The sequence below is a fragment of the Nicotiana sylvestris genome, chromosome 9 (genome assembly GCF_000393655.2).
Source record: "Nicotiana sylvestris chromosome 9, ASM39365v2, whole genome shotgun sequence".
Lineage (NCBI taxonomy): Eukaryota > Viridiplantae > Streptophyta > Magnoliopsida > Solanales > Solanaceae > Nicotiana > Nicotiana sylvestris.
The window spans coordinates 86,075,477-86,147,565 of NC_091065.1; the positions used below are offsets into that span (position 1 = coordinate 86,075,477).

At 39.0% G+C, this 72,089-nt stretch overlaps 1 protein-coding gene and 1 long non-coding RNA gene across 2 annotated transcripts; both read left to right on the top strand.

Annotated features, from left to right (window-relative positions):
* Positions 1–5,827: 5,827 nt before the first annotated feature.
* LOC138877151 (uncharacterized) lies at positions 5,828–7,030 on the top strand. Its single transcript, XR_011402487.1, has 3 exons — positions 5,828–5,908; positions 6,112–6,224; positions 6,928–7,030. It is a non-coding gene; the product is annotated as an uncharacterized lncRNA (long non-coding RNA).
* Positions 7,031–36,128: 29,098 nt separating this feature from the next.
* On the top strand, positions 36,129–37,117 carry LOC138877873 (uncharacterized). The gene is made up of 3 exons (XM_070157519.1): positions 36,129–36,248; positions 36,366–36,455; positions 36,749–37,117. The coding sequence occupies exons 1-3, from the start codon at positions 36,129–36,131 to the stop codon at positions 37,115–37,117; spliced, it is 579 nt and encodes a 192-aa protein (XP_070013620.1).
* Positions 37,118–72,089: the final 34,972 nt, after the last annotated feature.

Below are 72,089 nucleotides of genomic sequence, written 5' to 3' on the forward strand. Positions count from 1 at the left end.
ATAGTTGTGAAGTGAGGTATATTTGTATTGTTGATATGGTGAATTTACCTCATTTCAAGTTGAAATTTAAAGAATGCAAGGCATGCTTACAATGTGTTTGTTAAAATGTCTAAGTGACATGAATTTGAGTAATGTTGCAAATTGAGAAACAAATTGCATTGTGAGATGTTATTATTGATAATAACTATGACATAAGGCTAAAACATAATTTTTCGCTTGCTATATGTAGGATTCATGCTAATATGCCTATGTAGTATATTTTGTATAATAATTTTGGATTTTGTAAAATAGACTAATTTCTTTTTATGTTTATTTTTAATATTTTCAGCCTAGTTTTTGGATTTTTATTTTATTTATAATTGTTGTAATTCTCTGTAATGTTGGGTAGGCCGATAAGCATTATATCATTCTAATTGAAGAACAGGGTAGTCTGAATCCCTGTTATACATGCTAAGTGTCAACATGATAATAACATAAATGTGGGGTATTTATTCCAATTGCTTTTAAAATAATTTTTGTGTGTTTTAGCTAATATATCATGTTGTGTAGGTATAATGTCTCGGCGCCCAAGTAAAAGATCAAACATTGGCCTATCTGATGTTGCATCTATTAACCGACGGAGAGGTAGAAGGGCACCCCCTCCGGCACCAGTTGAGGAGGAAGAGAAGCACATCGATCCTGATGTAGATGAGGTACCAGAGTGCAAATATGGCATCAAGGCTATTCCAGCCCATGCAATACAATGGTTCCAATCATGTGTTCCTGCCGTGCCACCAACTCCTGAAGTTGCCATAGATGAAACAAAGCTCGCTCATAAGTATAATGCAATATATAATTTGTTTCTCAATTTGCAACATTACTCAAATTCATGTCACTTAGACATTTCAACAAACACATTGTAAGCATGTCTTGCATTCTTTAAATTTCAACTTGAAATGAGGTAAATTCACCATATCAACAATACAAATATACCTCACTTCACCAATATAACATCACCACATCTTCACAATAATATTCAATGCACAAATTTTCACTTTCTTACATGTATTTTCGAAATAGTGTACCCCTCAACAATCTTCAACAAGAACTCAACCCATATCACCTCAACACACCCTAAAATCCTCCATAATCACAAAGATAATATACATTCTAAGTTTCTAATACTTTTTTCAACAATATTAACAAACGAAAGTAAAAGAAAATTAAAAACACAATTCTTGCTAGAGTTTATATAAATATAATTGAAAATAAGAAAGAAATACAACATAAAATACTACTAGATTGAAAGAAAAGAGAGAAGAGAATACTTACCTTGCAAGAAGAAGAAGGATTTGGGGATGGATTTGTTGAGAGAAATTGTTTGGGGCTTTTTGGGTTGAGACTTGGAGAGGCAGAGAGTTTGGGAAAAGAAATAATGAAATAAAGGGAAAGGGGGTTCGTTTATTAAGGGTTTTTTTAAAAAAATCTTTATTTTAATTAAAATTCGCTGCCGCGTCGCCCCCCGCGGTGCGGTAGTGCAAAAAATCCAGCTGCTCCAAAAAATTTGTATTCTGCCTCGTCTGTGCAATTTTGCCTGGCGCGGTGTGTGGCACGACGCCCCACGCGATGCGGTAGGCCAATTTTTCACAGAATTAGCCTATTTTTCGATTTTTAGCTCACAATTTACACCCCTACATCTTTGTACACTGATTTTATGCCAAATTCATGCTTGCACCTGATTAAAAACATTATAACATCTAAAATCTAATATTTCTAAACTACAATTAAAAGTTAATGATGTTAGTCATTGGGTTGCCTCCCAACAAGCGCCTAATTTAATGTCGTGGCACTACTCAACACAACATCCCACTCTCAACACCAATATTTTTATTCTTTTATTTTTTTTTCACTTTTTTTTTTATCTTTTCTTTTTCTTATCTCTTAATTTTTTTCTTTTTTTTAATAAACAATCCATAACGATAATTTTAAGATCATCAATTTAAGCTTCAAACAACATAATCATCTAACACCCATGACCCCGGAATATTTGGGTTTATAGCCACTCATATTCATACAAACATCAATAATATAACTCTTAAATATCAAATAAATAGATACTAGAAGAAAGTTTAGAAAAACACTTTTAATCCTTGGTCCAAAGTGTTGATCCTCTTGATTTTTGATACTTGAAGATGAATCTCCTCTTCTTCTTCTCTCTAAAATCAGGTATCCTTCGTCAATAATGGCTATTTTTCTCTTTTTAATCGTGTAAGAATGAGTTTTGACACCCTCTTAAGATCAATAGAATAGTTCTATGATTTTTACACATCCGCAGCACCCCGCGCGATGCGTACATGGATTGCTCAGAGGCAGAATATATTTTAATGGAGAAAAACAATATTTTGCTGGAAATGCACTGCCGTGGTGCCCCACGCGGTGCGCCCCGCGGTGCATCACTGTAATTTTCTGTGATGCTTCATTTTTCCTTTTGTTTTTCTATTCGAGCTTGCTATGCGACCCCCGAACACGATCCCGACTTGATTTATTTAGCTCTTACTCAGACTTCAAAGCCCCAAATTAATCAAATTCATCCCAAATTTAATTCTTAAGTCGGAATTGCTTCCATCAAGGCATAAAGCATGAATTTAGTACAATTCATTATTATTTAAGCTCAAACCTTTGTAAAATGCAATAATTAAAGTGTTGTTACAACGATTAAGACACACGTTTTTAGCCTATGATCACTATACTACAATGAAAATCAAAGGAAAACAAGAAGAAAAACACATGGGTTGTCTCCCAAGAAGCGCCTGATTTAACGTCGTGGCACGACGCATGTTACCATCAATTCACTTGAGATGAAGAAGTGCCACCATATGGCTGTCATCAATTTTGCCAAGATAGTGCTTTACCCGGTGCCCGTTAACTCTGAAGACCTCTCCATTTTTGTTTTTCAAATCAAGGGCACCAAAAGGAGTCACAAGCACCACTTCAAAGAGTCCACTCCATTTTGACTTAAGCTTTCCCGGAAATAGATGTAACCGAGAATTGAACAAGAGACCCAAATCACCCACTTTGAACTCCTTTCCACGAGCATATTTATCATGAAGGTACTTTATGTTGTTCTTATACAAGGACGAACTGGAGTAGGCCTGCAATAAGAATTCATCAAGTTCATTTAGCTGCTCCACACGAAGATTGGCTGCAACATCCCATTCAAGATTTAGCTTCCTCAAAGCTCACATGGCCTTGTGCTCTAGCTCAACCGGTAGATGGCAAGCTTTCCCAAACACCAACCGATACGGAGACATACTAATCAGAGTCTTGTAAGCAGTCATATAAGCCCATAGAGCGTCATCCAACTTCTTTGACCAATCGGTCATATTAGCATTGACCGTCTTTGACAATATGCTCTTGATTTCCTGTTGGAGACTTCCACTTGACCACTTGCTTGAGGATGATAGGGGGTAGAAACTTTGTGATTGACACCATATTTTGCAAGTAAGGAATCAAAACCTCTATTACAAAAATTAGACCCCTCATCACTTATAATTGCACGAGGAGTGCCAAACCTTGTGAAAATGCTCTTCTTGAGAAATGCAACAACACTCCGGGCTTCATTGTTAGGTAAAGCCATGGCTTCAACCCACTTCGAAATATAGTCAACCACCACAAGAATGTATGTGTTCCCACAAGAGCTAACAAATGGGCCCATGAAATCAATGCCCCATACATCAAAGATATCCACTTCAAGAATGATATTGAGAGGCATCTAATCTTTCTTCGAAATTCCACCCGCTCTTTGGCATTCGTCGCATATATTCAAAAAATTACTCGCATCTTTGAACAATGTTGGCCAATAAAACCCACAACTAAGAACTTTCGAGGTTGTCCTCACTCAACCATGGTGACCACCATAGGGTGAGGAGTGGCAAGCCTCTAGGAAACTCAATTGTTCCTCCTCCGGGACACACCTTCGGATCACATCATCCGTGCAAATCTTGAACAAGTATGACTCATCCCAATAGAAATCCAAACTTTTGAGCTTCTTCCTTTGGTTAGAAGAGAGCTCACAAAGGATTATACCAGTCACAAGGAAATTAGCAATGTCCGCAAACCATGGCATACCATTCACCGACACCTAAAGGAGTTGCTCGTCGGGAAATGAATCATTAATCTCTAGGCCATCATGAGGCCCCCCCTCCTCCTCCAAGCGGGACAAGTGGTCTGCCACTTGGTTTTCACTAACCTTCCGGCCCACAATCTCCAAATCAAACTCTTGAAGTAACAAGACCCATCGTATCAGTCTAGCTTTGGAATCCTTCTTTGTCGTCAAGTACCGGAGTGCGGCATGATCGGTATGAATTATGACCTTGGCACCCATGAGATATGGCTAAAATTTCTCCATTGAGAACACAATTGCCAAAAGCTCTTTCTCGGTCACTATGTAGTTCACTTGAGCATCATTCATTGTCTTGCTCGCATAGTACACCGGATGAAACATTTTGTTCACTCTTGACCCAAAACCGCCCCAACCGCAATATCGCTTGCATCACACATGAGCTCAAAGGGAAAGCTCCAATTAGGTGCGTAATGATAGCAGTGGAGGTCAACTTATGCTTGAGAAGTTCAAAGGCTTGCATACATTTTTCATCAAACACGAACTTGGCATCTTTTTCCAATAACTTGCATAGGGGATTCACTACCTTTGAAAAGTCTTTAATGAATCTCCGGTAGAACCCCGCATGCCCAAGAAAACATCTAACTCACTTGACAGAGGTAGGGGGAGGGAGCCTTGAAATCACATCTATTTTTTTTTGTCTACCTCAATACCATACTTTGAAAATTTATGCCCAAGAACTATGCCCTCTTCCATCATAAAGTGACATTTCTCCCAGTTGAGAACAAGATTAGTTTCTTCACAACGGGCCAAAACTCTATCAAGATTTTTCAAACACTCCTCAAATGAATCACCCACAATACTGAAGTCCTCCATGAGCACCTCCAAAATATCTTCCACCATATCAGTGAAAATGGCCATCATACACCGCTAAAATGTAGCCGGTGCATTACACAACCCAAAAGGCATCCGAAAAAGGCAAAGGTGCCATATGGACAAGTGAATGTGGTCTTCTCCTGATCTTCTGAAGCAATCAATATTTGGTTATATCCAGAATACCCATCCAAGAAATAGTAGAAGGCACGCCCAACAACTCGGTCTAACATTTTGTTACAACCCATATCCACATGTGTTAGTTCATGCCATATATTAGTTAACATAAATCCAAGAAGTAATTATCTTTGAGATGATAAGAAGTCAATCCTATTGGTCTTAAGTGATACAAGAGTGTATATGGGTGATTAACAAGTATTAGAAGTTAAATGAATCAAAGATGTTGTAACTCGTATTTTCAGGTAAATCTAGTGGTTCTTAATACACTCAAGAGGTCATGTATTAAGGTATTTTAATCATATAATATCCGTATCATAAGTCTTGAAGTCAAACGAGTTATGAAAGAAAAGTCGACAAAAGTTGTCTCAACTTAGGTTCATAATTTTACTTAAACATTATGTCAAATGTTTCTAATCTTTTCTACTAATTTACAAGGAATTATGGGGTGATCTACCAAGAAAATTAAATATCTATGAGTCTAGTTTCCAACTCATTAAACCGTTCATCGATACGATCTCGGAGTAGAGAGATATTTGCATTTTCGCAAGACCGCGCCAAGCACCTCTCTATGGGGCCCACTAAGGTGGTTTAAGATATTTGGACCTATATAGGATGCCTCCAACCCATTTTAAGTCATTTCTTCTCACTATTTTCAGACTTTAGAACTCTAGGAACATCCTCTCAAGGTTCTCTCAAGATTCAAGACCCAAAAAGGGCAAACAACACAAATCAAGTGTCGGGAATTCCGTGGCGCTAGTAAGTCTCTTGTTCTTCTTGTTGTTGCTCATTTTTGTGTCGTTCCAGCTCGTGTGGGAGGTTGTTTTAAAGGGTATATGTTCTGTAAATACTTCCCTCATGTTCTTAATATCAATCCTAGGTGATTTCAAGCCTTCTAAAGTGATTCTAGTGCCGAAAAACACTAATTGATCGCTAGTTTTGCTTTTTTGTTGTTGTGGCAGCATTGGAGGGATATTTCATGGAAATTTAAGGTCAAATTGGAGTTGTTCTTTCTGTATAAAGACTAAGGAGTTTTGACAATTGCATAGCTTGAGATTGGGGCAGTATATACAAGGTATGTGAGGCTATCCCTTTCCTTCTTTTGCACGACTCCGATTGTACATAATGTAATGAACGAGCTTCCAAGATACTCTACTCTTAGAAGCTAGCAGTACTTACATTGTTTTCCCTCTTATGGAACGATTGATGTTAATGTTGCTTCTCTTATTCTTATGTTATCAATGTTGTTGGTACTTCCTGATTCTTATAAGGTTCATAGTGAAGAGTTAGTCCTAATAACGTGTACAGAGGATACCGACCTTACGTCACTCCGAAAGGTTTAGAATGTGATTCCATGAGTCGAGCATGCATTATATATATGTATCTATTTTACTCTACCGAGCCACGCTATAGTTGGCCGGGTACGACACCTATTGTGCAACCACTGATCAGTTGGGTTTTACCGAGCTCCACGTGGCCGGGTACGATTCTACCGAGCCTATTATGGCCGGGTACGATATGATGATGATATTATGGCCGGGTACGATATGATGATGATGATGCCCACAGAGGCGAATGTTTTAAAGGTTTATGTATTTATACATATGTATCATGCATTTCATGTCAGTAGCCCTCAGAGGTACTAAGATGTTACAGGTTGTATATTCTCTATCCTTGCTTACATTACTGATCGTATTTATGGTTCCCTGCCTTACATACTCAGTACTTTATTCGTACTGACGTCCTTTTATTTGTGGACGCTGCATGTCGTGCTGCAGGTCCTGATAGACAGGCAGGTGCAGCTCCCCCACCACAGTAGGCTGTCCAGTTCAGCGGTGATTGGCGAGATCCCTTCTCCAGACTTGCCTTGGTCTTGGTATGTATTTTTGTTATAGATATTATGGGTATGTCGGGGCCCTGTTCCGGCTATGTTGCAGCACTTATGTTCATTTAGAGGCTCATAGACAAGTGTCGACTCATGTATAGTTTGGTATGCCTTGTCGGCTGGTTTTTGTTATATAGTCTTTCATGGTAGCGTGGTAGCTCATACCTTATATGTAGTTTCTTGATTGTCTGGTCATCCCCTGCTATGTATGTTCATGCCGTCATATTTTATTGCTGGTTGTCCATGATCCAGGTCTACCATTTATATTGATCTCGTCAGCCCTAAAAGATAATAATGAAGGTTAGATGAAATGTATGTTGGTGCTCGGCAATTATGGTCGGGTGTTAGTCATGGCCCTCCAGTTTGGGTCGTGACACCTTTGATCAAGAAAAGGAAATGGAAGTGATCATTGCGGGTCACTTTATTTAGCTTGTGGTAGTCCATGCATACCCTCCAACCGGTGATGGTTCTGGTAGGAATCAACTAATTTTGTGAATTTGCAACCACGGTCATGCCACCCTTCTTCGGTACACATTGCACCGGCTCCTTATATATTTTCAATATGCAAAATAACTTCAAAATAGCATATATATTATGCATATATAAGCATATCCAAGTGTTTTATTATTTTTCCATAATTTTTAAAGGTTTAAATTGATTTATTTTCTCCCTTTTTATCCATAAAATCCCCAATAATTATTTTCAAAATTATTGTTTTGATAATTCTTCTATTGTATTTCTATATTTATGCCAAAATATGGCTAAAGTAATTTTTACAATTTCGTTTAGTATTTAAAAGCTAAATTGCACATAATTGCAATATTGGCCCTTTTAAGGTTTAATTAGGTTTTATATTCATAAATTGGGTCCTGTATTTTTAAATTATTAATTATGTATTATAAATCATTTCAGAAACTATTTACTATTTTTATAAATTAAAAGGGAAAAATTGGCTATTTAACTTGTAGCCAAATTTGGCTTTCAAATCTAGCCCAAATCAAACAGCCAATTCCCCGGGCCCAATTCCAATTTTAACCAACCCACACCTAATTTTAACCCAAGCCCAAGCCGGATCCCTACCTACCCATTCAATCTGGACCGTCGATTATTCATATCAACGCTCCCCATTCCACCTGCCATAATTAAACTCAAACAACCCCCAAACCTAATTCATTTCCCACCAACCCACCGCCCTTGAATCCCCTTCCTCTCCAATTCTCTCTGTAACCTCATTCAAACCCTAGCCACCGCCACCCAAACTAACCCTAATCCCTTTCGATCCTCAACTAATCCATGGACTCCCATGGCTGTTTGAGGTGTGTACCGGTCTCCTATGTCTCTTGGTTGCCTGTTTTTGTGATTTCATGGAAAGATCTCAAAGAGATCTAGTCCAAACCTTGCTCAACTTCTATCCATGGTCTTTTTCCGGCCATCCATGGTCGTTCGAGTCAGATCCATGGCTTTTCTAGCTAGATAGGTAACTTTTCGAAGTTTTCTTACCTTTTCTGAGTTCTCTGAAACCCCAGATTTAAAAGCTTTCCGATTTTCTTTCAGATATATCCTAGATCTGTGCATGTTATGAACCTCTTGGTGTTTTCTCAAAAGTTTTTCCGATTTCTTTCAAAATGACTCTTCGTTTTCAACAAATAGGGCTTTCTTAAACTCTTTTTAAAGACTTGTTCTCCAATTTTCAGTGTTGTCTTATGATTTTACTATGTTTAAATTGTTTGTTTATGTTTTTATTCTACCTAGTTCATCGTGTTGAAAACCCTACATATTTTTGGGGCTCTGAAACTGTCTTTGTTTGTTTTGTATGTATACTTATTTCGATTGAGTTCTTTGTATTTAGATCCTTTTTTTGTTGACTGATTCTGAGTTCTTACCATTTTTTAACTCGACTTTGTTAAAACCCTAATGTCTTAAAGGTTTTCCTCACTTATTATTGAGAGTTTTTTAAAAGATCTCCTTTACTTGTTACTATGTGTTAGACTGGTTTCTTCATTTTGGTTCTATGTGTGAGCCATGACTACTTGACTTTGTTGATTACCATGCTTCGACTAGTCTTTAACCTATTCATGCCGCTTCCGTATGTTTATGTTCATCTAGTTTGCTACTTTTTGTCAATATGTTTGACCCTGCATGTCTGATACGCTTGTTCATTCTTTTCGATTTATATATCGAAGTGCAGAATCATGACCCCTTCTTGATTGATCTTGATTTCCTTAAGTTACGGTTTGATTGCAAGGTTTTCTTATAAACCCTAATTTTACTCGTTTGTTTAAGTTAATCGATTCTTTTCCTTTATTTGCTGTGATGTTTCACCCCTGCTGAATCCTTTCCCAAATTAAGTGTATTCTGTACCTAGACTCAATTATATACTCTATATTTTTACTATCCCTTATATAGTATAAAATCAATCTTTCTCAAATTGATTTTCGTTCCTTAATTATTCTAGTTAGTATCCATTTGAGCAGTAATTCCTTTATTAAAGCGAAGTACTTGTATTAATAGGATTCTGATTGTGATTATTTCCATATTTGTGTTAAACCTTTACTTGTTACCTTATTTTCTACTGGTTTTCAAAGCTATAAATGCCCTACCCTTTCTTCTCTAAACACACGAACAATTTAGTTCAGAACATATACTTACACACTCAAACTCTCTCTTTCTCTACTACCACTTGTGCTACTGCTTTATCTAGCCGGCTGAAAGCGAGGGCTAGACTGTGGAACTCTGGTTACTTTACTTTTTCTGCACTTTGCTTCTTCAACTAGTACGTCCCTAGTTTAAATATTGAAACTCATCTCTATGTGTTCCCTTGTTTGTCAACCCCTGTCGCTTGCACTAACTTAATGGCTCATGCTGTTAAATTATATTTCTTGTTCACTACTTTACTCAACATGCTTAAAATTCTGCCCTGCTTTTGTTCAAATGTAATCATCATGTTTACTTGTTCCTGTTTATGTCCCTCAACCAACATGTCTCCTAATGTACTTGATTCATGAGTAATTATGTGTTTCTGATTTGGGTCCTCTATGTCCCCAACCCCTACTCCCCTGCTTGTAATTGCTGAAGCTGTACTACTCTCTGAACTGGTTCTATATGTGTGTTGTTGCTCCTATCCCATTCCCTTTCAAAAAATTGTTTTCACTAAGCAGCTCTTCTGCTGTTCTGCAAACTTATTTCAAACATGTTGTTTCCAAAACTATTTCAAGAACTCTCACATGCACTCTTAGATCATTAGGTTCTACCCCTTTTGTGTGAGGCTTGATTTGGGACCCTTGAGCTCCCTCTAAACCTGGATACATAAGATCTGGCCCTTCCACACTGCACTTACTCTTGGTTATGTAATATGGGTGTGAGCACTGCCCGGGATCCCTTGAGGTCCTTAGGTAACTCTGACATACCCAAATATGAGAAAGGCATTGGAACATATTGGCATTTGAGGCGGTTTATTACATAACTCAGAGAGGAAGTCATAATCAGGCTTCTTATAGTTGTAACTTCTTACTTTTCATTTTTTATGTAATTCTATCATGGTCTGTAATAATTTGTAAAGAAGTATTGGGGTGTCTAGTGAAAAGGGATGGGGAAATATGCATGCTATAGTTGGTAAATGTTAGACAGAATGTTATTAGGTTTATATTCCTAATTGTGCAATAGAAACCATGTTTAGGATTCATGCATGCATCAGAAATCATGCTCTTAGGTCTCATGTTTATTGTTTCAGCATGTGCACCTTTACAACATCATGTTTAAAGTGTGCTAATGATTAGCACTTTATTGCATTCTTGCCATATGCAATTAGCACTTTATTTCATTCCTGCCATATGCACTTAGGAATCCTGCTCTTAGAAAATTCTACATTCCTACCATATGTACTTAGAAAGCCTGCTCTTAGGAAATTCTGTATTCCTGCCATATGCATTTAGAAATCCTGCTCCTAGGAATTGTTCATATTAGATACCATGTTCTAGGATCTTGTTTGCATTATGTTTAAAAAGCCTAGCTAGTTACTGATTCATGAAAAGGCAGTAAGTAATGATTTTCACATTGTGATGTTTTTTGAATAAAATTGACAACAACCTCTACAACTAGAACATCATGTTTTATGTAATAAAAATAATCTCCAAACTGCCTTAATGACTTGGAACAACTACTGCATCTCGCTTTGCACCTAGGCAAGCCTTAGGTAATAACTTAAGTAAAATGGGAATTGCCTTTATTTAATTATCAACTGTTAAAATCAGTATGCAAACCTGATTCGGGCTTCTTTTCTGAGTCGTGTAATAAATCTGGTTCTGATGATACCACTTAAACACCCTGCTTTAGGATTTTAAATTCAGACCTTAACTGTGTATAAGTCATGCTGTCTATGTGCATTATTTGTGGAGGTATAACTGAGCCTTTTGCTTGTTTTTTGTGTCTTCCCCCTTTAAATGCAGTGCTACTTGTTTTGTATGTCGCCTTAGTATTTTTCCTTTAAACCTGAGGGTCTTCTTAGAACCTCCTTATAGGATATGAGTCCTAAATTCCTCCGGGACTGATAGGTAGGGACGGGTAACAACATGCAATAAGAGTCGAGACCACTCTTCGCTTAATTACCTTTACGGGGTAGGAAAGGATAGATATGGATATGATGACCGGTGCGCTAATACGACGTGTATCACCTCTTTTGAGGAGTGCCATACCAGGTATTGCATTGATGTGATCCATATTACAAATAAACCTAGGACACCCCTTTACATTTATAAGCATGCTTAGATTGTAACTCTTTTCAAAAGCTTGCTTTCATTAGTCGCTTGTGTACTTAAATCCCCTATTATTTGAGCCCTACTTTCTAATTGCACAAATTCACAAAAAAACTGTCTGGACGGGAACCACACTAGTGGATCCTGAGGGGTGCCTAACACCTTCCCCTTAGGATAATTTCAAGCCCTTACCCTATCTCTGGTTATCAAATGTAGTTGTAGATAAACCTTGGAGGTGCCCTAATGCACCTTAAAAATCGTTAGGTGACAACTCTTCAAAAACGTAAATCCCGTTCCCAAAAGGAATGAGTTGTCCCAAAAATGACATGAACCCTATTTCCGCGGAAGGGGAAAAAGGGGGCGTGACAGCATGGCGATTCTGCTGGGAATATTTAGGCTTTTACCACTTCATACCGCTTTTGTGAATTTGTACCCCTCCCTATGTGCAATAACTTGTTTAATTTCTTTAAGCATTCAATTTCTTCTTCAAAAGCAAAACAGACATATCTTTCTTGTTTTCTTCCTTTAATGTTGCTTTAAATTATAAAACTGCTGTATTTATCGCTTTTTAACGTGCAAATACATGTCAACATGCTTTCAATTATTGCTTAATCATGCTTAACATCATACTCCACTCGTGCCAAACAAATACTATAGCAGTGATTGATGAGTGGTTGCGCCCTTCCTATATCATTACCCCCTAAATTCGGAAAGGCATATTTGCGGTAAAACTAGTCGATCAACGGTGCAGTCGACAGTTCCGTGCCTTCCTCCTTGAGTTGTCTGCTCAAGGGTACCAGTCTAAAACCCATAGAAGCCTTACTCTGTTTAAAATTGTGCATGCATCATGGTCAAACCTAGTCAGATCAGTTATGTTGTCCACGTAATGATCCTTTAAGATAGCCTTGTCCAAAAGTCCATTGGATTTCCCTAAACCCAAATGGACATCATCACGTTCTGTGCATTTACTTCGACAACTAAATGCTTCATGCTAATTATTGATATTAAATAGTCGAGTCTAGTGGGGGTAAGGGCCTAACCTTGTTTGCCTTGCAGAAATATGAGGCACGAAATCCCCAGATTCAGCATGGTCACCAACAACCACCCAAGATTACTAAGCTGGTGGAGAGATTTACACTCTAGTAACCAAACTCTTATCAGAAAATATCTGGGAAATCTACCGTCCCTCCTGGAAATCCAACCTAACAACATGATCATAAAAGCTGCCATATTTTTTTGGGATTGTGAAAGGGCCGTGTTCCGCTTTGGAGATATTGAAATAACACCTTTGCTAGAGGAGATAGGAGGACTGGCCGGTCTAGTGTAGGAAACTCCGGGACATCATCACGTTCTATGCATTTACTTGGAGAACTAAATGCTTCATGCTAATTATTGATATTAAATAGTCGAGTCTTGTGGGGGTAAGGGCCTAACCTTGTTTGCCTTGCAAAAATATGAGGCACGAAGTCTCAGATTCGGCATGGTCACCAATATCCACCCAAGATTACTAAGCTGGTGGAGAGATTTACACTCTAGTAACCAAACTCTCATCAGAAAAAATCTGGGAAATCTACCATCCCTCCTGGAAATCCAACCTAACAACATGATCATAGAAGCTGCCACATTTTTTTGGGATTGTGAAAGGTCCGTGTTCCACTTTGGGGACATTGAAATGACACCTTTGCTAGAGGAGATAGGAGGACTGGCCGGTCTAGTGTGGGAAACTCCGGTCTTGCTAATGCATGAGAACCGCAAAGGCAGGGGTTTCCTTAAAATGATGGGTTTGAATAAGAATGCAGAATTAACATGCCTGAAGGAATCATACATCCCTTTTGGGTACCTGTATGAAAGGTACGGTCATAGCAAATCTTACTGTACCTACCTTGACGAGTTTGCCATGACGTCCTTGAGACACATTCACTGTAGGGTGTTCGTCTTCATGTTTTGCTTCCTGGGTTTGATCGTGTTTCCAATGAAGAAGGGAAGGATCCATACTAGGCTGGCTATGGTAACCAAGACCCTAATGGAGGAGATTGGTGGGTAGACATTCAGCATTGTGCCCATGATCATTGCAGACATATACCGAGCCTTAGATAAGTGTCAACGAGGAGCAAAACACTTCGAAGGATGCAATTTACTACTTCAACTCTGGATTATGGAACATCTCCAAAAGGACGAACACCGACAAGAAATTCAGAAAAGGGACTGGGGTGATCACATCGCTTTCCACCATCCAAAAGGAATGAATTACATCCCCGACATGTTCGCTCAACCTGAGAATGCCAAAGGATGGGTGGAGCTATTTGATAATCTGACCGAAGAATAGGTTCAATGGATGTTTGAGTGGTTTCAAACAGAGGAGTTCATCGCCCGATCCAGAGATGCACCTTTCGTAATACTAATTGGTCTAAGAGGAACATACCCTTATGTCCCTCTTCGAGTTATGAGACAAGCTGGTAGGAAGCAAGTTATACCCAGGGTCGACAAGATAAGCCATTTAAGAGCTGATTTCCAAAATGATGATAGTCCCTATAAGTACCAATCCCAACACATGTGACATTGCAAGATCGTAATGGGAAAAGACACCATCTAGCCAGACAGATATCATGCCAGTTGTACTCCTTTCTATTCGGGATGGTTGGAAGACAATCATGATAGTTTGGGCAAACTAGCGTTCGTTCGAGGTCACATAATTATAGATGAAAAGACCGAGGTGCAAGTCAAGTACAACCACCTGCGGAAAAGAATCCGTGAGTACGAGAGCGAACACCGCGAGATACAAGAGTCCAACCAGAAGCTGATTGGGGAATGGAAAGACATGGCTATCAGTGCCAGCAAAAGGCTAGGATACTTGGAGCAAGGCCTAGTAGAACTGGAGAGAAAGTTTCTCAAAAGGGTTGAAGATTACCAAGAGGCTGAAGGGACCGAAGACGGACATCTAGCCAGAGCATACCTGTTGCTAGGACTTCGCGAGTTGGGGAAGCTGTTCGACGGAGCCAATGATGCCGAATCTGGGGAAGGTCCTTCTGAGACCAAGTAGATAGGAGTTTATCTTTTTCACTTTATGAATATAATAAGGCCAATGGCCATTAGTGACTTTTATTTCTTGCTTATTTAGTGTTGTTTTGGGATTCGTCTATTTTTTATCAATAAAATGAGGCATTTAGCATTCTAAGTTCTCCAAACCATTTTGTCGCTAGGCCTACCTTGGGCACAAAGAGGTTCCCAAATTAGGACATGTTTTATGTTCCCGCACTATGTGTTTAAATATTACAATACTTTTTATAATCCTCACTGACTCGATTACCTTTTGTTTTTATTTTTGTTTTTTATTATTCCCTTCCCCAAAGGTTAGTTCGTGCACTCTAGCATCATCATCTTATTTCACAAGATTCAGGGGCTCTCCACCCACTCCTCATCTTAATCCTGTCAAAAGCAAGAACAAAGGCAAGATGGAAGATTTGAACAACATCAGGAAGGAGAACCCAACTGATCGGGTTGAGGCCACTGATGGCCATGGTATTCGGGTTCCTAACGAGAATGTGTAACAACTCGAGCAGAAGTTGTTCAAATTTCAGGAAGAGCTCGATCAGGTTCGGAATCTGGCAAGCCTGTCATTTTCCCTCAGCACCCCAGATTTCAACTTCCCCAACACTCAAAATCCTACACCTCCTCAAAATATCCTAAAACAACAGAATTATCCCGTTTATCACCATCACGTTGCTCCACCAAAGAACCAATGTAACACTTGTCATACCCCAAAAAAAACTCCATTACTCATCCCAAAACCTCAAAACTCCACTAACGACCATTTCCCCACCCAAACACCAGTCCACCATAACACTCCTCTCTACGTAGAGACCATGGCACACTCCATCCAACCTATCTCAAGCATGCTTGAGTCTGATGAAAAGGATCTACTTATTAGGAACCTGACTGAGGAACTTAAGAAACTGACCAGCTGGATTTAAGGCATTGAAGGAAGCAAAGGAATCGAGGGGATGAACTATGAGGATCTTTGCATATAGGCTGATGTCGAACTGCCTGACGGGTACAAACCTCCTAAGTTCGAAATGTTTGATGGTACAGGTGATCCAAGGGTCCATCTGAGGACATATCGCGACAAGCTGGTTAAAGTAGGGAAGGATGAAAGTATCCGCATGAAGATGTTCATGAGGAGTTTAAAGGGAGATGCATTATCTTGGTACATCAGCCAAGATCCCAAAAAGTGGTCAAGCTGGGTAGGTATGACATCTGACTTTATGGATAGATTCAGGTTTAATACAGAGAACTTACTAGATGTGTTATATATCTAGAATTTGAAGAAGAAGCCCATGGAGACGTTTTGTGAGTATGCTACTCGCTGGAGGTCCAAAGCTGCTAAGTTCAGACCTGCCTTAGAAGAAGAGGAAATGAACAAGTTCTTTGTCCGAGCTCAGGACCCACAGTACTCTGAGCAGCTGATGATGATTAGAATCACAAGTTCTCCGACATTATCAAATTAGGTGAGAGAATTGAAGAAGGTATCAAAATCGGTATGGTTACAAACTTTGAGGCCTTACAAGCTACAAATAAGGCTCTACAGTCTGGTGGTGTGTCCAAGAAAAGGGATGTAGGGGCCATGATGGTTGCACAAAGGACCAAGTCTCACCTCAAATACCAAACTTATCCAACACCTCCACTTACATACCAGCCAACCCCAAATTACCAAGCACCCTCACCTTCATACCAAGCTCCGCCACCCACTTATCAGTTATCTCCACCTCCTACATATCAACCTACTTCACCCAGATACTCCCAACCCACTCATGTCTACCAAACCTATAATCCTCAACCATCCCATTATCAATCACCCCATATACGCCAAAATTTACCTAGACCCCGACCTAATTTTGATTGCAGACCTCCAAAACAATATACAGCCATCGATGAACCCATTGATCAGCTGTATAAGAGACTCAAAGTTGCTGGTTATGTCACCCCATCCCTGCTGCAGCCCCTGAGAATCCTTCTCAGTCGGTTAACCTAAACAAATCCTGTGCATACCACTCCGGCATGAATGGGCACATCATTGATTAGTGTCATTCCTTGAAAGACAAGATACAGTCTTTGATTGATAACAAGATCATTGTGGCAAAAAAACCCACTCCAAACATCCGAAACAACTCTCTGCCAGACCATAAAGGTGGAGGTATCTATATGATTAAAATAGAAGGTGACTGGGATCCCGAGGGATCAATTGGGTTGATCGCAGAAGGTGATGACCCAAAGAAACCAACAATAACTCTCAATCCAAACCTAGTCCAGATTTAACCTTCTGAGGACGCTAAGGTGAACATGTTTGTACCACTTGAGTTTGAAGCAACATCATCCGCAAAGATACCAACACCAATTGAGGTTGCATTCGTGTTGCCAGCAGATGCACCCGCACCATTTGAGGTTGTAGTCTTGCCATCCAAGGCACATGTTCCGTTTGAAGTGAGGATAGTCGCGCCGATCCCAATGGCAATGTCAACCATGACACCATTCTATACAAATGATGTACCATGGGACTACACAACTGAGGCGAGAAGGAAGGGCAAGGTCAGAATTGAAGAAACTATCGCAACACAGGGTATAACGAGAACTGGTAGAGTCTATACCCCTGAGCATCTAGCTGAATCAAGCAAACATGCCTCCAATCGGCCACCCCTCATTGAGATAGGTCCCGATGACCTTTGGAGGAAGATATAGGCCAAGGAATATTCGGTCATCGACCAGTTAAACAAGACGCCAACACAAATCTCCATTCTCTCACTACTAGAAAATGGGCCTATCGCAACACTAATTTTTGCAACGGTTCAAAAACCGTTGCCATACAACCTATTTGGTAATGGTTACAACCGTTGCAATAGATTTTTGGTGATATCGGCACACTTCAGCTATCAAACCGTTACGATTGTGTTAAAACCGTCCCGGATCCTCTTCATCTTTTATCTTTTAATTACTTTTCTTTTTTCTCTTAGTTCCTCTTTCTTGTTTCAATGGCAAATCCGCTGCCGAATTCGCTACAATTGGTATCAGAGTCACCGGTCTTCGGCTTTACTTCCGCTGCAACGTTCGACCAGTCGACAAGAATGGAGCAATGGTTCACTCTGCAACATAATTACACTAATCACTCAGTCCTACCAAATAGATCCAACACACCAGAAAATCTTCATGTTTAGATTAGGTTGTGATATGCTTTTCGGAAATATTTGTGTCCTTGAGTATGTCAAATCTGATTCATTAGAGTTATTTGGTAAGTGTCCTCAATAGGGTATAGCTGGGCTAGGTCACCAGAGGTCTCAAGAGGAAGGGATAGCTATGGTGGAAATTGGAGTGAATAAGTCCCTGATAGTTGCAGTAAATATAGTGGGAACCGTTTGCTAAAGAAGAACCAGGGTAAATGAATTTAAACAAACCTCTATGGTTTTCCAAATAATGAAGGTTGGTGATTTCCCTCTAAAATTGGTTGTGTACAATCCATTAATTAATATACATGTCAAAAGTCATAACAAGGCTGTTTTGAAACATTTTAAGAAATTGGTCAAAATTAATGTTCAAGATTGGCAGCTACAAATATTTCTTGATGGCATGATGCAATATACAACATTATTGTTGTATTGGAATATAGAATGGAGTCATTTGAAGCAGTTATAATATGTGGCAGGAATGGTGACCTGCCAAATCTCAGCATTGTGGCATTTTTTGGTGAATTTTGCTAGTGCTTTATCGTCAGTTACAACTGACAAAGCAATCACAAGCCTGATTCTATTAGCTTATTACTTGAAAGAGAATGGTTCATCTCTGGAACCTGAACCATCTATATCAGGGGTAGCAGGTGAGAATATTGGCAGTGTTGACTTTGTGATAGCCGATATAGATTTTGGTAAGTTTGCAACAATACTTGAGCATGGGGATGCTTATGTTGAAGAAACTCTTATTGATGAGAAAGGAGCCCACTATGGTCTTGTGAAGGAAAGAGATTCTAAGATTGGTATGAAATTGTTACACTCGTGGGAGGACTTATTCAAGATGAGAATGCCCTTCGGATAATCACATATTGTGGGTGCCAAGAGCTTGCAGACTATGTGGCCATACGTGAATTTAATACTGTGAAAGGAACTCTGGACAATACTGCTACTCTTTATCATCAGCAGCTTAGGGTTATCTTACTATTGATTATTTTGGGTAATTTAAGTCATTATTTGAGGGCATATACTCTAGGAAACCATTTAGTGAAGTTTTCTCTGGCAAAGGTGGCACTACCTAGGCCAATCGGGCTCCTTGTACAAAGAAAAATAATTCACAAAGATGTGTTCTCGATTAGAGAGGCGAGAAATGCACTTGCAAAGGAAAATGGTCCCCTCAAAGTAACTTGCTATCATCCTCTTTATCTTAAGATTAATCTCATGAGTCCTCCAGATTTTAATCAGTTAATTGATGTAATGAAATTGTGCATCTTAAATGTCGCCATACTTTCTATGCGTAGTTTTCTTCCATCTGAATTAGATGAAGCTGCTACTGCTTCACGGAAGTTTGGTGATCTTTCTATTTACATTGATGATGAGGTTGTTGGAATATCCTTTGTTCCCTTCCAACCACGATGTTTGTGGGTGCATGACTTAATCAAGGAAGGATCCTTTCAGCTAAATGCTCCACTAGTTCATTATTTTCATGTGGCTAAAGACCTTCAAGCACAAAAGAGCATTTCACACTTGAAATTTCATTTGATCCTGGTGGCCATAGCTTTGCTGGATCAGTCAGTGTGCTGAATAATGCATGGGTAGAGTTAAGCAGGGTATTTAATGTTCAATTTGAAGATAATGATGTTTATTGGAGGAATAAGAGGGTTGACCGATTACTAAATAAGTTCCAGTTCAGCTATTTTGTCAACTACAATGACCTCAAGTGTTCATGGAAGCATGGGAACCCCAATAGAGTTGCAGACAAAGAATTATCTCTTGCATTTCCACATAAAAGAGTTTTAGGTATATATGGTCTAGATTGTGCTGGAAAACTACTTTTAGCAGTATGATTATTTGACCCTTTTATTCAAACAGTGAGACAGAATATATTGCAAGAAGGAGACAAACACTCTTTCATAGAAGATTGGAAAATATGAAGAGCTCTGCTTTAAGCCAAGAAGTGGAGAGATCTCTCAAAAGCTTTTATCTTTCTATGATTATGGATCACGCAATTGCTCACAGACATTTTGTGGATACTAGGTTAGCAAATAAATTCATCCCTGCTCATGTTGTTTTTTACCTGTAGTACAACTTTGTTAAGCATGAGTTTTGGATGGACAAACTCAAGAATGCTCACTGGAGAGTGATATTTCATATGCTTGAAGGAGTGCAGACATATACTGTCCATCTTATAATTCCAAATACAACATCGTTTAACTTTGGTTAAGAAAAGATCAGTGCTTATTTGCTGGAGTTGACTATTGCTGAATTCATCCATTACCAACCTTAGGACAAGGTTGTTATTAGGGAGATGGGATGTAACGAAAGGAGATTATAGGTCAAGTTTTATTATTTATAGGTTGCCCCTGTTTAGTTTTACCACTACAGTTTAGCCCCACTTTATTATCTATTTCCCCTATTAAGTTCATATATATATTCTGTAAACATAGCATTATAGATTATCTGTTAAATAAAAATCTAAATCTTTTATCTTTTAATTACTTTTCTTTTTTCTCTTAGTTCCTCTTTCTTGTTTCAATGGCGAATCCACTGCCGGATTCGCTACAGCAGTGAGAAATTGCTAAAGTTAAAAAGTATTAAGGCAGCAAATACAGGTACGTGAAATCGACTTGAACCGCAAGAAATTTCGATCCAGAAGGTGCTCTGTTAGAAACCTATTTCAAGTGTAAGTTTTTTTCCAATTTGGGTAATTTTTCTTTAATCGCTCCTTTTCTCTTTAATCTTTAGGGTGTGAGTAGTATATTTGATTTTTTACTTTATAATGATGAATTGAACCCAAATTATTGGGGTATTATTTTCGTTAGAGTGTGACTAGTGTGAATCTATTTTTTTTTGTCGATATGATGAATTTCTTTCTCTGGACTAAATTTCTCTGCAAATTGATGTTGTAGTTTTTGTTGCATGAGCTATTTGGTATTTTATGTATTTTCTGTTGCATGAAAAGAATTGTGAAAAGAGTTTGGGTCTATTGATGTTGTATTTTCTGTTGCATGAACTAAGATTGTTTTTGTATCTATGACAAAAAGCTTTAATTTAGCTTTCTTTATATTCATATCGCAAGGAGGATTCAAGGAGAAAGGGCTTAGGAATATGTTTGTTGTTCTTATGCTTTATGGTTAATTTTATTTTCTTTATTTTATGGGTTTTCTTGCAATTTTGTTGAAAGTTAGGATTAGTGGTGTAAATCAAAATGACTTGTTTCATATTCGCGGGCCTTGGAATGTGGATATGCTGAAGAATAAAGTATGGATATTTAAGCAATTGAGATAAACAAGGACACATCAACTTATTTTCTCTTCAGCATTTGCAATCTGTCAACAACTTTTACCCTTTCTCCTTGTGAAGATAAGATGACATGGAAATTTTGTTTGCTCCACTATGTCAGTCCCATTTTAATGTTCACTTCAGTTTGTGTGAATATAAGATTTTTTTTTTGGTAATAGAACCATCTATTGCAACTCAACTTTGTTGAATGTTAGATTATAGTTTGCATGACAATATAATCTTTTGGGAAACTGTTGATGGAAACTCAACATTGTTAAATGTTAGTGCAATAGTTCTTTGAAGTCCTTGAATGTTAGTGCATTAGTTCTATTAATATTGAAGTCCTCCTTTTTGTCCTTGCTGAGGGGAAGGAATCTACCTTTAAGATTTCTGAAAGTCATCTTTTTAGTTTATCTTTCAAGATAATCCAAGTCTTATAACTTGTTGAATCTTACTGCTATGTTCATCGTGTTACATCCTATGTTATCTGTTGTGACACTCTTGGACCTGTAGTAAGAAATATAATGCTGAAAGTATGATCGGACTAGAATCTGTTGGTCATTGATGTAATGTTGCAGAAGGCAAGCATGTAAAGTAGCTAAAATAAAAGCCATTTAATGCTTTAACATGTTCTGGCTCATTTTAGCTACTGATTTATTTTGATGAATGTCATGTCCTTTTCTTTTTACCTGGTACTTTGTTCTTAGACCGGATTCTCTTGAAGGGTAATGACTTTATTTATCCTTTTTTGTAGGTGGAGTAGATCAAGAAATGGAAGATGAATGCACCTTACTTAAGATGAATTTTGAATTGTTATAGATGAATATTCTAGGAATCTTTTGTTTATCAAAAATTTGAAACTTACTCTCTTGAAATTTATATTAAACTTATGCACTTGGGGTAATATTTTGATTTATGGATATTACTAGCTTTTTGGACAACATAGATTATTAATAGTTTCATTTTGTGATTTATTTTATTTTATTTTATATATAAATATTTATTTACAATATGGGCTATATTTTTGCTTCAATTGAAGTGTTCTAATAGCTACCAGAACTGTTGCAATAGGACACAAATGGCGTTCCAATAATAACGTAAACTGTTGCAATAGGTCCTCTAAACCGTTCCAAAAAGCCTTATGAACTGTTCCAAAATGCACTATAAACCGTTCCAATAGGTAGTTAAAACTGATGCAATAGCTTTTCCTTTATTGTCGTAGTTTATTATAAACCATAGCAATACAACATAAAACCGTTCAATAGCTAAAAGAAACCATTGTTATATGCATACATAACCATAACAATAGCTTACATAAGTGTTGCATTAAATAATATGGTAACAATTATAAACCATTGCATATGCACTATAGTAACGGTGTTAAACCGTTCCTATTGGAAGGAATAATTGTTCCAACGGTGTTAGACCGCTTTATAGCAACGACGACACAAACCGTTCCTATAACTCTATTAGCACGCGGGCGGATGTGACGGTCTCTAAACCGTTCCAATATCTCTATGACAACAATTTTATTGTCTATTGGAACGGTTTTCCATGCATTACCGTAGATCATTTTTCCAGTAGTGTCTCTTTGCTGCAAAATTCTGAGGCACACATGCTTTGTTGAAGGTGCTAAGTGAGGCATACGTACCAAGTAACATCACTGGCGGGGAAATGGCTAACATGGTAGGACAAGTGCTGGAAAGACATAAGATCACCTTTCATGAGGACGAGCTGCCACCTGAAAGGTTGGGGCACAACAAGGCATTGCACATCACTGTACAATGCGAAGATTATTTCATCACCAGAATCCTAATCGATGGAGGTTACAGTCTTAACATTTGTCTGCTGGTAACACTCAAGAAGCTGGGTAAAGGGCTGCACGAGATAAAAGATGGAGTAATCAATGTGAAAGTTTTCGATAGTTCTTAGAGGTCCACCATTGGTGAGATTATTCTATGCTTGCAGATGGGACCAACCTAGTTTGAGGTCGATTTCCAGGTAATAGATGTACCAGGATTTTACAACTTGTTGCTGGGACGGCCATGGATTCATGCCACTAGGGCCGTAGCATCAACGCTGCATCAGGCATTAAAGTTCGAATGGAATCACCAGGAAGTGATTATTCACGGCGATGGTAGCAACCCTATATACAGTCGCAGACCATTTTGGCAATCGAGGGAAGAAGGAAGCTGGGTGGAGAAACTTACCATCACATTGAATGAGTCAATGCTATCGACAAAGACAAATGGTGAGATAGCAAATTCGAGAGTATACTAAGTTAGAGTGGCTACGAACCTAACAAAGGGCTCGGCAAGAACCTCCAAGGAATCTCTAAACCCATAAAACTCAAGAAACATGGTACTACCTTCGGTCTGGAATAGGATTACACCTGGGAAGAATTCAATAAATGGTCGCCACCATGGCGCGGTCCTTACTGTCACGGCCCAAACCGATGGGCCGCGACGGGCACCTGACACCTTACTCAACCGAGCACCAACGTAACGTATCTTTCTTATCACATCATCATATACACGTTAAATACAAGCATAATAGGCCAACATAATCATTTATAAACTCAAGACATAGGCCGACAAGGCTATACAATCTTTCACGTACACGACATATGTCTACAAGCCTCTAAGAATACATAAATGCCATAAGGGTCGGGACAGAGTCCCGCCACGCTAATAAATACACGCCTAATTAATACTAACCAAACGAGCAACTCCGAAGCAAATGGAGCGCACCAACATCTTTCGCTGAGCTGATAGCCTACTTGGAGGGCTCTCGACCTGTCTATCGGGACCTGCGGGCATGAAACGCAACATCCCCAGGCAAAAGGGACGTCAGTACGAATAATGTACTGAGTATGTAAGGCACATAAATAAATACATGAGAGATATGGAAGACATATAGAGTACATGACTCAACCTGTAAGTCTGAATAACTTTGTAAATCATAAATTACTTTTAACGTCATGCATATGCGTATGAATGTCATGTCGTGCATAGGTACATATTTCATAATATCATCAGCCTCTGAGGGCATCCCATCATATCATATCGGCCACTATGGGCAAAATCATCATCGTATACCAGCTGATCAGGTGGTGGTGCGTATATAACGCCATAACCTTTCCCATATCCCATATACACATATATACATACATATATACGCGTATATAACGACGTTTGAATACATACATATATATGCGTATATAACGTGAGTTGTGAGACCTAAGTAACCTAGTGCTCTGATACCAACTTGTCACGACCCGGATTTCCCACCATCGGGTGTCGTGATGGCGCCTACTATCGGAGCTAGGCAAGCCAAATATTTAAAACACCTTTCCTGCTTTCTTTCAAACAATATAATAAACGAGACAAAATTTAAGCGGAAGACTTTAAATCTAAAGAAACTGAAAACCAAAAGTGTGGAAGTTTAATACACATCACTACCCAAGGTCTGGTGTCACTAGCTCACGGTCTACTACAGAATACTACAAAGAATGTCTGAAAGGAAATACATCATGTTTGTCTGATACAAGATGAACAAACGAAAAACATGGAAAGGGACTTCGGCCTGGGAATGCCAGCTAGGCTACCTCGAGAGTCCCTGGACTGAAGACAGCTCCCAGAAATCCTACTGCGGTGGTCCGTAAGCTGCTTCCTGATCTGTGCATAAAATTTTGCACATAGTGTAGCATCAGCACAACCGACCCCATGTGCTGGTAAGTGCCTGGCCTAACCCCGGCGAAGTAGTGACGAGGCTAGACAATACCTACCACATTTAACCTATACAGATATATATACAACAAGTGCAAGAAAACAATAACAAAATAATACAAAGTAAAACTGGGAGGGGACATGCTATCGGGGAGTAACAGATAAAAATGAAATATCAGAAATAAGCAGAAGAGACTCCGGTTCCCATGATATATATATATATATATATATATATATATATATATATAAGTGGACGGCGTGCCACACGATCCCATAATATCATATATAAGTGGACGGCGTGCCACACGATCCCATAATATCATATATAAGTGGACGGCGTGCCACGCGATCCCATAATATCATATATAAGTGGACGGCGTGCCACACGATCCCATAATATCGTTCATAATATCTGACTTCATATAGTAGACCCCTTCAGGGGAGAATAACAACTCAATACCTTTAACCCGGCAAGGGTACAGCTAACAACCCAAAATATCCCGACAAGGGAGAATATATATATATCAGTCTACACATCCCGGCAAGGGAGTATTCACAACACATTCTCCATTTTAAATCCATTCTTCCTCAACTAACACATTCATGTTCGAGCTAACGCTCCAAAAGTACACCAATCGCAATTTTACCTCAACCGTTCATACGGACTTACTCGTGCGATCAAATCTCCAAAATAACATCATATACATAGGATCAAGCCTCAAACACATGTTTTTCTTTCAACTTTCACAAAAACTCAACTTCCCCATTTTAAGTCCGAAACACGTCATATGACGTCCGTTTTTAGCCAAACTTTACAGATAGTGCTTAAAACATATTTAAGACTCGTACCGGGTGTCGGAACCAAAATACGAGCCATATACCACAGTTTTCTGATCAATTTTCTTCTTCATTTTCCTTAATTAATTTCAGAAAACAATTTCACAAAAAATTCATTTCTCGGGCTTGGGGCCTCGGAATTTGATTCCGGGCACACGCCCAAGTCCCATATTTTCCTACGGACCCTCCGGGACCGTCAAATCACAGGTCCGGGTCCGTTTACCCAAAATGTTGACCGAAGTCAACATTATGCATATTAATACCAAAATTCATAAAATGTTTCACATAATTCACATATTCTAACATAAAAACTTTCTGGCTACGCGCCCGAACTACGCACGCCAATCGAGGCAACTAAAAGCAAGGTTTTCAAGGCCTCGAAAGCGCGGAACAAGGAAGAACTACGGTGATGACCCTTCGGGTCGTCACACATATTTCAGCCACTTTGGGCAACATCATCATCTTATACCAGCTGATCAGGTGGTGGTGCGTATATAACGCCATAACCTTTTCCTGTATCCCATATACATATATTTACACATATACGCGTATATAACACCATCTGGTCATGGGTCAATGCACATGAACGTAATGCATGTAAAGTACGTCAATAAAATCATTCGAAATGTCATAAGACCATTTTGCCTCTTGAGCAATATCATAAAGTTACATCTTTTCAACTTTTGTATTCTTCTGAGACCCATGAACAGATGATAAAATATTATGACACATGAAAATTAAATAACATAGATATTTCTATTACTTCTATGAGTAGAGTCACTTATGGAATTTGTGTATTTGCAGGTTTTGTTCATATCGTATGGATCATGCAAAAAGAAATAAGGGATAGCCGTAACATACCTGGAGTAGGGAAAAATACGTATGATATCTTGGAAAAGTTTGCACCGTACTCTTCTAGAACCGCAAAATTTTACGTTTAAACTTCAACCAGAGCATTATAAATTTCCTACGAGTTTTCAAAATTCTTGCGGCCAAATTGTTTCCAACCAGAGGAGTACATAAAATTTTGTTAGCTTTAGTTGGTAAGGAATTCAAGGGCCAGTTGCTAATAGTCTATTGTTGCTCGCACACTAAATTTTAGCAACAGAAGATGGTGGTGACGAGATTTGTGTTAAAGTTACTTTGAAAGAAAGAACTTAATCGAATCTTGCAGAAGGACCTTAGTCAGATAGAAGAAAAAAAGAAATATATGTGCAAACATAAGATATTAACAATGAGAATGATCAGTTTTGGTACTTACCACATTAGTTAAAAGTCTTTGTATTTTTTATTATAAGAGAATGATGTGTCTTTGTTATTGACACCTTACTTTCCAACTAATCATAAATAACTAATAGTCACATTTTCAAGAAGTGGCTTGTTGCCACGTTTTTTGGAGGGGTGGGGTGAAAATTATTAATCTTTATCCACTTATTTGATAATTAGGTAATGTCCCGTTATTCGGTAATTATTTAATTACCCGCATAATCAAGAATTATCTTAAATTTACTAAAAATTCTACTTATTTTTAATATACGTTATATATTATACTACTGTGGTCATATGGTACCTTGTATGGTACTAGTTCATAATTATATCGCTCGACCTGTATTTTATCTCAAAATGCAAAATTTCCATGAAATTCATTTTCTTCGACTTGCTTCTCCTCTCACCTTCACGAATTTTACTCATTACTTATAATCCTTATAATCCCCAAATAATCTTTTCCTTGGACTGATGCCAATTACATTACGACAAATTCCACGTAAAATACTACAGGGTGCAACACTGTCGTAACTTATTACTGCAAAGTGTAACATCACCGTAGTGTAATACTGCAAGAACATCAACGTAATATTTTACTGCACGATGTAATATTGATGTAATATTGCGGGGTGTAACATCATTCCCCCCTTTGGAATATTCGTCCTCGAATGTTGAGTGATGCTCTTATCATTTTCATAACTTATAGCTCTTGTAAATACCTTAATACTCTTCTTGCTATTTAAGCAGTTGTTCTGTGAGTAAATCCAAAGTATATGGTATTCCCTCTTTAGTCTTGTTTCTCATATCATGACGTGTGATCAAAATCTTCCTAATCTTGCAACTTTTGTTACCTTTTGTCATGCAGCCTGCATGACCCTCGCTTAATAGGTGCACTTATGCGATTCATCTTTCCTTTTTCCTTTTATATTTTAGTCAATCTCGAGGCCTTACTTTGTATATACAAGTCTTAATAGGATACCTCTCTGGGCCTCTATAGGTATACTGAAGTCCTTTGCCTGATACTTTGTAGAACTTGCGAATATGGCCATATCTTATTTCATAGTGTTTCAATGTGACTCACCTTATGGAGTATCCTAATTTCGTTCCGCGAACGAACTATTTTCTCATTCTCTTCTTCTATTTTTTTTAAATCACTATTCAAACGAAGGCCCAAACGTCATCCTTTATCGGTCACAATTATACCCTCACTTTATTACTAGGTCAGCATTTCATTCCTTCTAAATGCTATTAATCTTAGACTCCTTTGAGTTCATTAAGGCTATAGTGAGCTTTGTATAACACAGAGAAATAGTCTGCTCTTCTTGTTTTCATGGGCTTAATCCTAAAGACTTATCCATTCTCGTCACCCTTTTCACTTGCCTTTCCTCATCCTTACTCATATTTCCTTAAAACTTTATCGCTCTACCATACTTTAGCTTGTGATCTATACATATCCATTTATAAACTTTCCTTCAACTTGTTTGCACCATAGATTTTCTTATATTATTCTAGAACGTCAAGCGAGACATCACATCGTCTCCAACTTTACTCTATTCTCTTAACTAGACCTCTCAGTACTTAGAAACCATAGGCTGGAAGACATGCTTCTGACGATGCCGCTATCATTCCCGGTTATTGGATCCCCATGTTTAGAGCCTTCTATCCGAAGTATGGACTATTCACGATCTTCTGCCTTTGAGTATCTCGTACATAGTTCACCTTTACCTTACTTACCTTAAAATCTCGCATCATATCTTCTATCTCTTTCCTGACCTCCCTTCCACCTAGGTGTAATTTCCGTCCATAACTTAAAGATCCATTATAATACTCGTACCTCTAGTACATACACAATCCGGTAGGAGCTTCGTACTGACTTCTTATGAGGCTGGTACTTCTTCTAACTGGTTTCTTGGTAGAGCCATTGTAGATAATGGTTGTTGTATTATTTCTCTTGAACATCTGATACTAAGAGTGATTATGTCCTGTTCTCAAGCACAACTTCTACAATTTTTTTAGGTCCAATAATCAGACTCCTGATTTACTTGAGTGATGTAATTCTTTAGTTTCCTCTTCCTTCTGATCAGCCTTTACGTAGGCTTAAGCTATCCTCCAATCTGTGGCTCATGGTATCGGTTATTACCTTAGCCTTTCATGGGCGTTATGGAATATCCATGATACAATCTTCTAATATTCAATCCTTTCTCCATGACCTGGGCTTAATTCTTTCTTTTAACTTATACCAGAGTCTTCTATGGCTGTATGATTGTCAACAAATATGCTGCCTGGATAATGCTCCAAAATCCTGAGTGTATCCATAACGTACTAACTCTGGATCATTGATCAAATAATTCTTTTGTTCCATCTTAGATTTTTTTTCAACGTAAGCTATTACTTTTCCTGGTCTTTCTGCCCCCTCGTTGCGTCCATAGCTTATCTTAGTGCCCACACTTGCCAGAGTTTTTATACAAATCATATGATCTCGAATGTTACTTTTAACTCTTACTTCCCGTTCATTAGCCATGGTAGGTGCCACTTTCCTTTAGAATGCTTACAATGTTATTGCGAGATTGTTGTTACACAACCATTTCCTCTTTAGGTCATTGTACTAGGTTGAAGCCTTCTTTTTTATCTCCTTAGCTAGTCTTTCGTTGTAGTATTTAGGGAGAACCCTTGACTCTCGTAAAGCTGTGATCTTATTACGGACCTTTTCTGATGTCCTTACTTTCCTATAATCATATGTAGTTTCTTCTTCCATGCCCTTGTGCTTATATGATTACTTCTGAACTGATATTTTGACTGCCTTCCTATTGACACTTTCTTTTATCCCCATAACACTCATACGGTACCTTTAACTACCCCGACTCTTGTTTGAATATATCTCAAGTATTATAATGATATTCTCTGAGGTTGAATTCTCCATGTTGGATTCTACTATGTTTATCTTAAACGATCTGCTGACTCGTCTATAACCTCCTGTTTAGCCAAAACTGAGATCTTCCTGACCAATTACAAACTACTCGTTGGCCCATTCTCATATCAATATTCCTCATAACCTTTCTTGGGTTATTTACATTGTTTTAACTTACATCTCGTACTGGCTCTTTATTTACTAATAACCGCTCGGGTAGGAACCTTTACTTCCTCTCCTTGCCGTCATGCTTGCACAATATTCTTGAATCGTAGCGTATCTGTAAGATTTGGATAAGTGCCATCTCATTCCTCTTTCATTTATCACATTCTTCCTTTACCATTCCATAGTCACTAGAACCACTTAGTTCTGACTTAATGCCACATCACTCCATATTCCCCCCTTTAGGGGCGTACTAAGAGTTGAAGACACGAGGATCTACCTATAGATGTTTTACCTCTTCATCTTGGTGTCGTTTCTCAATATCAATGATCCTTACTCGCCTTACGGCAATTCTTCTGTACCAAGGATGACAAATTCCCTTACTCGCGAGGGTGACACTTAGCGTAACTGGCACATACAGTCTCTTAAACATAACTTTGCTTACATTGCTTGCTCTAGGGAAGCGTCTCCCTGAATGACTATTATCTTAAATCATTGTGAATCTTATTCTGTGGTCCCTTCTATTATCACCGGAACGAAACCCAAAATTCCCATGATGCTTAGTACTTTCCAATCATTCAGTCCCTAATTCATATTTAGTTTATCTTGTTTACCAGTCCATACTAATTTCTGTTACTCTGGAGATTAACTCTCCCCTCTGGTAGTCGTGTTGGAGTCTCGAACTTATTTCTTGATATGAGGATATAACCTTATGGCCTATAGTCTTTCCTTGTCTTAAGGACCATCACCTTTCGTCTCTTTCTTCATTTGACTATAGGTTCTGTAACACTCTACCGTTTGCATCCATGTATCGCAACTTATTTATAATGCTTCCTTATCTCTCTTCTCATTATTCTGCTAATATTTCTGCATATCCCTTTTCTTGTGAAAACTTCAATACGACATTCTCAAGTTACGTAACGTTCTCGCTTTACTAAGTACACGAGCCACACTAAGGTAATATTTATTCCATCAAGGCTTATAGTGCATGTCTTTGTATTACTCATATCTGGCTGTGCTATTTTGGAGTGGACCATCTAGGTGTCTCATAAAGAGATCTATTAGCACATTTGCAATATTCTTCGGAAATGTCAACTGACACAATCAATTCATCCATCATATCTTCTTATACTACTTTAGTTAACCCCAATAGGGCATATCTGGAAAAGGTGCGACCAATCGTATATACCTCTATTACTATTGAATATAACTCAAAAAGCTTATGTTCCTCTGCCTCAATTATAAACGTTGTTAACCTTCATTAACTGGATACCTCGTACCATTTTCACTTTGCTCCTTTTACTTGCTGAAACTTGTACATATCTTCTTAATCTCTTATTTTCTTTTACCATAAAGATGGATAGACATTATTGCCTTAAGGCTTCTTATCAGGAATTTTGTACCTTTCAGTACTGTACACCCATGATCTGCTAAAGACCTCGCATTTACTTATCATAGGCATCATACAAAAATCCAATTCCTATGACTCAGCCTTTTCACAACAATCTCTCTTTCCAACCTTCTTTTGGGAAGTAAGCATCGTCTTATTACGAATAAAATAGAATTTCAGAACTTGGACTCTTATAAGTGAGCTCTACCACACGATCTAGAGTAAGAAGAAAGAGTGACAGTCTTAAATGCTCGGTAGCCTCCTCCTTATAAGTGTGGTGCACGACACACCCATAAACAAGACTCTACTACACATGGCTTGTAGACTCCCTAGGACAGAACTGCTCTGATACCACTTTTGTCACGACCCAAACCGATGGGCCGCAATGGGCACCCGATACCTTACTCAACCGATCACCAACGTAACATATCTTTCTTATCACATCATCATATACACGTTAAATACAAGCCTAATAGGCCAACATAATCATTTATAAACTTAAGACATAGGCCGACAAGGCCATACAATCTTTCACGTACACGACATATGTCTACAAGCCTCTAAGAATACATAAGGACCATAAGTGTCGGGACGGAGTCCCGCCACGCTAAACAATACACGCCTAATTAATACTAACCAAACGAGCAACTCCGAAGAAAATGGAGCGCACCAACATCTTTCGCTAAGCTGATAGCCTACTTGGAGGGCTCTCGACCTGTCTATCGGGACCTGCGGGCATGAAACGCAGCATCCCCAGGCAAAAGGGACGTCAGTACGAATAATGTATTGAGTATGTAAGGAACATAAGTAAATACATGAGAGATATGGAAGACATATAGAGTACCTGACTCAACCTGTAAGTCTGAATAACTTTGTAAATCATAAATTACTTTTAACGTCATGCATATGCGTATGAATGTCATGTCGTGCATAGGTACATATTTCATAATATCATCAGCCTCTGAGGGCATCCCATCATATCATATCGGCCACTGTGGGCAAAATCATCATCGTATACCAGCTGATCAGGTGGTGGTGCGTATATAATGCCATAACCTTTCCCATATCCCATATACACATATATACATACATATATACGCGTATATAATGCCGTTTGAAAACATACATATATATGCGTATATAACGCCATTTGAAAACATACCCATATATGTGAATATAACGCCGTTTGAATCATATTTCAGCCACTTTGGGCAACATCATCATCTTATACCAGCTGATCAGGTGGTGGTGCGTATATAACGCCATAACCTTTTCCTGTATCCCATATACATATATTTACACATATACGCGTATATAACGCCATCTGGTCATGGGTCAATGCACATGAACGCAATGAATGTAAAGTACGTCAATAAAATCATTCGGAATGTCATAAGACCATTTTGCCTCTTGAGCAATATCATAAAGTTACATCTTTTCAACTTTCATATTCTTCTGAGACCCATGAACAGATGATAAAATATTATGACACATGGAAATTAAATAACATAAATATTTCTATTACTTCTATGAGTAGAGTCACTTATGGAATTTGTGTATTTGCAGGTTTTGTTCATATCGTATGGATCATGCAAAAAGAAAGAAGGGATAGCCTTAACATACCTGGAGTAGGGAAAAATACGTATGATATCTTGGAAAAGTTTGCACCGTACTCTTCTAGAACTGCAAAATTTTACGTTTAAACTTCAACCAAAGCGTTATAATACGAGTTTTCAAAATTCTTGCGGCCAAATTGTTTCCAACCAGAGGAGTACATAAAATTTTGTTAGCTTTAGTTGGTAAGGAATTCAAGGGCCAGTTGCTAATAGTCTATTGTTGCTCGCACACTAAATTTTAGCAACAGAAGATGGTGGTGACGAGATTTGTGTTAAAGTTACTTTGAAAGAAAGAACTTAATCGAATCTTGCAGAAGGACCTTAGTTAGATAGAAGAAAAAAAGAAATATATGTGCGAACATAAGATATTAACAATGAGAATGATCGGTTTTGGTACTTACCACATTAGTTAAAAGTCTTTGTATTTTTGATTATAAGAGAATGAGGTGTTTTTGTTATTGACACCTTACTTGCCAACTAATCATAAATAACTAATAGTCACATGTTCAAGAAGTGGCTTGTTGCCACGTTTTTGGAGGGGTGGGGTGAAAATTATTAATCTTTATCCACTTATTTGATAATTAGGTAATGTCCTGTTATTCGGAAATTATTTAATTACCTGCATAATCAAGAATTATCTTAAATTTACTAAAAATTCTACTTATTTTTAATATACTTTATATATTATACTACCGTGGTCATATGGTACCTTGTATGGTACTAGTTCATAATTATATCGCTCGACCTGTATTTTATGCCAAAATACAAAATTTCCATGAAATTCATTTTCTTCGACTTGCTTCTCCTCTCACCTTCACGAATTTTACTCATTACTTATAATCCTTATAATCCCCAAATAATCTTTTCCTTGGACTGATGTCAATTACATTACGACAAATTCCACGTAAAATACTACAGGGTGCAACACTGTCGTAACTTATTACTGCGAAGTGTAACATCACCGTAATGTAATACTGTAAGAACATCAACGTAATATTTTACTGCACGATGTAATATTGATGTAATATTGCGTGGTGTAACACTTACTACCCACTAGAGCAGCCAATACCGCATCTGGAGCAAACCTTCCAACAGGCCGACATGATTTTTGGGTAGGATGAAGAAGAAGCACTTGCAGTAGTGAAGAACTTGTTTCTAGAGGATAGTGATATGGACTGTCGTGTTATTCTCAAAGAGGAGGGGGAGGAAGGCCCTAACATACAGGCTGTGAGCAGAGGTGCACATCTCAATAATTGGACCATCAGGACAACCAAAGCCCAACGAGCTTCAGGGTAGCAAGGCTAAAACAAGCATTACTCACTATTTTATTTACTAAATAATTTTATTTTCACATTTTGAATTCCCGCAATAAGATCTTCAATGTTCAAAATAGTTATTCCATTTATCAAAAGCAATTTCGATTTTTCTTATGAATTAATATTTATTGCTATCATTTTCTCTTTTTACTTCACCAATATAGCATTACTATTACTTATCTTGATGAACCAATGACTGTGACATGCAATGAGACAACACAACAAACGGACATTGATTCAGAGGAATATGACATACCTGACGAGATTGTCAAAAAGGTTGAGAACTTTGAGAACAAACCTAAGTTCAACCTGGACGAGACCGAAATTGTCAACCTGGGAGATGCAGAAAACGTCAAGGAAACATGTATCAGCATTCACCTATCGCCATAAAAAAAGAATACAAAGAATTTCTAAAGGAGTATGAGGACATATTTGCCTGGTCGTATGATGACATGACCGGTCTGAGTACGTCTATTGTGGCTCACAAACTGCCAACTGATCCGATGTGTCCACCGGTAAAGCAAAAGCTCAGAAAGTTCAAGCCTAATATGAGTTTGAAAATTAAGGAAGAAGTCAACAAGCAGATCAAAGATAAGGTTCTCAAGGTAGTAGAATACCCTGACATGGTTAGCAAACATTGTGTCAGTTCCAAAGAAGGATGGGAAGGTTAGAGTCTGTGTCGACTACTGGGTTCTCAACCGGGCCCGTCCGAAAGATGAGTTCCCTTTGCCAAATATACACATCATGATTGACAATTACGCCAAGCATGAGCTACAGTCATTCGTAGATTGCTTCGCTAGTTATCATCAGATCTAGATGGATGAGGAAGATGCTGAGAAAACGGCTTTCATTACGTCATAGGGAGTGTACTATTACAAGATGATGCCATTTGGCCTAAAGAATGCAGGGGCCACCTACATGAGGGCCATGACTACTATCTTCCACGATATGATACACAAGGAGATAGAGGTATATGTGGATGATGTTATTATCAAATCTAAGAAGGCCACTAACCACATAGAAAATCTGAGGAAGTTCTTCGATAGCCTGCGAAGGTACAACCTGAAACTGAACCCCACAAAGTGCACATTTGGGGTTCCTGCTAGGAAATTGCTTGGGTTTATTGTGAGCCGACGAGGAATAGAACCGGATCCATCGAAAGTCAAAGCTATTTAGGAAATGCCACCACCAAAGAACAAGAAGGATGTGATGAGTTTCTTGGGAAGGCTTAACTACATCAACCGATTCATAGCACAGTCTATAGTTATTTGTGAGCCAATCTTTAAGATATTAAAGAAGGACGCCACTACCAAATGGACTGATGACTTCCAAAAGGCCTTCTATAGAATCAAAGAGTACCTGTCAACACCACCAGTCTTAGTCCCACCCGTTCCAGGTAGACCCTTACTACTCTACCTTGCAGTGTTAGATGGAGCTTTTGGCTGTGTTCTGGGATAGCATGATGAAACAGGGAGGAATGAACAATCCATTTATTATCTAAATAAGAAGTTCACCTCATACGACGCCCGGTATTCTCTATTGGAATGCACCTGTTGTGCTCTGACTTGGGTAGCTCAGAAGCTAAGACATTACTTCTGTGCCTATACTACATATCTCATATCAAGGATGGATCCTTTGAAGTACATCTTTCAGAAGCCCATGCCCACCGACAAGCTATCTAAGTGGCAAATCTTATTGAGTGAGTTCGACATTGTTTACGTAACTCAGAAAGCGGTCAAGGGACAGGCAATGATAGACCACCTTGCTGAACCCTATGGATGGAGGATACGAACCCCTGAAAACGTATTTTGCTAATGAAGAGGTATCATTCATAGGAGAAGACATTGCATAATCCTATGACAGTTGGAGAATGTTCTTAGATGGAGCAGTAAACTTCAAAGGAGTTGGCATAGGAGCAGTCCTAGTATCAGAAACCGGTCAGCATTATCCAGTGTCTGCCAAACTCAGGTTCACCTGCACCAATAATATGACCGAGTATGAAGCCTGCATCTTAGGACTCAAAATGGCCATTGACATGAACATTCAAGAGATGTTAGTGCTTGGAGATTCAGACTTACTTATACATTAAGTATGAGAAGAATGGACAATAAAACTCCAAGATACTCTCATATCTGCATCATGTACAGGAATTGAGGAAAAGGTTCACGAAGACGGAATTCTAGCATATTCCCAGAGTCCAGAATGAGTTCACCGATGCATTAGCTATCCTATCATCTATGATATAGCATCCAGATAAGAATTTCATTGATCCCATTCCAGTGAAAATCCATGATCAACCGGCTTACTATGCCCATACCGAAGAGAAAGCAAACAGAAAGCCTTGGTTTCATGATATCAAGGAATATTTGGCAAAAGGAGAATACCCGGAGCTTGCTAATCCTGTTCAGAAATACATACTTCGGAGATTGTCCAACAACTTCTTTCACAGCGGAGGAATCCTATATAGGAGGACTCTTTATTTGGGATTATTAAGATATGTTGACGCAAAGGAAACATCCAAACTACTAGAGGAGATTCATGCTGGGACATGCAGTCCACATATGAACGGTTTTGTCTTAGCAAAAAAGATACTTCGGGCTGGTTACTTTGGATGAATATGGAAATGGACTACATCCAGTATGTCCGATAATGCCACCACTGTCAGATACATGCAGAAATGATAAAGGTACCTCCAAATGAGCTTAATGCAACAAGCTCACCGTGGTCGTTCGCTGCCTGGGAATGGACGTTATTGGACCAATCGAGCCTGCTGCTTCCAACAGACACAGGTTTATCCTAGTAGCCATGGACTATTTCACCAAATAGGTCGAAACAGCATCTTACAAAGTAGTGACTAAGAAAGTCGTGGCAGACTTTATCCGCAACTGCATTGTTTGTCGATTCGGGATTCCACAGTCAATCATTACTAATAATGGCTCCAACCTCAATAAAGACTTGGTGAAAGCCATGTGTGAAACTTTCAAGATTAGACACAAGAATTCTATAGCTTACATGCCTCAAATGAATGGAGTTGTAGAAGCCGCCAACAAGAATATCAAGAAGATATTGAGGAAAATGATAGAAAAGCATAAACAGTGGCACGGGAAGTTAACATTTGCTATGCTGGGGTATCGCACCACATTCCGTACATCAACCGGGGCAACCCCCTATATTCTGGTTTACGGTACAGAGGTTGTCTTTCCCGTTGAGGTAGAAATTCCTTCCCTAAGGATCATACAAGAAGTTGAGCTTGACGACGCTGAGTGGGTAAAAAGTCGTTATGAGTAACTAGCCCTTATAGACAGAAAGAGAATGAATGCAGTGTCCCATGGTCAACTCTATCAGAACAGAATGGCCATAGCTTTCGACAAAAGAGTCAAGCCAAGACAGTTCACACCGGGGCAGCTGGTGGTAAAGAAACGTTTTCCGCATCAAGATGAAGCCAAAGGCCCATACATGGTTCACCATGTTTTGACAGGAGGAGCCCTCATACTTGTAGAAATGGACGGAGAAGTCTAGCCAAAGACGATCAATTCAGATGCGGTTAAGCGTTTCTATGTGTAATTTTTATGCTTTCCTTATATGATGTAAATTGAACTACGCCTGACCAGATTCCCATTTAAGAGGGGATACGTAGGCATCCCTATGGGTTCGGTCACAATTCAATAAAAAATTCATTTCCCCCGTAATTGAAAACTAGGGCAGAATTTTTAGGAGGACCCTTAAAATTCCGAATTAATTTCTGCCGATCACCGCACGAGCAATAGTTAGAAGCGTCAACCGATCAAACTGGGGCAGAATTTTTAAGGAGGACCCTCAAAATTATGTAGCTAGAGAGGTTGCAACGTCCTGAACCATGTCACATTATCGGTTCATGTAAAAGTTATTTTTTAATTATACAATTGTGTCATACTTTTACAAAATCATGCATGTATATTATTGGAATTGCTTTGTTTAGCAATGCTACCCCAATGATACAGACGATATCACCAGATCAAAGCCAAACAAGTCATGTAAAGCCAGCGGGGATACGAACTAACCTCCCCCTTTATAAAACTCACGATTTTTCTTTGGATGCAGGCACTAGGGTTGCGAAATCATTAAACATACTATACGCCCATGGAACAAACATTGTCTAAGAATATGACTCTCCGAACCATTGCACTTTCCAACACTTGCTATCAGCATACACCGGTGATGTCCCATATGTCACAATGCTCCCAATAATCACGACGCCGCAATCTGCTATCATCTAAGAGAACTCTACTGTCGTTTGTTATTTATTTCTTGCATAAGGCTACCATTCTGCCTTCTGAGACTAAACGTTATCTCCATCTGCATTTGCATTGCATATGGCCACCATTCTGCCTTCCGAGACTAAACGTTGTCTCCATCTGCATTCTTGCATAAGGCTACTATCCTGCCTTCCGAGACTAAACACTGTCTCCATCTGCATCTGCATTGCATAAGGCTGCCATTCTACCTTCCGAGACTAAACGCTGTCTCCATCTGCATTCTCGCAAAAGGCTACTATCGTGCCTTCCGAGACTAAACGCTCTCTCCATCTGCATTCGCATCTTTGCATAAGGCTACCATTCTGCCTTCCGAGACTAAACACTATCTCCACCTGCATTCTTGCATTAGCCTACTATTGTGCCTTCCAAGGTTAAGCCCTACCTGCATCTGCATTCATATATTTGCATAAGGCTATCATTCTGCCTTCCGAGGCTAAGCTCTGCCTCTAACTTTCTTCAAAATTAAGCGCTATCCCAAGCACTATTTATCTCGCTTCTCTTGCGGGCTATGCTCTGCCCTTCAATTCGCAAGACTAAGCTCTGTCTTGTCCATACTACTGCATCTTTCATGGGCTGAAATATCGCCAACTCATCTAAAGGCGTCATCCTTCGGAGGCACTATCTTCATAGCCCGAGAACACCATGTCATGGCCTGAGGATCACTTTCAATTTGTTGAATATCATTATTTAAAGACGTCATGATTCAGAGGCATCATCCTCATAGCCCGAGAACATCATTTCATGGCATGCGAATCCTTTATAATATGCTTCATGGCCCAGGACATCATGGTCTAAGGACGTCATCCTCATCGTTCGAAGACGACATTCACGGTCCAACAGGAATTTGCATCATGTTTAAATTTACGCACAATATACGCTTGTATTGCTTCTATTTGCAAGTAATCCGGCAAGCAACGGCTACCCTTGCAGGAGCGATACCGCTCCAGTTCCCTCAGCCATATCAAACCTAACCATTCCCGTAAACCTTTCACTCACCCAACCCTAGATATTGCGTTCGTTCTTGAAAGGCCTGCATTGGTATACTCCGCCGATAGATCCTGAAACTACATACGACTTGATTCCTTTAAAACCAAGCATATGTAGGCAGCTCAGAAGCCAAGGTGAGGCCAAACCTCTTTAACCCGTCTCGCTCGGGCAAACTTGGCCATCATATCTTTACCTGACAACTCTTTCAACCTTCTTGGGTAAAGAGGGGCAGCTGTTGATACCCAATTTTTCTCTATATATTTTTAATATGAAAAATAACTTCAAAATAGCATATATATGTATATATAAGCATGTTCAAGTGTTTTATTATTTTCCATAATTTTTAAAGGTTTAAATTGATTTATTTTCTCCCTTTTATCCATAAAATCCCCAATAATTATTTCCAAAATTATTGTTTTGATAATTCTTCTATTGTATTTCTATATTTATGCCAAAATATGGCTAATCTAATTTTTACATATTTTTACAATTTCGTTTAGTATTTTAAAGCTAAATTGCACATAATTGCAATATTAGCCCTTTTAAAGTTTAATTAATTTTTATATTCATAAAATTGGGTCCTGTATTTTTAAATTATTAATTATGTATTATAAATCTTTTCAGAAACTATTTACTATTCTTATAAATTAAAAGGGAAAAAGTGGCTATTTAACTTGTAGCCAAATTTGGCTTTCAAATCTAGCTCAAATCAAACCCCCAATTCCCTGACCCAATTCCAATTTTAACCAACCCACACCCAATTTTAACCCAAGCCTAAATCGGATCCCCACCTATCCCATTCAATCTGCACCGTTGATCATTCAGATCAACGGTCCTCGTTCCACCTGACATAATTAAACCCAAACAACCCCCTAACCTAATTTATTTCCCACCAACCCGCCGGCCTTGAATCCCCTTCCTCTCCAATTCTCTCTGCAACCTCATTCAAACCCTAGCCACTGCCACCCAAACTAACCCTAATCCCTTTCGATCCTCACCCAATCCATGGACTCTCATGGCTGTTTGAGGTGTGTACCGGTCTCCTATGTCTCCTAGTTTCCTGTTTTCATGATTTCATGGAAAGATCTCGAAGAGATCTAGTCCAGACCTTGCTCAATTTCTATCCATGGTCTTTTTTCGGCCATCCATGGTCGTTCGTGTCAGATCCATGGCTTTTCCGGCTAGATAAGTAACTTTTCGAAGTTTTCTCACTTTTTCTGAGTTCTCTGAAACCCCAGCTTTAAAAGCTTTCCGATTTTCTTTCAGATCTGTCTTAGATCTGTGCATGTTATGAACCTCTTAGTGTTTTCTCAATAGTTTTTTCTGATTTCTTTCAAAATGACTCTTCGTCTTCAATGATTAGGGTTTTCTTAACCTCTTTTAAAAGACTTCTTTTCCGATTTTTAGTGTTGTCATATGATTTTACTATGTTTACACGGTTTGTTTATATTTTTCTTCTACCTGGTTCATCGTGTTGAAAACCCTAGGTATTTTTGAGGCTCTGAAACTGTCTTTGTTTGTTTTGTATGTATACTTATTTCAATTGAGTTCTTTATGCTTAGATCCTTTTCTTTGGTGACTGATTCTGAGTTCTTACCATTTTTTAACTCGACTTTGTTAAAACCCTAATGTCTTAAAGGTTTTCCTCACTTATTATTGAGAGATTTTTAAAAGATCTCCTTTACCTGTTACTATGTGTTAGACTGGTTTCTTCATTTTGGTTCTTCATTGTTGACTACTTAATCCTTTCCCAAATTAAGTATATTTTGTACCTAGACTCAATTATATACTCTATACTTTTACTATCCCTTATATGGTAAAAAATCAATCTTTCTCAAATTGATTTTTGTTCCTTAATTATTCCTGTTAGTATCCGTTTGAGCAGTACCTCCTTGATTAAAGGGAAGTACTTGTATTAATGGGATTCTGATTGTGATTTTTTTCATATTTGTGTTAAACCTTTACTTGTTACCTTATTTTCTACTCGTTTTCAAAGCTATAAATACCCTACCCTCTCTTCTCTAAACACACGAACAATTTAGTTCAGAACATACACTTACACACTCAAACTCTCTCTTTCTCTACTACCACTTGTGCTACCGCTTTGTCTAGCCGGATGAAAGCTAGGGCTAGACTGTGGAACTCTAATTGCTTTACTTTTTCTGCACTGATTGCTTTACTTTTTCTGCACTTTTCTTCTTCAACTGGTATGTCCCTGGTTTAAATACTGAAACTCAGCTCTATGTGTTCCCTTGTTTGTCAACCCCTGTCTCTTGAACTAACTTAATGGCTCGTGCTGTTAAATTGTATTTTTTGTTCACTGCTTTACTCAGCATGCTTAAAATTCTGCCCTCCTTTTGTTCAAATGTAATCAGCATGTTTACTTGTTCCTGTTTATGTCCCTCAACCAGCATGTCTCCTAATGTACTTGATTCATTATTAATTATGTGTTTCTGATTTGGGTCCTCTATGTCCCCAACCCCTACTCCCCTGCTTGTAATTGCTAAAGCTGTACTACTCTCTGAACTGGTTCTGTATGTGTTTTGTTACTCCTATCCCTTTCCCTTTCAAAAAATTATTTTCACTAAGCAACTCTTCTGCTGTTCTACAAACCTATTTCAAACATGTTGTTTCCAAAACTGTTTCAAGCACTCTCACATGCACTCTTAGATCATTAGGTTCTTCCCCTTTTGTGTGAGCCTTGCTTTGGGACCCTTGAGCTCCCTCTGAACCTAGACACATAAGAAATGGCCCTTCCACACTACACTTACTCTTGGTTATGCAATCTAGGTGTGAGCACTGTTGATACCCAATTTTCCTGTATATTTTTATGTGCAAAACACTTTCAAAATAGCATATGTATGCATATATAATTATTTACAAATATACTTTATTATTTTTCCTTAAATTTAAAGGCTTTTAAAATCAATTTTATTGCCTTATTTTATCAAGAAAAATTCAATAAGCGTCCAAAATTATCATTTTTGGTGATTCACTTGTTGAATTCTCATATTTTTGCTAAACTACAGATCAGATAATTTTTACACATTTTTACAAATTCATTTAGTATTTTTAAAGCTGAATTGCATATAATTGCAATTTTAGCCTATTGTAAGATTTATTTGCGTTTATAATTACAAAATTGATTTCAGTATTTTTACTTTAATATTTATATGTTGTTAATTAATTTAGTACCTTTAATTTATTTCCAGAAATCATTTACTATTTTTTATAAATGAAAAGGGAAAAAGTGGCTATTTAAATACTAGCCCTATTTCATTTCAATTGCAGCCTAAATCAACCCCCCCAATTAAACCCAATTGCAATTTCAAATTACCCGACCCTATTTCTAAATTACCCGACCCCTGACCCATTTAATTCAACCCGCCCGGCTTCCCTTTTGATCCAGGCCGTTGATCATTTTGATCAACGACCACAATTCCCCCTTTCCTTTTTTAATTCACAAATACTCCAACCCTAAAATCATTTTTATTCACCCACCACCTCTGAAACCCCTCTCCTCTCTCAAACTCTCTCGAACCTTCCCTAACCCTAGCTGCCTCTCACCATCTTCTACCTCGAAACCCACCGGAAACCATGATTTCCCAAGCTGTGAGGGCCCTATACTCACCTCCCCTTGCTCTTACACACCTGATACCTGAATATTCGAGGCCAGGCCTCAAAAGGTTTGCACCCAGACCTCTGCCGATTCAAGGTTCCAGAGTCATCGCCGACCTTTCTCCGGCGTACCATGGTGTTTTGAGCCTGATTCTGATCTCTCCGACTCAGATCGGTGACCTTTCAAAGCCTTTCTCATTTCTAGGGTTCTTTCAAAACCCTAACCATTCTAGGTTCTCTCCAATTTTTCTTTTAGATCTGTTGTTTATCTATGCTCTACTTGAGTTTTCAAACGATTTCCCTAACTTTTCTTTCAAAAAAATTACTTTTCAAAGTCTTTCTTGTATGATCTAGGGTTTTCTGAAAATGCTTAAGTGTTTCTCTGACTTTATTTTCCTTTTCTTTTATATGTATTTGCCTCTACTGTGTTCTATGTTTTCCTTCTACCATGTATGTTCTTCTACTGTGCCTTCTATATTCCGTTCTTGTATGTTCTTCTACTGTGCTTTCTATACTATGTTCTTGTATGCTTTTCTACTATGTCCCGCTATTTTCTTCTACTATGTTCTGGTATGTTTCGCCCACTATATTCTTCTACCGTGTTCTTAAGTGGTTTTACTATTTTTCTTCTATTGAACTTTGTTTTAAGTCTCTTTTAAAAGGATCTTCTTAAGCATGCTTTCTTCTACTGTTCTTATCAGTCTTTTCTCATCATGTTTCGAATTAGTTTCTTTACTCAATTTGCTTTGAACCCCTCTACTGTATTTACATGCTATTCATGAGTTCTATTGATGGAAGAATCATGTTAGAAGTTTTAGTTTTTTTCTGAAACCTCTAAATATGTTTCGATTCGACTATTTGCCTCCTCATCTATGTACTTGATTCAAGGTGGAACCCCTAGAATTTAGGGTTTCCGCCGAGGTTTGATTGAACTAGGGTTTTATTAACTCTTTCAGACTGACTTTGAGTCTCTGAACTGAGTTTGGACACCTTTGTTTTCATACAATGCTGAACTTTTTGCTAAAATTTTCTACACTGGATTTTTTCTACTGATTTAGACGACAGTCTTCTTTCATGCTCACATGCTCCTTATATATGATGAATTTTTCTCTAAATGGTTTTCAAATTTGCAATTAGTGCAAACTTCCTTCTGAATATAGCTTGATTGATTTCTTTCCATCTTTTACCGATTTCCTCTGTGACTCGACTTAAGTAAAACCCTTCTTCATCTTTTCTGACTTGGTTCATTCATACCAAATCTCAGACCTTGGGATTTACTGGCTATTAATTGACTCCCTTACCTTATTTACACAAACCGTGTACTGTCAAATCCCTATCCTTAAATAACCTTTATGTATTTGCCCTCAATTGCATGCTTTACACAAAGTATTTATTCAATTCCTTTCCTTAAATGGTTTTACTCGTTTTGAATCTGAATCCCTTAATTAAGGGAAACCTTGTGTAATTGATTGACAATCAGTTTTTAAACTATTTTTTACCTTATTTCTTCCTGCTTTCTACACATAAAAGGCACGACCCTTTTCACAAACACACACTTCAGACTTCACAATTTCACAATCTCTTCTGAACTCACACTTATAGTATTCTGTCTTCCTGTTTGCACTTTGGCTTTTACAAGACTACTGCTTTTTCTACTTATTTCTTTGAAACTGGTATGTCCTAATTTAAGTTTCAGTATTACCAATGTGTTTACTTACAGTCTTTGTATCCATGTATACTTTATTGTTTTTTTTAGAATTCGACATTTAGCTTAGTACGCCTATGTTTTACTGCCTATTACTGTTGTGAATCTTTGCTCCCTATCCCATTACCCCTATGTGTTTGTGAGTGCTGACTTAGGTCATGGCAATATGAGTTATTGTCCATGAGCTGAGTTTTGAACCAATGGGGTCTTAACCTCTAAACAGGCTGGAGGGTGTGCCAACATATCCCATTGCTGGGTATGCCCATTAGTCTGCTCTTCTTGTGTTCTTGCAAATCCCTATGTGAACTGATTTTAAGTTATTCCCTTTTCCATTTCCCCTTTCAGAATTTCACTTCTGCACTTGCACTCTCTCTTAGTCCTTAAGTTCTGCCCCCTTCTTGTGAGCCTTGCCTTGGGACCTTGAGTTCCCTCTTAACTTGGACACCTGAGGGCTGGCCCTTCCACACTGCACTATGGTTTAATCTGTGATACATTTGGGTGTAAGCACTGCCCGAAGTTCACATGAGACTCTTAGGGAACTCTGACACACCCCAAATGGGAGAAAATCTTTGAAATATGACCTCTTGGAGTTGGTTTTCTTTATCCTTCAGACAGGAAGTCTGAATCAGGCTCTCCTTGGTTGTACTTTCTAATTTCTGATGTATTTTCCTTATTTTACTTTTCTAGGTTGTAATAACTTTGTAATAAAACTATCAGGGATGGTTAGTGAAAAGGGGGTGGGGTTAATTATGTATGCAAAAAGGGTAGATAACCTGCCTGCAGGAGTTTATGAATTTTTGCATTCTCATATAGATACCATGTCTATAAGAATTTCTGCATTCTCATATAGATACCATGTCCATAAGAATTTCTGCATATCATATAGATACCATATCTATAAGAATTTCTACATTCTCATATAGATATCATGTCTATAGGAATCTTGCATTCTCATATAGATACCATGTCTATAAGAATTTCTGCATTCTCATATAGATACCATGTCTATAAGAATTTCTGCATTCTCATGTATAGATACCATGTCTATAGGAACCTTGCATTCTCATATAGGTACCATGCCTATAGGTTATTTCTGAGTTTCTGCATATCATATAGATATCCTGCCTATAGGTTCTTTCTGAATCTTGCATACACATTCCTCATTAGGCAAACATGTTTATAGGTCTTGAATAACTAACTGCATTTAGATATCATGTTCATAGGCATAAATGAAGTTCAATATCTAGATGCCAAGCCTATAGGATTTCTGCACTCTTGCTATGTCTGTAAAAGTGTCCAAAATCGACAACACATAGAAAGCATGCCAATAGGAGCTTTAATCGAATATGAACCGCTTCACTCGTTTATAAGTTTAAAACTATTAACAGTGATGCATTCTCTTTTGTTAAAACTCGCCTTTTTTTAATAATAGACGATTTTTTTCTTAAATTAGTAGGTATTCATGTTTACTTCATTGTTTCTGGAATCAGTAGATATCATGCCTATAGGATCTTCGTCTAATACTTAGGCAAGCCATAGGATGAAAATTTATAAACTGAATCAGATTGTATATGCTACAACCAGCATGCAAGCCTGACTCGGGCTTCTTATCTTAACTATGTAATAAAACAGTCTGCCTCGATCCTTTAAGTTTAATCAGACCCTAAATAGTACGTGTAAGTCATGCTAACTACTTGCTTTTCTCTGCTTAAAGGAGGTATGTTTGAGCCTTTTCATTTGTTAATATGCTTCCCCATACTTGCCATATATGTTTTGTTTGTCGCCTTAGTATTTTTACCTTTTGAAACCACAAATAAGCCCAATATCCCTCCCTTTTAGGATTAGTAGTCCTAAATTCCTCCGGGACTGATAAGATTGGGGCGGGTAATAGCATGCAATAAGTAAACGAGACCATTCCGAGCTTTAATACCTCAACGGGGTGGGAAAGGGTAGATATGGATATGATGACCACGCGATCACATCTCGTGTAGCCCCTCATTGAGGAGTGATTACCGGGTGTCGTGTGGGGTGATCCATATTATTAATAAACCTAGGACCCCCCCTTCCTTTTGTTCTCTTCGTTTCTCTTAAATCTCTTTTTAACCATTTCATTTTAAGAAAATCAACTTCTTTTAGTTCTTTTCTCTTGCAACCATTACGTGAAAATCCCCTCTTATTTGAAGTCTTTATTTGTCTATGTGTTATTTTCACTTAAGTCACAACAATAGCTTGGCCGGGAACCACACTAGTGGATCGTGAGAGTTGCCTAACACCTTCCCCTTGGGATAATTTCAAGCCCTTACCCAATCTCTGGTTGTTCAAATCGAACCTTCCTTAGTGTCCTAATGCGCTCAAATCATTAGGTGGTGACTCTTCAATTCAAACCCAATTCCCAAAAGAGAACGAGTTGTCCTCCCAAATGTCATAAACCCGATTTCGCGAGAAAAAAAAGGGGCGCGACAAGCACTGCCTGGGATTCCTTGAGGTCCTTAGGTAACTCTAACACACCCATATATGAGAGATTCTTTGGAAAAATAATGGCATTTGAGGTGGGTTATTACATAACTGAGAGAGGAAGTCATAATCAGGCTTCCTATAGTTGTAACTTCTTACTTTTCATTTCTTATGTAATTCTATCATGGTCTGTAATAATTTGTAAACAAGTATTGGGGTGGCTAGTGAAAAGGGATGGGGAAATATGCATGCTATAGTTGTTAAAGGGTAGAAAGCATGTTATTAGGTTTATAACATCATGTTTAGGATTCATGCATGCATCAGAAATCATGCTCTTAGGTCTCATATTTATTGTTTTAGCATGTGCACCTTTACAACATCATGTTTAAAGTCTACTAATGATTAGCACTTTACTGCATTCTTACCATATGCACTTAGGAATCATGCTCTTAGGAAATTCTGCATTCCTGCCATATGCACTTAGAAATCCTGCTCTTAGGAAATTCTGCATTCCTGCCATACGCATTTAGAAATCCTGCTCTTAGGAATTGTGTATATTAGATACCATGTTCTAGTATCTTGTTTGCATTATATTTAAAACGCCTAGCTAATTACTGATTCATGAAAATGTAGTAAGTAATAATTTTCACATTGTGATGTTTTCTGAATAAAATTGGCAACAACCTCTACAACTAGAACAACATGTTTTAGGTAATAAAAATAATCTCCGAACTGCCTTAATGACTTGGAACAACTGTTGCATCTCGCTTTGCTCCTAGGCAAGAATTAGGTAATAACTTAAGTAAAATTGGAATTGCCTTTATTTAATTATCAACTGTTTAAATTAGTAGGCAAACCTGATTCGGGCTTCTTTTCTGAGTCATGTAATAAATCTAGTTCTGATTTTACCACTTAAACATCTTGTTTTAGGATTTTAAATTCAGACCTTAACCGTGTATATGTCATGCTGTCTATGTGCATTATTTGTGGAGGTATAACTGAGCCTTCTTCTTGTTTTATGTGTGTTCCCCCTTTAAATGCAGTCTTACTTATTTTGTATGTAGCCTTAGTATTTTGCCTTTAAACCTGAGGGTCCGCCTAGAACCTCCTTATAGGATAGAAGTCCTAAATTCCTCTCGGACTGATAGGAAGGGACATGTAATAACATGCAATAAGATTCGAGACCAATCTTCGCTTAATTACCTTTACGGGGTGGGAAATGGTAGATATGGATATGATGACCGGTGCCCTAATACAACGTGTATCCCCTCTTTTGAGAAGTGTCATACCGGGTATTGCATTGATGTGATCCATATTACAAATAAACCTAGAACACCCCTTTACATTCATAAGCATGCTTAGATTGTAACTCTTTTCAAAATCTTGCTTTCATTAGTCACTTGTGTACTTAAATCCCCTATTATTTGAGCCCTACTTGCTAATTGCACAAATTCACAAAAACCTGTCTGGCCGGGAACCACACTAGTGGATCCTGAGGGGTGCCTAACACCTTCCCCTTAGGATAATTTGAAGCCCTTACCCTATCTCTGGTTATCAAATGTAGTTATAGATAAACCATATAGGTGCCCTAACGCACCTTAAAAATCATTAGGTGGCGACTCTTCAAAAACGCAAACCTCGTTCCCAAAAGGAATGAGTTGTCCCAAAAATGTCATGAACCCTATTTCCGTGGAAGGGGAGAAAAGGGGCGTGACACCGGCGAAGTCCAAGAGCTACCAGAGATAGTGTACAAAACCCCGACATCCAACCACTTGATCACCTCCTTTTTCACAACTTCTTGCATTGCTTCGTCCAACCTTCTTTGATGATCCAAGGAGGGCTTTGCATCATCTTCTAGAATAATATTGTGCATACATAATGCGGGGTTTATCACCCAAATATCAGCTAAAGTCCATCCAATTGCTTTTTTTTCACTTTTGAAGCACCGCCATTGTGGCATCAACCTGCATGTTAGTAAGATAAGAGGAAAGAATAACTAGCAAAGTAGAACTTGGGACTAAGAACTCATACTTGAGGTGTGGAGGCAACGACTTCAACTCCAACACTGGAGGTTCCTCAATTGAAGGCTTTGTTGGTGGAGTCTTCCTATTCTCGAGATCCAAAGAGAGTTTTCTAGGCTCGTAAGAGTACGATCCCATTCCATGTAAAGCATTCACACACTCCACCCGACTTGCATCCTCATTGACATAAAGATTCAACAATACGACCTCCAGAGGGTCCTCCACATTAATCATTGCACTGGTATCATCAACTATCACTGCTGTGACAAGGTCCACAAAAGAGCACACCTCAGTACTATTGGGCTTCTTCATTGACTTGCACACATGAAAGACCACCTTTTAATCACCCACCCGGAAGGTGAGTTCCCCTGCTTCCACATCAATTAAGGCCTTCCCCGTAGCAAGGAAAGGTCTCCCCAAAATGATTGGAACTTTATAATCCACCTCACAATCCAAGATCACAAAATCAGCTAGCAAGACAAATTTGTCCACCCGGACAAGGACATCATCAATAATACCCAATGGTCTCTTCATTGTTCTATCCGCCATTTGCAATCTCATGGAAGTCGGCCTCGGTTGCCCAATACCCAAAGTCTTAAAAACTGAGTAGAGCATCAAATTGATACTAGCCCCCAAATCACATCAAGCCTTAGCAAAGTTCGCACTCCCAATGGTGTAAGGAATGGTAAAAGCACCGGAATCTTCAAGCTTCGGGGCCATTGAATGAACTATAGCACTAACTTAGTGAGTCATCTTTATAGTTTCACAATCCATGGACCGTTTCTTTGTCACCAAGTCCTTCATGAATTTAGCATAGCTCGGCATTTGTTAAAGAGCCTCCACCAAAGGCACATTAATGGATAAGCTCTTCATCATGTCAATGAACTTTTTAAACTAATTCTCACTTTTCTGCTTCGCGAGTCTTTGAGGATAAGGCGGAGGTGGCCTTGGCAAAGGTGCCTTGGCTTTAGACACAACCGGCTCCAGCATGTCTATTACGTGTTCCCTAGACGGATTCACGTCATTTTGAGTTTCCACCTCGGTATCTTGAATATCAATCCTCACTTTTTTATTCACATTGTCATCGATCACATTTTCAACCACCAAAGGAACTTCATCTTCTTGCAACTCAACTTCATCACTCAAATTTTGCTTTTGTTTAGAGGCATTCACATCACCGTCTCGTCTACTCCTTGTAGTTACCACCATAACATGATTGTTCCCACCCTTCGGGTTTACTACCGTATCACTTGTTAGAGCACCCTTAGGGCGAGAATTCAAGGACTGGGAGATTTGGCCTAATTGAACCTCCAAATTTCTAATGGAAGTGTTGTGGGAAGACAACTAAGCATCGGAATCCGCACTCTTTTTCATCATCTATTCAAATATCATTTCAATTCTCCCCATGTCATTATTGGAAGAACTAGGACCTTGGGATGGAAATGGGGGCGGATTTTTTGGTTGTTGGTACATTGGGGGCCTTTGAAAGCCTCGCCCCTGGTTTGCTTGGTTTTTACTATTCCAACCACCTTGATTGTTGTTACCACCCCAGTTGTTGTTGTTCCCATTCTAATTATCCTGATTGTTCTGATTATTGTTCTGATTGCCCCAGTTTGAGTTTTGGTTGTTATTCCCCCAACTACCATTGCCTTGTTGCTGATTGCCCCAATTGTCTTGGGGTCTCCATTGTTGTTGGTTGGAAGAATTGCTCATTTGGCCTTTATAATTATTCATGTATTGCACCTCTTCATTTTGTCCATCATAACCATCATTTTGAAATCCACCACAATCATTGTCAAATTGCTCCAAATTCCCTTGGTTCTGTTGACATCTTTGTCTTCTTTTGTTCACTAGCATGTTGACATCCTCCATAACTTTCACTTGGCGAGGATTTTGAACTTGTTGCAAGTGTGCCTTTGCTAGTTGGTTCATAGTAGTTGTCAACTCAGCTATAGCCTACCCGTGATCATGTAACTCTTGTGCAAATGAGTGACCGTGGGGTCACCCTGGGGGACATTGGCTCTACTTTTCCAAGCAGAAGAAGCGTCAGCCATCTCGTCCAGAATGTCATAAGCCTCATCATAAGACAGGTTCATGAAGTTGCCCCCATCAAGTTGGATCACTATACATTGGTTTGTTGTGTTAATGCCCAAGTAGAAAGTCTATTGGATCATTACCTCAGTCACATCATTGTTGGGGCATTCCTTCACCATTGTTCTATAGCACTCCCAAATCTCATGCAAAGGTTCAGTTGGCTCCTGTTTGAAAGCCAAGATCTCATCTCTCAATGCAGCCATATGCCCCAATGAGAAATTTTTTTTAATGAACTAGTCCGCCAACTCATCCCAAGTAGTGATGGAATGGTTGGGAAGTCGCTCAAGCCAATCCAATGCCTTCCCTCTAAGTGAGAATGGGAAGAGTTTCAATCGTAGTGCATCTTTGGACATATTAGTTTTTTTGCTCCCCCAACAGGTATCCACGAACCCCTTGAGATGATTTTAAGCATTTTGATTGGCAGCGCCCGTGAAATACCCACGCTGCTCTAGAAATGTAAGCATCACATTGGTTATTTGAAAATTGCCCACCCATATTCGAGGTGGGGTATAGCACTTGCATAGCCTTGGTTCGGAAGCACTCGAGGAGCCACTCTTAGAGGTGGCAGAGGAGGGTCTAGAATATTGTCATTGGCATTAACATTGGCCTGGCAGCCTCTACGTTGTCCTTGAGGTACAATAGGCACCTCATCATCTCCAACATCATCTACCTCGTCCCCCGCAATCACATTTCCAAGAGGGTCATTAGCATTTGCTGCCATTTTGTACCTGAAGTTGTGACACATACAAATTAGTAACAAAGAAGGAAAGAAGAATAATACACAAAACTATTTAGATAGATAGCCAAAACCTTTCGCTCCCCGGCAACGGTGCCAAAAAGTGATTGAGGCCAACCCTGCACTACTATTGAGTAGCGAGAGAGGTCGAAGCAGCTTTTACCCGATGAGGTCGGGATCGATTTCCACAGGGAGCTAGATATTGGAGTTGAGTGTCTATCTAAAGTGGAGTTGTGTATTTATTCCAAATTACACTTCTAAACATTTTGGGTTTTGATTATAATTCTAATTTTATAATACTACAATGCTAAATTATGCTAAATAAAGCTACGATTAGACTATTGAGAATTGATCGAATAGATAAAAGGCACTGGGATAGTGACTTTCTCCTAGGTGGTTAATTAACGGATTATTGAGTCTAAGGCTAGATTGTCATATTTGGGGAGTATGATATAACCATTGCACGATTCTACTCACTCTACACCTCTCGGTAGTTCAAGTAATTTTGCCCTAATTGACTTTCTCAAGTCCAATTGGGTATGCAAATTTGTGCAAGCAATTGAGGTTCAAGTCGAGTATTACTATCTATAGGTTTAACCCTTTAATTGGGGCTATCAATCTCTTGAGTACGCCCCAATTCCTTGTTGGACCAATTTCAGATACTTAGGCTATGTTTCTCAAGAAGAGCCAAAGTCAACTAAACAATAACTAGTATTTGCAACAACTAATTCAACAATTAAACATGATATTAGTCCAAATATCAAACACTCATAGTCAATCAAGCCCTAAAACACAAGACTCATCAATTACTCACAATAAGGTTGAGTCACAACCCTAGCTTATGGGTCTAGCTACTCATAATTAGAGAAGAAAATAAGGCAATAGATGAAGAAAAGCTCATAATAATTATTTGCTAAATTAAACTTGAAGATTCAATGTTGAAATTAAGCTAAAATTACTCAAAATAGGTAAAAGAAACGAAGTCACGAGCGCAGCTCTGAGTACAAAACTATCTAATGACCTAAAAATGGGAAAAGAAGTTATTTACACTAAGCTAAAAATTCTGGACAAAAATACCCCTGCGGGACTAGTGCGGACCGCACAAAATCGAGTGCGGCCACAGTAAGGCTCTAGGATCTAATAATCTGCTCTTTGAACTTGGGCAATGCGGACCATACAAAATCGAGTGCGGCCGCGGTGGCTTCTAGTGCGGTCCGCATGAAATGGACCGCGGACCACATTGGGCTTCATCCTCCAAAATGCCACCTCTCTGAATCTTGGCTCTACGGACCGCACGAAATCGAGTACGACCGCGGTGAACCCAATGCGGACCGCACAAAACCCTTTACGGCCGCATTGCCTTATGGCCTAAAAAGCAACCTCCCTGAACTTCACTTTTGCGGACCGCATAGAGTGGTGTGCGGCCACACTAGTCTTGTTTTGACTGAGCTTTGTCTTGTCTTGGTACTTGTGTAAGTTTCACTCCTTTTTGAGCTGGTTTTTGACACCTTGTTACCTTGTTGATCAAACCTGCAATCAAGCACAACTTGTGAGCCTTTGGGACTATTTTGTACACATTTCTAATCAAAGCTTAAGCAAGAAGGAGTGTAAAATGTATCATATTCCCTAGTTATCAGTCACTCACCCTCAATGTCCCTGATATCCACCAACAAAATGCAAAGAACCCAACACCTCCTCAAAACACACAAAAGCAAAAGTCACAAAATCCTACCATACCAAATCAATACGCAACTCCACCTCAAAATATCAATCCATTGCAGGTACCATCTCCCCCACAACAACATCATCAACCAATTTCATACCCACCAACCACCACCTACCACACTCCCCAAAATACACCACCACTCATTCCCGATCCATGAAACTCCACAATGACCATCACTATACCTAAATCCCTGGCACCCATCAGAGCAATCCTATATACGTGGAAACTATACCACATTCTACCCAGCCAATCTCCTGTGCACCCGAATCTTCTGAAAATGACCAATTTATTAAGAACATGGCCGAAGAACTAAAGAAGCTAACAAGCCGAGTTCAAGGTGTTGAAGACAATAGAGGAATAGAAGGTTTGAACTACGAAGATTTGTACATACAGCCCGATGTGGAACTACTAGAGGGGTACAAACCTCCCAAGTTCGAAATGTTCGATGGTATAGGTGATCCCAGGGTTCACCTAAGGACTTATTGTGATAAGCTGGTCGGGGTTGGAAAAGACGAAAAAATTCGAATGAAGCTCTTTATGAGGAGCCTTACTGGGGATGCATTGTCTTGGTATATCAGCCAGAATCCCAAGAAATGGTCCAATTGGCTAAGCATGGCGTCAGATTTCATGGACCGGTTCAAGTTCAACAAAGAAAATGCACCTGATGTCTTTTACATCTAGAATTTGAAGAAGAAGCCTATTAAGACTTTTCGCAAATATGCTACTCATTGGAGGTCGGAAACCACCAAGGTCAGTCTGCTTTGGACGAATAACAGATGAATAAATTCTTCGTCAGAGCACAAGATCCACAATATTATGAGAGACTGATGGTCATCAATAATCACAAATTCTCTAAAATCATCAAGCTCGGGGAAAGGATCGAGGAAGGAATCAAGAGTGGGATGGTAACAAATTTCGAGGCATTGCAAGCCACGAATAAGGCACTCCAATCAGGTGGCATATCGAAGAAAAGAGATGTTGGGGCAGTGATGGTGGCCCAAGGCCCAAAAACTCTACTCATATACCAAACACCCCTACCAATATACCAGACACCTCCACCTACATATCAAGCATCTCCACCCATCTATCAAACACCTCCACTTACATACCAAGCATCACCACCTATATATCAGCCTTCATCTGCCAGATATTCCCAACTAGTCGCTGCCCATCATACTTATAATTCCCAACCATCCCACTTCCAGTCACCGCCATCTCGCCAAAATTATCCAACACCAAGACCCAACTTTGACCGCAAGCCACCCAAACAACACCTCTATCGCTGATCCCATCTACCAATTGTATGAAAGGTTAAAGGCCGCAGGTTACGTAACTCCTGTTCCCGCTGTGGCGCTAGAAAATCCATCCCAATGGGCCAATCCGAACAAAACCTGTGCATACCACTCCGATATAAAAGGGTACACCACTACTGAGTGCCAAACATTGAAGGATAATATCCAGACACTCATTGACAACAAGGTCATACAGGCGAAGGAAGCCGCACCTAATGTCCACAACAATCCCCTCCCTGATCATAGAGGAGGCGGTGTACATGTTATAGAAGCAAATGAGGAATGGGACCTTGAGGGGTCAATTGTGCTTATCCGAGAAGGCGATGACTTTAAGTTTGCAGTCACATTTACTCCTATCATGGTTCAGACTCAAGCACCTATTGATGTTGAGGTAACTGCATCAGTTCCATTCGAGGTGGAAGTAGCTCCGCCCGCAGCCACCTCTAATCCATTTGAGGTATAAGTGGTCACACCTTTTTCTGTGATAGTGTCAACCACACCCCCATTCAACTCAAAGGTGATACCCTGGGATTATGTCATCGAGGCTCGATGAAAAGGGAAGACTAAGATAGAAGAATCTGACGTCGCACAAGGGATGACTAGAACATGAAGGGTTTACACACCTGAACACCTGGGAGGTTAAAGTAAGGATGCCACTACTAGGTAGCCTGTCATTGAAACCGAACTGAATAACTTGTGGAGGAGAGTACAGCCTAAAGAGTATTCTATTGTTGATCACCTTAACAAAGTCCCTGCTCAGATACCTATCCTGTCACTATTGCAGAATTCAGAGGCACACAAGAATGCCTTGATGAAAGTACTGAGCGAGGCTTATGTACCTAATAATATCACCAATGGAGAAATGGATAACATGGTCGGTCAGGTGCTGGAGAGCCATAAGATTATCTGCCACGAAGATGAGTTGCCGCCAGAAGGTCTGAATCATAATCGAGCATTGCACATTACGGTACAATTTGAAGACAAGTTCATTGCCAGGGTCCTAGTTGATGGAGGTTCAAGTCTAAAGATTTGTCCGTTGGACACCTTAAAAAGGTTGGATAAAGGTTTCCATGAAATACGGACTAGAAACAAGAATGTGAAGGCTTTTGATGGTTCCCACAGGTCCACGATCGGGGAAATCTACCTTTGCCTACAGATGGGACCAACTTAGTTCGACGTTGAATTCCAAGTGCTTGACATACCAGCCTTATATAATCTTTTGTTGGGCCGCCCATGGATCCATGCTGCTGGAGCCGTGCACTCCACACTACACCAAGTTGTAAAGTTCGAATGGAACCGCCAAGAGGTAATCATTCATGGAGATGGGAGTAACCTCATCTACACCAGTCAAACCATCCAGGCCATTGGACATAGAAGAAGGATAGGAGGGGAAACCTACCATCACATTGAACGGGTCAATGCCATCGAGAAAGATAAATGGTGGAGTAACAAAATAGAAAGCATACTAGCATGGTCCAGATACGAACCCGACAAAGGGTTGGGAAAGAACCTCCAGGGTATCACCAAGTCGATACGGCTGAAAAACCATGGTACCACCTTTGGGCTCGGATACCAGTATACATGGCAAGAGTACAATGATTGGTCGCCTCCGTGGCATGGACCGTACTACCCTCTTGAGCAACCGGTACCATGTTTGGAACAAGCTTTCCACCAGGCTGACACAATATGGGGAACTGCCGAAGAACAAGCACTAGCTGGGCTGAAGGATCTATTCTTGGAGATGAGGATATGGACTGCAGTGCCATAATTGAGGAGGAGGAGGAGGAAGAAGGCCTCTCCATTCAGACCATGGCAAAGGGAGATGTTCTCAGAATCTGGACCGCCACACAATCCCGAGCCCGCCGAGTCCCTAGGTAGCTTGGCAGAATTTACAGTTATTCTAGGCATTTAAATTTTTCAGCAATTTTGTTTTAAAGTAGATGCTCGATCCGTTGTGCCAAGCTTTGTTTGAACAATTTTCTCAATTTTAATCAAATGCATTCATCCTTTATCATTATTCATTATTATTTTTATACTTTTCCCTTTTAAAGTGTTATTATTACTTTTCCTGATGAACCAGTGACTGTGACATGTAATGAGGCAATGCAACATGAGAATAGTGACTCAAAGGAAGAAGATAAGATCCCCGAGGAAATTGTTAGAGAAGTTGAGAATTTTAAGAACAAGCCTATATCCAACTTGGACGAAATAGAAGCAGTAAATTTGGGAGACACAGAGACCGTCAAAGAGACCCGCATCGGCATTCATTTGTCACCAACAGAGAAGGAAGAGTACATCCATTTTCTTAAGGAATATGAGGATATCTTCACATGGTCATATGATGGTATGACCGGTTTGAGCACATTTATAGTAGCTCACAAGTTTCCTACCAATCCCATGTGCCCGCCAGTCAAGCAGAAACTCAGAAAATTCAAACCAGACATGAGTTTGAATATCAAGGAGGAGGTTACCAAGCAGATCAAAGCCAAGGTTCTTAGGGTAGTTGAGTACCCAACATGGTTAGCTAATATTGTTCCAGTTCTGAAGAAGGACGGGAAGGTCAGGGTATGTGTTAATTATCGAGATTTCAACAGAGCAAGTCCCAAAGACAACTTCCCACTGCCGAATATACAAATCCTTATCGATAACTGCGCCAAGCATGAACTCCATTCCTTTGTAGATTGCTTTGCATGTTATCATTAGATCTGGATGGATGAAGAAGATGCCGAGAAGACAACTTTTATTACGCCTTGGGGTGTATATTATTACAAGATGATGTCGTTCGGTCTAAAGAATACTGGGCCACCTACATGAGGGCCATGACAACCATCTTCCATGATATGATACACAAAGAAATAAAGGTATATATAGACGACGTCATCATCAAATCCAAGAGGGACACAAATCACATAGCAGATCTGAAGAAATTCTTCGACAGGCTCAGGAGGTACAATTTGAAGTTGAATGCTACAAAGTGTGCATTCGGGGTTCCTGTAGGAAAGTTATTGGGATTCATTGTCAGTCGTCGAGGCATCTAAATAGATCCGACTAAAGTCAAAGCTATTTAGAAGTTACAACCACCCAAAAGCAAAAGGACGTGATAAGCTTCCTGGGACGGCTCAACTACATTAGCCAATTCATAGCGCAATCCACAGTAATATGTGAACCCATTTTCAAGATGCTGAGACAAGTTGGACCGAGGATTGTCAGAAAGCTTTTGACAAGATCAAGGAATACCTATCCACACCGCCAGTTCTGGTCCCGCCAAAACCAGGACGACCTTTGCTGCTTTATCTATTCGTGTTAGATGGAGCCTTTAGATGTGTTTTGGGACAACATGATGAGACAGGAAGAAAGGAGCAAGCCATATACTACCTGAGTAAGAAATTCACACCTTATAAAGCACGGTATTCTCTGCTCGAACGCACTTTCTGTGCCTTAACCTGGACAGCCCAGAAGTTGAGGCATTATTTCTATGCCTACACTACATACCTCATATCTAGGATGGATCCTCTGAAGTACATATTTCAGAAGCACATGCCTACTGGGAAGTTGGCTAAATGGCAGATACTACTGAGTGAGTTCGACATTGTCTATATAACTCAAAAGGCAGTCAAGAGACAAGCATTGGAAGATCACCTTGCTAAAAATCTAGTTGGAGGAGAATACGAACCCTTGAAAATGTATTTTCCTGATGAAGAAGTATCATTCGTAGGAGAAGACATTACGGAAGCATACGACGGTTGGAGGATGTTCTTTGACGGAGCCGCAAATTTCAAAGGAGTAGGCATTGTAGCAGTCTTGGTATTAGAAACGGGTCAGAATTACTCGGTATCTGCTAAACTCAGATTTTCCTACACCAACAACATGGTGGAATATGAAGCCTGCATACTAGGGCTCAATATGGCAGTCGACATGAACATTCAAGAGTTGTTGGTGATTCACAATTCAGATTTGCTTGTGTACCAAGTGCAAGGAGAATGGGCTACCAAGAATTCAAAGATATTGCCATATCTGCACCATGTGCAGGAATTGAAAAGGAGGTTCACAAAATTAGAATTCCGACATGTGCCCAAAATTTAGAATGAGTTCGCCGACGCATTACCCACTTTGTCATCAATGACACATCATCTAGATAAGAAATATATTGACCCCATTCCGGTGAGGATCCATAATTAGCCGGCATATTGTGCTCACGTCGAGGAAGAAGTAGATGGAAAGCCTTGGTTCCATGACATTAAGGAGTACCTATCAAAAGGAGAATATCCGGAGCATGCAAATCACATTCAGAAACACACACTCCGGAGGTTGTCAAATCATTTCTTCCACAGTAGAGGGAACTTGTACAGATGAACTCCGGATTTGGGTTTGCTAAGGTGTGTCGAAGCAAAGGAAGCTTCTAAGCTACTTGAGGATGTGCATGTTGGGACATGTGGCCCGCACATCAATGGCTTCATTCTGGCCAAGAAAATACTCAGGGTAGGTTACTTCTGGATGACCATGGAGATAGATTGTATTCAGTATGTCCGCAAGTGCTTTCAGTGTCAAGTACATGCCGACTTGATAAAATTGCCGCCAAACGAGCCCAATACAACAAGCTTACCTTGGCCATTCGCCACCTGGGGAATGTATGTTATTGGTCAGATTGAGCCCACGGCTTCAAACAGACACCGGTTTATTCTGGTAGCCATTGACTACTTCACAAAATGGATAGAAGCTGCATCTTACAAAGCTGTAACCAAGAGTGTCGTCGCAGATTTTGCAAGGGTCGTATTGTCTTCCGATTCGGAGTTTATGAGTCCATTATCAGTGACAATGCCGCCAACCTCAACAGTGACCTGATAAAAGCTATATGTGAAAGTTTCAAAATCAAGCACAAGAATTCCACCGCCTACCAACCTCAGATGAATGGAGCCATAGAAGCCGCCAACAAGAACATTAAGAAGATATTAAGAAAAATGGTAGAGAATCACAAGAAATTGCATGAGAAGTTACCCTTTGCTCTATTAGGGTACCGCACCACAGTTCACACATCAATCGGGGCAACCACCTACATGTTGGTTTATGGCACCGAGGTTGTCATCCTAGCCGAGGTAGAGATTCCTTCTTTAAGAATCATATAAGAAGCTAAACTCAGCGATATGGAATGGAAGAGGAGTCGCTATGAACAATTAGCCCTTATCGATGGAAAAAGAATGAATGTAGTGTGTCACGACCAACTTCATCAGAACAGAATGTCTAGAGCTTTCAACAAAAGAGTCAAACCAAGACAGTTTGCGCCAGGGCAACAGGTATTGAAGAAGATTTTCCCACACCAAGATGAAGCCAAAGGGAAATTCTCCCCCAACTGGCAAAGTCCGTATATGGTTCACAGAGTACTAACAGGAGGAGCACTCATACTTGCAGAGATGGATGGAGAGATCTGGCCAAAACCAATCAATTCAGACGTAGTTAAGAGATATTATGCTTAGATTATTTCACATTTTCCTTTTTGATATAATTGAACTACGCTTGACCAGATTCCCATTTAAGAGGGGATACGTAGTCAGCCTTATGGGTTCGGTCATATCATAATAAAATTTTCATTTTCCCCAAAATCAGAAACTGGGGCAGAATTTTGAGGAGGGTCCTCAAAATTCCAGAACAAGTCTAGCCAGCGCCATCACATGCCAGGAAGTCAGTCATCAATCAAGAACTAGGCAGAATTTTGAGAAGGATTCTCAAATTTCCGAAAAAGATTCAGCAAGGTCCTCCATCCGCAAACGGTTAAAAATCATCTACCAAACTGGGGCAGAATTTTGAGGAGGACCCTCAAAATTCCAACATAAGAGAGCTTCAATGCCTTTGAAATGTGTCACAATCACTAGTTCATCAAAAGTTACGTGATATATCAATATGCTTCCAAAACAATCATATTTTATCAATGAATGCATATTTTTCAAAAATTCTATTTTTCATAACAGTCAGGTGCTACCTAGGGAACTCGAAGCGGGCTTCTAGAGCGGAGCAAAGCAAGGCCGGCAGACAAAGCAAGAACCAACCTCCCCTTAATAAACTTACGATTTTTCTTTGAACGAAGGCACATTTGCCGATAGCAATTCATACTCAAAGCAAATTCACCATCCATCCGGTCGTTAGATGCTAAACCTATCCTAGCTAAGATATACTCTACCCTTATCTGCTATTTTCTCTTTGCATAAGCCTAATCTCTGACTCCATATTTGTATGAGTCTAATCCCTGACTCCATATTTGCATGAGTTTAATCCTTGACTCCATATTTGCATGAGTCTAATCCTTGACTCCATATTTGCATGAGTCTAAGCCTTGACTCCACATTTGCATGAGTCTAATCATTGACTCCATTTGCATAGGACTAAGCCTTGTCCCGAATCTTGCATGAGGCTAAGACCTTCCTCCATTTTTGCATAAGGCTAAGCATTGCCCTCCATTTTGCATGGGACTAAGCCTTGTCCCGAATCTTGCATGAGGCTAAGCCCTGCCTCCATATCTGCATAAGGCTAAGCATTGCCTTCTATTTGCACGAGACTAAGCCCTGTCCCGAATCTTGCATGAGGTTAAGCTCTACCTCCATATTTGCATAAGGCTAAGCACTGCCTTCTCTTTGCATGAGACTAAGCTCTATCTCCAATTTTGCATGACTCTAATCTCGGACTTCATATTTGCATGAGGCTGATCCTTGCCTCCATACCTGCATGAGTCTAATCCTTGACTCCATATTTGCATGAGGCTAATCCTTGCCTCCGCGCTTGCATAAGGCTAATCCCTTATTCCCCACTTGCACGGGACTAAACACTGTCCCTCTTTACACTAATATTGCTCTATTTTCTAGTACTAACTACCTGCTTTTCAATCGGGCTAAGCTTTGTCCTCTACTTCGCAAGACTAAGCCTTGTCTTGATTAAACATAATATTATTGTATATCATGGGCTAAAACATCGCCAATCTATCCAAAAGCGTCATAGTCTAAAGGCACCATCCTCATAGCCGGAAGACACCATGCCATGGCCTGATGATCTCTCAAATTTGCATATCATTATTCAAAGGAGTCATGGTTCGGAGGCACCATTTTCATGGCCCGAGAATATCATTTCATGGCCTGCGAATCCCTGATTAAACAATTCATGACCCAGGACGTCATGGTCTAAGGAAGTCATCTTTAACCGTCCGAAGACAACATTCATGGTCCAAATGGAATTTGCATCATGTTTAAGTTTTCGCAAATACATTTGTAGCATCTTTTATCTGTAGGTAACCAGCAAACAACCGCTATCCTAGCAGGAGCAATCTCGCTCCAGTTCCCTCCAACCGTCCCGAGCCATAACCACGCATCATAGCCGCTTCCACATCTCGTGTCCGTCTTAAATAATTTCATCGGCATAATCCGTAGGTGAGTCCAAAACTACAAATGGACTGATTCGTATAAAACCAGGGATATGTAGGCAACTCGAAAACCGGAGTTCGGCCTCCGCCTTTTGAAACATCTCATCTGGTCAAAATTGGCCATCATTTCTTAACTCAAAAAATATTTCATCCATCCCGGATAAAGAGGGGCAGTTGTTGATACTCATTTTTTCCCTATATATTTTAAATATGCATAAATGCCTTCAAAATAGTATATATATGCATATATAAGCATGCACAAGGTTTTTATTATTTTTCCATAATTTTAAGGGTTTAAATTGATTTATTTTCTCCCCTTTTATACGTAAAATCCTCAACAATTATTTCCAAAACTATTGTTTTGATAATTCATTTATTTGATGTCTATACTTATACCAAAATATGGCTAATGTAATTTTCTTGTATTTTACAATTACATTTAGTATTTTTAAGCTAAATTGCATATAATTGCAATGTTAGCCCATTTTAAGGTATAATTGTATTTTATATCCGTAAAATTGGTACCTATATTTTTAAAATGTTAATTATGTATTTTAAATCATTTTGGAACCTTAAATTATTTTCCAGAAATTACCTATTATTTTTATAAATTATTATAGGGAAATATGGCTATTTAAATAATAGCCAGATTTGACTTTCAATTATGGCCCAAATTGGATCAATCTCCAACCCAATTTTCTATTTTAAACCCGACCCAGGCCTTAATTATCCTTACCCGACCCAAGCCATTTAAATCTTGGTCTTCCTTTCTTTTTTAATTTCCAAACGACCCCTAACCTTACTCATTTTCCAAATTCCCGCCGCCTTCAGATTCTCTCATCTTCTCTCCTCTCTCAAACCTAACCCTAGACTCCGTCAATCGCCTCCTTCTCTGGTCACCTCCAGCGACCATCCTTTCAACCCAAGCCTCCAATGGGTCTCTCATCGCCTTGCTCATCATCTCTAAGACCTTCAAGGGTCCTGGACCATGCCGATTTGGACCTAGGGTTTCTGCTTCCGTGTTCGTGGCTTCTTTGGTGTGATTTTGGGCAAAATCACACCATATATGTTACGATTTGTGAAGTTTACAACAGGTTCTCTCGATTTCTATTTGGGTTTCTTTTGAAACCCTAACTCTCTTCTGAATCTCTCAGATCTGTGTTATTTTTATGCTTGAAGCCTGTTTCCTTCTATGATTTGCTTATTCTCGAGCTTCTTCTGAAAGATCCTCTACTTTAAACCGTTTTTACTTTCTTTGAAAACTAGGGTTTCTAGGAGTTCCTTCTACGCTTGTTTTAACCGATTTCTTTATGATTAAACCTTTTTCCTTGCTTATTTTGACCGATTTTATGTTCCTACTACTTTATAACTCGACTTTGTTAAAAGCCCTAATTTTTAAGATTTTCTTTGCTTTGGTTCTGTGTGTTAGCATGATTTTATTTGCTTTGGTTTTGTTTGTCAGCATGATTCTCTTTGCCTTGATTCTGTATGTTAGCCTGTTTACTTGATTCTTGTTGATCTCTCGTGGTCACCATGCTTCGAATGTGTTTTACTGAATTCCTAGCCTTCTTATGTCACTTCTGTATGACTATGCTCATTTTGTTTGTACATCTCTTGATTCTTTTTGTTACTATGGCTAACCTGGCCTGTTTGCTACGTTTGTGTGATCTTCTCTATTTATATGTTGAAATACAGAATCGTGACTCCCTCTTGATTGATTCTGATTTCCTTAATTGATGGTGATTGAAAGATTTTCTTGTAAAGCTCTAAAAGTTTTACCCTGTCTGTTTAAGCTGACTAATTTCCTTACTATATTTGCTACGATACTTATTTATACTGAGTTGTGTCCTTAATTAAGGCTTTATGAATTTGGTCCTAATCGACTACTTTATACTATTGAATCTTGACTCCTTCCTTATTTAGTCATGCACTGATTTTTTCTTCTTGCCTTGTATGATACTAAATCTCCCCGTTTGATTTGATTCCCTTAACTTAAGGGAGTACTCCCTTGATTCTCTAAGTGATTGATTCTGAGTTCTTCAATTATCATACTACTATAATTCTTACCTTATTTTACTACCTACTTTCAACTATAAATACTCTAAGTCTTTCACAAACACAGGACACGAACACTTGGTTTTCAAAACTAACTCTCTTACTGAAAAATCTCTGCTCTCCCTCTTTTGTGCTATTTGCTACTATTAGCCGGCTGCAAGCCAAGGCTATTCATTCTGTGCTCTTTGGTTCTTTATCACCCCTTCTATTTGTTTGTATTTTTCTTGACTAGATTGTGATTATGCGAGTGTCAGCTATCTCTGATCATGTCCAAACCAGTCTTAGGATCCTTGCTGGGTTTTGCAGCCAAATGTTTATGTATCCCCAAACCCCTTGACCGCTGTGTGACTATTGAATTTTGAAAACTAGTTGTGTGTGATCATTTCTTAAGGTATTTTAAGCTTGTTTACTACTCCAACCTCTTTTCAAGCAATCACTGTTGCTTTACTAAGTGTTTTCAAAACAGACTTTCCAATACAGTCTTTAATAACCCTTTTCAACTTGTGTCCTACACTTCCACTTTACTCTTAGTCAATAAGTTATGCCCCCTCTAGTATGTGTACTGCCTTGGTATCCTCTTGATAGCTCTCTGAACTCTGGCATACTGAGGCTGGTCGTTTTACACTACACTAGTTCAATGCTTGATTGCTAAGTCTATGTGTAAGAATTGCCAGGGGTCCTTGAGACCCTTAGGGAACTTTGATGCACCTAGACTCTGATTTATCTATGGAATTGAGGCTTATGAGACCATTGGAGGCTTTGGGAAACTTGGGCCTAATTGCAGGCTCCCTATAAAATAGCTTCTTGGGTTTTCTATTTCATTTATGTAATTCATTCATTGGCTTGTAATAATTTGTAAATAGATATTTGGGGGTATTTAGTAAAAGGGTGGGTAGATGTATACTTTATGGGGTAATATGGGTAGAGATCCTGCTCTTAGGACCTTGTTATTGAAATTTGACTGCTTGTGTATGTAGAAAACATGCTCATAGGTTTGCTCTTTTGAATCTGATTGCTTTTGCATAATAGAAATCGTGCCTATAGGATTTCACTTCTAATTTCATTTGCATCAAATAGAAATCATGCCTATAAGGTTTTACTTCCAGTTTCGTTTGCATCAAATAGAAATCATGCCTATAAGGTTTCACTTCCAGTGTCGTTTGCATCAAGTAGAAATCATGCTCATAAGGTTCTGCATTTTGTCATGTTAAAAACCATGTTCATAGGTTCCAATAATCATGTCTAAAATCAGTAGATGCCTTGCTTATAAGATTCGACTCTGATTCAGTTTTAATCAGCTTTCTTTGTACATTGCTAAAAGTAGTAACACACATAGATATCATGTCTATAGGGATCTATACTCGCAATTCTATCTGGAAATTCAATTTAGCCTAATAAATCAATCTTATTACGCCTAGTTCATTTCTAAAGTTGGTCTTATTAAGTGATGGCATTTCCTGAATCAAGTCCTTTCAAAATTGCATTAGATACCATGCTTATAGGTATTAAAGGAGTCTGTTTTGATAACATGTTTGTTTCTACATTAATATAAACACAGTATACTGCATATAGGCAAGCCTTAGGGCATTTTCAAAATCTGCATATTCCTGAAGTTGTTTCCGTCGTTTAATGTTTCTGATTCTAATAAGCTTTAAAACAAGGGAATCCTTAGGCAGCTACTAGGTTATAACTTCTGGGTATAAGTTTGGTCCATTTCTGCATATTCACTTAGAGATCTTGCTTTAGGACTTTAATCAATAAAGACCTTAATTGTGTTTGAGTCGTGCTGCTTGTATGTTTGTTTGAGGACGAAACTGTGAGCCTTTTAATTGCTTCCATTATGTGAAAGTCCTAAATGTTTTGACTGTCGCCCTAGAATTTTCGCCTTTTAAAACCTTATGGGTATGTCTAGAACCACTTATAGGTAGAGGTCCTAACACCCTACAAGACTATTAAGAAGGGACGGGTAGCAGCACACAATAGGAATCACTGACCAAACACTCGCTTTGCATGACCAATAAGGGGATGGGAATGGTAGACATGGGATATGATGACTACGCATTAATGTCACATGTAGCTCCTCATCGAGGAGTGTTTACTGGACATTGCGTGGGGTGATCCTATAGGACAAACAACCTAGGACCCCTCTTTACCAAATCCTCTCTTTATTTTAAACTTTCATCTTTTACAATTTGTTCAAACCTTCATCTTACTACTTGAACTATCCAATATGCCTTACTAGCAACTTATTTGATTCAACTATATATATGGACTAATTTGTAAATATAAGTTCGGTCGGGACCAAGAGGGGTGCTTAACACCTTCCCCTCGAGGTTACTTCGAGCCCTTACCCTGATCTCTGGTAATGCAAATCAACCGAAGAGTTAATCACTCTAGGTGCCCTAATGCACCATAATCCGTTAGGTGGCGACTCTTCAAATACCCTATTCCCAAAAGGAAATGAGTCATTACACCCCCATGAATATTGAAACTCGAACTTCTCCCAGCGGAGGAAAAAGGGGGTGCGACAACGGTCGACTATGCTATGAATCGACTGATGTAATTGAGACGTCCCAAGAAGATCATCACATATTTCTTGCTCTTCAGGGGTGGAAAATCTTGTATGTATTTGACCTTTGAAGGGTCCAATTCAATCCCCCGGTGACAGACGATGAAGCCTAGCAATTTTCCAGTAGGGACTCTGAAGGCACACTTTGCAGGATTTTATTTCAGATTGTAACTTCGAAGCCGATTAAAGAATTTCCTTAAATGCTATATTATCTGTGCTTCTTCTGGATTTGATGATGATGTCATCCACGTGCTGTCACAACCCAAACCGATGGTCGCGACGGGTGCCCGAGTCTTACCTATCAAACACCCCTAAACATGCATCTAAGATATAAACCTAAATAACATCTGCTAAATTATGAGAATAATATACATGAGGGAAACCTGCCCAAAAAGGCATATGTATATATACGTTTAACATACGTAGGGCGAGCCGGCAAGGCTACTATAGACAACTATGTACCTCAAAACTAGAAGTCGGCAATGCCACATACTATCTAACTAGACATACTATCTCCAAACCTCTAATAGGAATATAACTGTACAAAGACGGGACTGATCCACGTCATACTTATATATATACAAACATATCATACCAAAATCAAAAGCAGCTCCGGATCAAGTGGAGCACGCCAACTTTTGCTGATCAAGGATCCTAAGAAGGGGACCGTCAGCTTGCCTACCTGCACCTGCGGACATGAAACGTAGGCCCCGTGAAATAGTGCGTCAGTAAAAAAATGTACTGAGTATGTAAGGCATCAAAATATGTACGTAAAAGGGATAGATGAAACATGGAATAAAGAAATCCATCTATAAATCTGAATAACTTTGTAAATTCTAAAACATTAATACTATTATGCACGTGTATATAAATGTCGTTTCATGCATGGGTATAGGTGTACATAACATCATCAAGCCACTGAGGGCATCTCATCATATCATCTCGGACATTGTGGGCAACATCATCAACATATACCAACTGATCAGATGGTGGTGCGTATATAATGCCGTAACCTTTTTCTCATATATATATATATATTAATATGAGTATGTAACACCATCTGGTTATGGGTCAATGTACATGTATAAATGAGTGGAAAGTATGAAAAATATGTAATAATCTCAATATTCCTTCTTGATAAACTTTTTCAACTGCGTATTATTCTGAGACCCATGAACAGAAGATATAATAATATGTCACACGGGGAATCAAGAACATAGAGATTCCTAGTATTTCTATGAATAGAGTCATTTATGAAAACTGTGCATTTGCTCGTTTCTTCTGTATAACTTGGACCATGCCAAAAAGAAAGAAGGGATGGCCTTAACATACCTGGAGTAGGGAAAACACTATATAATATTCTTGAAGATTGCACCGTACTCTTTTGTAACCACAAAATTTTACGTTGCTATGATTCTAACAATTTTCGCTGGAAACCTTCGTGATTGAATTTAGAACCCCAAATATTGGATTGAATTTTGCTTCTGTTCTTGAAGTGTTGAACGAATCAAGTTTCTGTTCTTTAAAGTTTTTGGAACGAATTAAGCTTCTGCTCCTTGAAGCCTTTGAAATAGGAAAAATGAAGTACGTCTCTTGCTTTAGGATTTTGACGTTTTTGGTTCTGTTTTGTCCAATTGAATGGAACAAGACCTTTTACTTATTAAATTCCAATAATTCCTAGATAGCCACCTAGGACTATATGACTACTTAGTCATTTTCTAGATTTGTGGCTTCTTGCCACATTTGGGGGGATGTAATTTATTAATTTTGATCCACTTATTAGTTAATTGGGTAATGTCCCGTTACCCGGTAATTAACCAATTACCCGTATAATTTGAAATTATCTCAAATTACTTAAAATAATATTCATTTTTAATATACTTTATACATCATATTATCACGGTCATATGGTACCTTTTATGGTACTAGTCCATAATTATAGGGTATTATTGCTCGACCTGTATTTTATCCCAAATTGGCCACTTTCAATAAAACTAGCTTTCTTTAATTCGTGTACCCTTTATCCTTCATGACACTTAATTATCGCTTGTTATAAATAGCGTAAATACATTAACTTCAAGATAATCTCATCCCCGAGTCTGCGTCAATTAACTGAAGACAAAACTTTTAGCGTACATAGAAACATTCGTACTCGAATGTTTAACTCTCCGGGATCTATATAACCTTGGCAGAGTCGCCTTTGTAACAACGCTACTACCAACCCTTCATGTAGAAACCCAATAATTTAATACCACATAGGACCACAATCATCAATAACGATGATGGCCTCACACGACCAATAACAATAGCTAACACAAGAATCTGTACACGTACATTGAGGCTGTGACATCTCAATCGGACCCTTATCTGGAGGAGGAAATAAGTAGGGATATCTAGACTTCATGTCTTCCTCGGCCTCCCAAGTCATTTCTTCCACATTGTTGTACCTCCAAAGTACTTTCACGGAGGCTACCTCTTTATTCCGTAGCTTACGGATTTGTCGGTCTAGGATGGCAACCAAAATTTCCTCGTATGACAAGTCCTCTGTAATCTGTACATCATTTGTAGGCACCACTCGGGTAGGATTTCCAATACACTTCTATAACATAGATACTTGAAAAACCGGATGGACAAACTCTAATTCCGAGGGCAATTCTAACTCATAAGCTACTTGGCCTACTCTACGAATGATCCAATAAGGCCCAATATACCGTGGTCTAAGTTTTCCTTTCTTGTCAAATCTCATCATACCCTTCATAGGTGACACCTTTAAGAATACCTCATCATCAATCCCAAACTCTAAATCTCGTTGCCACATGTTAGAATATGACTTATGACGACTCTGAGCTGTCAATAGTTGATCCTGGATCAGCTTTACTTTTTCTATGGCTTGCTGAACTAGGTCTGTCCCATGTAACCCAGATTCTCTAACATTAAATCACCCTATAAGAGATCAGCACTTGCGCCCATACAAAGCCTCGTACGAAGCCATCTGGATACTGAAGTGGTAACTTTTATTATATGCGAACTCAATAAGCGGTAGATGATCATCCCAGCTACCTTTGAAGTCTATCACACAAGCTCGTAACATATCCTCAAGTGTCTGAATAGTACGCTCAGCCTATCCGTCTATTTGGGGATGAAATGTTGTACTAAGATTTACTTGAGTCCCCAATCCTTTTTGGAAGGACCTCCAGAAGTTGGCTGTAAATTGAGCTCCTCTATCCGAGATAATAGATACATGGGCACCATGCAGTCGTACTATCTCCTTAATATAAAGCCTTGCATAATCCTTTGAGGAATATGTAGTCCTAACAGGCAAAAAAATTGCTGAATTTGTAAGCCTATCAACAATCACTCATATCAAATCGAACTTATGTTGGGTACGAAGTAAGCCTACGATGAAATCCATATTGATTATTTCCTATGTCCAAGTCGGAATCTCCATAGCCTGCAATAATCCACCGGGTTTTTGATGCTTAATCTTAACCTGCTGACAGTTAGGACACTTAGCAACAAAATCTTCTATATCCTTTTTCATTCCAACCCACCAATATACTTCTCTGATATCATGATACATCTTTGTCACTCCGGGATGGATAGAATAACGAGAATAGTGAGTTTCTCCCATAACCTGCCGACGTAGGCATGCAACATTAGGCACACATAATCGCCCTTGATATCTGAGGACCCCATCTTCTATAATTTCAAACAGTGTCTTCTCCTTCTAAAGGGTGGTATCCTTATAATGAACTAACACATGATCCTCGTACTGGTGTTCCTTTACTTCAGTTACTAAAGAGGATGTTGTCATATCCTGAATAGTAATTCCAATATCACCTGAGTCCAGTAACCAAACTCCAAGACTAGCTAGCTGATGAACCTCATGGGTTATTCCCCTCTTTTTCTGGCTGTAAATAAGACATGCTACCCATAGATCTACGGCTGAGGGCGTCGGCTACTACGTTCGCCTTCCCCGGATGGTATAAAATATCAACATCATAGTATTTAAGTAGCTCCAACCTTCTCCTTTGATGTAGATTCAATTCCTTTAGCTTGAAGATGTACTGGAGGATCTTATGATTCGAGTAGTTCTTCTCATGCTTTCTTAGTTGTCTAGAAGCATAAGCCACAACCGTACCATGTTGCATCAGCACACAACCCAATCCAATGCCTGAAGCATCACAATAGATAACATAACCACTGGTCCCTTCTAGGAGCGTTAGAATCGGTGCTGAAGTTAATGTGTCCTTTAATGCCTAGAAACTCCATTCGCAAGCATCAATCCATTGAAACTTTGCTCCCTTCTGAGTTAACTTTGTCAAAGGTGTTGAAAGGGAATAAAATCTCTCTACAAATCTCCTGTAATAAATTGCCAAATCAAGAAAGCTACAAATCTCTGTCAGTGTTGTATGTCTGGGCGACGTCCTTACTGCCTCAATCTTTTGTGTATCCACCAGGATGCCTTTACTCGAAATGATAAGCCCAAGGAAAGTTATAGAATTCAACCAGAATTCACATTTAGAGAATTTGCATACAACTTCCCTTTTTGTAAAACTCTAAGCACAGTACGCAGATGATCTGCATGCTCAGCCTTTGAACGAGAATACACCAATATATCATCGATAAATAC

What these genes read in the sequence shown, in the direction of transcription:
- LOC138877873 (XM_070157519.1), top strand. Translation starts at nt 36,129, where the DNA reads ATGGATCCTTTGAAGTACATCTTTCAGAAGCCCATGCCCACCGACAAG. An exon ending in AGAAAGCGGTCAAGGGACAG is followed by an intron (nt 36,249 to 36,365) that starts GCAATGATAGAC and finishes ATCCTATGACAG; the next exon opens with TTGGAGAATGTTCTTAGATG. An exon ending in ACCGGTCAGCATTATCCAGT is followed by an intron (nt 36,456 to 36,748) that starts GTCTGCCAAACT and finishes TCTATGATATAG; the next exon opens with CATCCAGATAAGAATTTCAT.